This window comes from Thalassophryne amazonica, chromosome 9 (assembly GCF_902500255.1).
Source record: "Thalassophryne amazonica chromosome 9, fThaAma1.1, whole genome shotgun sequence".
In the NCBI taxonomy this organism is placed as follows: Eukaryota; Metazoa; Chordata; class Actinopteri; order Batrachoidiformes; family Batrachoididae; genus Thalassophryne; species Thalassophryne amazonica.
In genome coordinates, this window is record NC_047111.1 from 3,891,802 (window position 1) to 3,963,890 (window position 72,089).

At 44.7% G+C, this 72,089-nt stretch overlaps 1 long non-coding RNA gene across 1 annotated transcript; it reads right to left on the minus strand.

The window, feature by feature from the left end:
* Positions 1-4,256: 4,256 nt before the first annotated feature.
* Positions 4,257-12,565, minus strand: LOC117516464. Its single transcript, XR_004562417.1, has 3 exons — positions 12,555-12,565; positions 5,783-5,785; positions 4,257-4,411 (listed from the first exon to the last, which is right to left on the minus strand). It is a non-coding gene; the product is annotated as an uncharacterized LOC117516464 (long non-coding RNA).
* Positions 12,566-72,089: the final 59,524 nt, after the last annotated feature.

The following is a 72,089-nucleotide window of genomic DNA, read 5'->3' on the forward strand; positions in this document are numbered from 1 at the left end:
TTGACTTTGTATCATTCTATAATCTGCTGTGTATGGTTGTGGCATTCACAACAGTAAAGTGTTCAAATTTGACTCCTTCTATTGTCCGTTCATTTGCGCCCCCTGTTGTGGGTCCGTGTCACTACACTTTCACAACAAAAGCCTCTCTTCATTAAAACTTATATTAAAGTCTCTCCTCATTAAAACACATATTAAAGCCTCTGTTCAGTTAAACACATATTAAATGCTGTGTTCATTTAAACACATATCAGAGCATCTCTTCAATTAAACACATCTTAAAGACTCTTTTCATTAAAATACATATTAAAGCCTCTGTTCATTAAAATACATATTAAAGGCTCTGTTCATTAAAATACATATTAAAGCCTCTGTTCATTAAAATACATATTAAAGGCTCTGTTCATTAAAACTTATATTAAAGTCTCTCTGTTATGTGTCGGACGCAGCTCGGAGAACCGACCAGCGTTTGAAGGACCCAGTATGAAATAAGCAGAGCACGGTACAAAGGCTAACTGAATTTAATATATAACAGTGATGTGATACAAAACAACAAAAGAATGTGCGGTCTGGCGTGGTGGTGATACGGTGCGCTCCCAGCAGCGCTAACGGTCCGGAGCCAGAAGCCGTTCGGACCCAAGGACCCCGCCGACACCCCCCAGGTGGCCGCAACAAACCGAGTCTGTGAAAGAAGGAATCATTATGTGAGTCCACACTCTACACACAGAGAGACCACTCAAAGGTGTACATAAACAGCAAACACTTCCTGGCTTAATTACTAATCAGCTTCCCAACCTGCAGGCATGGAACATCCAGTTCACAAAACTCCACTGCAGTGGAAGCCGATACATGACTAACGTACAGCTCAATATAATAAGGTGTGAGGGACACCACATTTACTGACTGTATAAACGTTAGTCACAAAATCTAACGTACCTCAGGAAGTGTGCTGACGAGCGTGAGACCTCACCCCCTCCTCTTTCACAGACCGTGCATCAAACCCTGGACGTTCTCTGCATCCACTGATGATGAGATGGCTCCCGAGACGACGATCTCACCCGTCTGGTCACAAGGTCGAGTCTCTGGCAAATACACACTGTATACTCCAGTCTTAAATGCCACCATGTTCCAATCCATATAGATGCACCACAGCTGTGAGTCCTGACGAGCCGCAGGTGATCAGGGTGAGGTCCTGATAACCTCAGCAACACAGCCACTCAGTCCCAAATGCAAGCCACCTGGAAGGAAAACCAAAAGACAGAAACAAAAAGGCAGCCAGGCCCCCCAGCCATACAACACTCTCCTCAGTTAAACAGACAATCCTGTCTCTGAGGTCTACAGACAATTCCTTTGACTTCATGCTTGGTTTGTGCTCTGACTGTCAACTGTAGGACCTTATATGTAGACAGGCGTGTGTCTTTCCAAATCATGTCCAATCAACTGAATTTACCCCAGGTGGACTCCAATTAAACTGTAGAAACATCTCAAGGATGCTCATTGGAAACAGGAGGCACCTGAGCTCAATTATGAGCTTCAAGGCAAGGACTGTGAATACTTATGTACATGCAATTTCTTGCGTTATTTATTTGCATTATTTGCGAAAATCTAAAAAAAAAAACTAAAAAAAACTTTTTTCCACATTGTCACGTAGAATTTTGAGGTGGAAAAAAAGAATTTCATCCACTTTGGAATAAGGCTGTAACATAAATGTGGAAAAAGTGAAGCCCTGTGAAAACTTTTCAGATGCACTGTTGTTTGGACATCTCAATTCAGCATGAAATGTTACAGCGCTCAGGATTTCAGAATTTTCTGGAAGTTCAGCATCATTAGTTAACTCAGTGACTGTATGAATAATATGACCTTCACTCACCTCCTCAGCCACCTCCAGATGGTGCCAGCTCATGTCAGCCAGCCTGTGGCCACTGCATACCTGTGAGATGCAAAAAATGAAGTTTCTGAAACTGGGGCATGAAGCTGTTAAAATTTGTACATTTATTTATATGTAAATTCAAACATGTAAAACAGTCATAACAGTCCCTCGTTGCACAAGCATTTCAAATTTATATCTCTCTTACATACAGTATTTTATAATGGAACAATTACCAAGTGGTTAGTGTGCTTGGGTTCAAACCCCACCCCTGCCACATTTCTCCATGTAATGTGCAGTTGTGTCAGGAAGGGCATCAGGCATAAAACATGCCAGAATCAACATGCAGGTCCACCTTGGATCTGCTGTGGTAACCCCGAGTGAAAACAAGTGAGCAGCCAAAGGGACTTACTTTTACAAGAATATTATTAATGTTTTAAAACAAAAATATCATCAAAAATTTCAAGAAGCACATAGAACCTTTATTATTAAACATACATAACAGAGCCTGACTCTTTCCTGCCATAGTTCCATGCAAATGTTATTTTAAAGATTGGCTAGCAGATGTCACCATATCTAATTGTATCAAAAGGTTCAAAACACTGAACCATTGCGTCATATTGATTCAGTCGTTCAAAACGCTTTGGTTTCTTCGTCACTAATTTTCATGAATAAAATACATCAGTAACCACTAATTATTACCACATATGCCCAGATAGAGTTATAATTACGAATACTTTGATGTTGTGTTGCGAACCGGGACGTTAATTTAATGTGCGACGACTTTTAAACACTTACTGAAGAACGAAGCAGAGAGTAACTCACCTAGATCTTCTCCTGTGGAGTTAAAATTGTCTCAATATTTGTAAATGCACACAGGGTGATCTACAAATAATCATTGATTTGTAAATGTGTTCAGATATCCACAAATGCAAATTTCATATTTATAACTTGTAAATTGTTCTTTGCAAATAATGTTGTGTTTGCAAATATAAAACTTAATTTGTAAAAAAAAAAAAATTACATTTGTAAAACTGGAAATTGTATTTATGAATTGAGTTTCAGCATTTGTGAATCACCAATTACATGCATTCATCGCTTTCCTCTGTGACGTCATTTTGAGACATTCTTTTCACGAACACAGATCCACAAACAAATGCCGACTGATTCACAAATACACACGCACACTGGATATCCACTAGATGGCAGTGTGGTTCCATTCATTGATGTGGCAAACTGAAACTATATGCTCCCGGATGACTCTTTAATCGTGATCGTCACTGAGTATTTAAAATGCTTATCACAAAGCGTTTTTTAACGACATAATGCAAGTTTTATAAGTCTGCGGACACTGATCTGTGTGTTACAGATACAAATCGTTTCCTCGGATCCGCGGAGCCTGGCTGTTGCGACAGTTGTCGTAAAGCGGGACTGGTTGGTTGCTGCAGTGACGCTGTGTGGCTCCTGTGCGAAGCTTAGCTAAATGTAGCAACTTTCAAGTTTTTAAAAGAAGAATTTGCAGCATGTCTGTGTCACGGAGCACGCACAGACGCAATGCTGTTTAATACGCTTATATGAACCACTGCGTTAAAGAGTACAACACTAACACCCCTGCCCCCCTCCCCATGATGAAATCTGTGGACACATAATTTAAAAAAAATAATTCAGTTTGCCACATCAATGAATGGAACCACACTTCCATCTAGTGGATATCCAGTGTGCGTGTGTATTTGTGAATCAGTCGGCATTTGTTTGTGGATCTGTGTTCGCGAAAAGAATGTCTCAAAATGACGTCACAGAGGAAAGCGATGAATGCGTATAATTGATGATCCACAAATGCTGAAACTCAATTCACAAATACAATTTCCAGTTTTGCAAATGTATTTTTTTTTTTTTACAAATTAAGTTTTATATTTGCAAATACAACATTATTTGCAAAGACCAATTTACAAGTTACAAATATGAAATTTGCATTTGTGGATATCTGAACACATTTGCAAATCAATGATTATTTGTAGATCACCCTGTGTACATTTACAAATATTAATGAGACAATTTTAACTCCATATTCTCCACATAACAACTAGTCCAGTGTGCTTCTGTGTGCGCCTTTAAAACAGATTGATTCATAGCGCATTCAATACACGTTGGCATAAATTTAAAAATGCATAAATACGCAGGATGAAAAATTACCCCAAGGTTCCTCACTTTGGGATGATTTTTGATCCTTCGTTGTCTTTTGACCTCCACATTAGAGACATTACAAGGACTACTTTCTTCCATCTGCGAAACATAGTGAAGATTCATCCCATCCTGTCTATGGCTGATGTTGAGACTTTGATATATGCATTTATGTCTTCTAGATTGGACAGTTGTAATGCTCTATTTTCTAGTTTATCGCAGTCCAGCATCAGGGGTCTTCAACTGGTTCAAAATGCTGCTGCCAGACTTTTGACATGAAGTAGAAAGTTTGACCACATTATGCCCATTCTGGCACCTTTTCACTGGCTTCCCGTCTCTGTGAGATCGGATTTTAAGGTTCTGTTACTGGATAAAAAATTGTTCATGGACTGGCACCTCCCTAGCTGGCTGACCTGGTGAAACCCTATGTACCGGCTTGAGCCCTGCATTCGCAGGGTGCAAGACTTCTCTGTGTTCCTAGGGTGAATAAAAGGCATTCGGATACTGTGGAGACTTTTAAATCAAGACTAGAGACCTACTTGTTTTCCCTGTTTTATCACTAGTATATTTATATGTTTTGTTTTGTTTTTTTATTCTTTGTACTTTTATGGTTTTGCTTTTTTAACAGGTTTTTAATCTTTTAAATCAATTTGTTCTGTTTTTCATGTTGAGTTGTGTGACACGCCATGAGGTGACTTTTTTGTGAGTTGGGGCTATATAAATTCATAAATTTGATTTGATTTGATTTATGCAAAAATGTGCAAACTAATTGTCACACTCCAATAGCTGTCAATCAAAATGGGTTTCAGCCTTTCGACTGATCATCCAGTCATTGTGCAGAACTCCAGCGTCCAGGTCCACTCACAGCTCCATTCACCCCCAGAGAAGCTCAGCGTCCAGGTCCACTCACAGCTCCATTCACCCCCAGAGAAGCTCAGCGTCCAGGTCCACTCACAGCTCCATTCACCCCCAGAGAAGCTCAGCGTCCAGGTCCACTCACAGCTCCATTCACCCCCAGAGAAGCTCAGCGTCCAGGTCCACTCACAGCTCCATTCACCCCAGAGAAGCTCAGCGTCCAGGTCCACTCACAGCTCCATTCACCCCCAGAGAAGCTCAGCGTCCAGGGCGAGATGAAACTGTGGCTTTATCCAGTGACCATCGCGTTTCGTGGCAATGATAAAAAAATCTTTGCAGGCAGTTCCATTGAAGTGAACGGATGCTCGGCTTCTGCGGGAAAATGCATTGACCACATATCATATGAGAAAAACATTTATGAGAAGTTAACAAAATAGAGTCAATCGATTTGTGATAAGTAGCTGATTCTGAACAAACTCGTCTTCAAGGTGAACGTGTTCTCACAAATTTGTCGTCAATGAAATGATAACAAACTGTACATAGTTGGCCATTTAATTTTTTGACATTTTAGGAGAAGCTGAGCTTCCCTTGCGGTCTGAGAGAAACTGCCTCTGATGTGCATGTGTTGGACACACACACAAGTGCTGGCCAAGTGTGTGAGCTGCTGCCTTACAGCTGTGCCGCTCTTTCCACATCATTTATATTTGATAGATTTATTATTCAATTATACTGACTTGATATATTTTGTCATATTTACGCTGCATATTCAGTTTGGACTTTGCGTGTGTGTGTGTGTGTGTGTGTGTGTGTGTGTGTTTTCATTCAATCATGGTTGATACTCTGTGTAACCACCAGAGGGAGTGAGAGGCTGCTTCAGATCACTGACTCCAAAGCCAGCTGACCTCTGACCTTTTCCTCCAGTTAAAACTTCTTTTGAGCGTGTTTGATCCCTGAAGGTGCAATGCTGAAGTGATTTTTTTTTTTAATGAATCCTGTATTTCTGTATTTCACTCATAATTTCAGCAGTTTTGTCTGTGTTCCTGAATGAAAACAAGGTACCCAATAGGGTGATCCTTATATGGGGTCAATTTTTTTTTAACTCTCACCCTCTAAATATGCTCGGATATCAATAAAAACACACACTCTACAACATTTTGAATGATTCCTACAATATCTAGAGGTTGCTCAAGTCCTTTGAATATTTCCAGAATCGCAAATTTTTGCAGATATTGTACCATTTAAAAATGCACAACAAAATAAAATGCGGTGGTAGTGTGGGAAACCAGTGACAAGGAGATTACATCATAGAAAGAAAGAAACGAAAACCAAAAACACTTGTCATACTTGTATGACAGAATGTTCAACCCTAAACTGTAGTATAGCATCATCATATTGCACAGTTTTTATAATTCCCATGAAGCAGGTCCAGACACAAGTGGTTTCCTCCAACTGATGAAGTTAGTAAAATTCTCTATGTGAAAACGAAGGAAAAACATAGATAAAATAAAAATAGACATTAGCTCTTGAGAAAAATAAAAGACAAATCTTGTTTATAAACACGTGCACTTATTGGAAAACAGAATACAGACATAAAACATAAACATACCTCATACCAAAAGTCAGTGCTGTATAAACCAGTTTTGAGTTTAGGCACCGCAGGGGCTGCTGGGTAAGTTCAAAGGTCAAGTCATACAAACAGCGCATTCCCGGGATAACAAAAAAGAGCAAATGAACAAAAAAAAAATAAATAAATCAAACCCCAAATGCTGTCATCTTTATGAAAAGCAGTAAATTATGCTGCGTTCACACCAGGCACGACACGAGCGACTGCAGCCACAGGTTGCCATGTAATTCCTATGTAATGACGCGTTTTGGCGCCAAACCATGCAGCGCGACGCGATGGACGCGAGTGAAGCGATGCGAGTGAATTGATTTTGAGCGTTTGTAGCACGATATTGCGTTGCGTCACATCGTGTTGCCCTCCTCCCCAAGTTGAAAAATCTGAACTTTTTCGTCTCTTCACACCACGATGACCAATCAGGGACTGGATATGTAGTGACATGGAGATGTCTGGAGTTTGACTGAAGATGTGAACATGTCCTGTATCTGGTAGCAGCCTGTGAGCAGGACTTATGTCTCTTTTGTCCTTTATTTCACAATTATGAGAGAGTTTTTGGAGCGAGCAGCAGCCCCCACAGCAGGGGGAGCGGAGTTTCTTTTTATTTTTATTTTACGTGCGCGCGCGAGGGAATCGTCCATGGAGATTATTTTACTTATTAACTACACAGATGTATAATAAAGCAAATGGTGACTGGTTTCTAAAGACAATTATGACAGAGTTTTTCTGGGAAAGAGCGAGGAGCAGACTCACAGCAAGCCGCGGAGTTTCTTTCTTTCTTTCTTTTTACTTTTCTTACATGCGCGCGCGAGCGAATCGTCTGTGTGGAGAATATTTTATTAATTAACTACACAGATGTATAAGAAAACAAATGGTGACTGGTTTCTAAACACAATTATGACAGGTTTTGGGGGGAAGAGCGAACTGCAGCAAGCAGCAGAGTTTCTTTTTTTTTTTTAATTGTTTACATGTGAGCGCGTGAACGGGACAGTTGGTCCTCAAACTGGGTCCCGCAGAGGCGGAAGGACCGCTCCTCCTATTTGATGACGCACCGTGGCGAATTTTCGCAGCGAACGTCCACCCAAGCAGAGCGACACATCAAGCAAAGGAGGTGGGTACGTCGCCACACGACCCCCACCCAAACACGGTCACCATCTTTATCAAAAGCAGTAAATCGCAGTATTAGAAGTCATAGTTTATCTCTCTCTCTCTCTTTCTCTCTCTCTCTCTCTCTCTCTCTCTCTCGCTCTCTCTCTCTCTATATATATATATATACACAAGGTCTGTGAGAAAACTATCCGACCTTTTTATTTTTTTCAAAAACTATATGGATTTGAATCACGTGTGATTGCATCAGACAAGCTTGAACCTTCGTGCGCATGCGTGAGTTTTTCCACGCCTGTCGGTTGCGTCATTCGCCTGTGGGCAGGCTTTGAGTGAGTCCAGCCCCCTCGTCGGATTTTTATTGTCAACAAAAAAACACCTCCGTGTTGGAAACCATTCGTAAGATTCAGGCGGCTTTCGGTGGCTTTTCAGTCGAGTGAGTATCTGAGAAATTGTTTAACAGCTGGGCATGTTCCAACTTGTCCTGTGAGACTTCCAACATGGAGGTGTTGTTTGTCCAGCGGCTCTGAGCGGCTGCGTCGCGACGCGCGAATCCGTCCGCACGTCTTTCATTAAAAAATCTCTTGTGGAATGTGTCGATAAAGTGCTGATCCCGACCTCTTCTGAAACTCCTCTGCTAGTCACATGACGTCCTGCATCAATAAAGCCTTAAATTTGGAAGTGATCTGCTCGTTCCAGCCTGTCAATGGCTGCTCGCGGCGCGGTGCGCCCTCCGCCGCCGTGGGCCGTTTTAATCCAGTTTTAATGGTCCTTAATCCATGTGATACCAACAGAATCTTCACCGAAATCCATCTGAATCTTTCGAATGGTTTCCAACTGGCTGTCTCTAACAGTTTCTGAAAAAAAAAATTCATGGAGCAAAGAGGCAGCCTCTCAGCCATTTCCCTGACAATAAAAATCCGACGAGGGGGGTGGACCAGTGCTCACTCAAAGCCTGCCCACAGGCGAATGACGCAACCGACAGACGTGAAAAAACTCACGCATGTGCATGAAAGTTCAAACTTGTCTGATGCAAGCGCACATGATTCAAATCCATATAGTTTTTGAAAAAAATAAAAAGGTCGGATACTTTTCTAACAGACCTCGTATATAATACAAATAATGGATGGTAAGGAGTCGGCTACGCCTCATCCAATATAACTTTTCTTCATCCAGTATTTCTCTATGTTGGATGACTTGCCATCCATCAATTGTTATGTTCTCCACCCCCCTCCCAAATTAAGCAAACAACAAAGAGTCAAGTAAATTAGATCAATTTATTTTGTTGTGAACAGCATATGAATGCTTTTAAAATGTCAGTAGCGTGCTTATCTACCTTCTTAGTGTTTTTGGCATCCTTGGAGTTCAATATTTCCACCAGTTCCTCCTCTGTGAACTCAGCAAATCTCACTGGCAGACGGTTTTCTGCTGTTGTTGACATATTTGTTGCCATTTTTTACACCAGTGTCTGTTAGCAAGTTCTTGACCTTCATATGCCATGCTCTGATTGGCTAGCTGTTGGCAGTAAGCTCTAATGCTATTGGTCAGTGGGAACCAATCCAATATAACTTTTGGTCCTAGCCTTTTTGGATCCTTTTGGACCCAACATAACTTTCTGGCGCCAAGCATGCCAAAATACAGGTAAATGATGGACAGAAAGGCTAATCTGTGATTGGCTATTGTCGGCATCTGACGGGGGGGTTTGGTTTTCTGCTTAGCTTTGTTCATGTATGCTTTTCCTTGTGGAAGGTGTCTGCTGTTTTTTTTTTTTTTTTGCACTCTGTCTCTGGCCACGCCCTGTTTCCGGCTCTTTCCATGCACACCTGTCCTAGATTTCCTGATTAGGTCTCAGGAGTATATATGCTCACGGCTTGTGTCTGTTCCTCGCCAGATTGATGCGCCCTGTGCCTTCTATCCAGCTCTTGTGCCCATGTTTCCTTGTCCTGCCTGCTTTGTGTGTTCTCGACCTCCTGCCTGCCTGTTTCGACCACGATTAAGCCTGATGATTATTGTACTGCTGCTGTGTGTTCTGGACTGCCTTCCTGTGTACCGACCTCTGCTTCTCTCATTAAAACCCGTCTGCAACAAGAGCTATCTTTGTGAGCCCTGCATTTGTGTCCAGCCATTCCAGCCTGTCAGCTATTGCAATCTGAGTGGAGAACATATACACATATACCCCTCCAAATGGAGTGAATCTGGATGCACACTCTGGTTGGAGGGGTAGGAGGAGCTTACCGCTGTCTCCAAAGAAACAAACATGGCACCGACAGAGCCGCACAAAGTTAAAGTTAGAAAGTTATAACTTGCCAAAAAACTTTACAGGCAGTTGCCAATGACAGCAACGTGTAAGCTGCTGGATGCATGTTGTGTATACGTATTGCCATTCTGAGTAATATCGTAACGTCGCTCGTGCGCTGAGTCGTTATAATGCAAATACACACGAACGCTACGGTAAGACGCTTTTATATCTCACAATGGAGAAAATCATGATAAAGGATAAGCACATTAATTTGTATGTTCATAAATCTTTGGATAATAGCGACCCCTGCTGTTGGATTTCAAGGTCTGTAATGTGTGTGTATTTAGTAAACAAACAGGGAGCCCTGAACACACTCGACTCCTAATAAGCTTTCAGGCAGAAAATGAGAAGTTTCATCAATGGGAATAAGTTGGAAAATATATACACACACATGTATATGTGTAACACATAACCTGACATCCTAATAGACTGATATTATTTGTCAAGGAAATTTCTAAAGGAAATAGGGCTGGAATGCAAAAAATGGAAGAATTTGAAAAAGAAATATAAGGTTAACAGAACTAGATGCAGCCCATAACATACATACAGGTGCTGGTCATATAATTAGAATATCATGAAAAAGTTGATTTATTTCAGTTGTTCTATTCAAAAAGTGAAACTTGTACAATGTATACATTCATTCCACACAGACCAATATATTTCAAGTGTTTATTTATTTTAATTACTAATTACTAATTAATTAATTAATTAGTAATAAATCAATTGCTGATTAAGCAATTAACAATATTAATTATTACTATTATTAATGACTAATTATTATCAGTATTATTAGCATTCATTAATTAATTATTAATACTGTTCATTATTATTATAAATTGTGAATTAATTAATTATTAATACCACAAAATTCTCCAACATAATTACGATGTGTCGAAGAAATCTGCGACTTCTATTTCTTTGCATTTATGCAGAAAGGCCAGAAAATAAAAAGAGCAAACAGGCTACTGCAACAAGTTTCGCTTCGGTTGCCATTTTGACAAACAGTGAAGACAGCAGTTTGACAGGCAGTTTTTTTTCCTCCCTAATCAATCAATCAATCAATTTTTTTATATAGCGCCAAATCACAACAAACAGTTGCCCCAAGGCGCTTTATATTGTAAGGCAAGGCCATACAATAATTATGTAAAACCCCAACGGTCAAAACGACCCCCTGTGAGCAAGCACTTGGCTACAGTGGGAAGGAAAAACTCCCTTTTAACAGGAAGAAACCTCCAGCAGAACCAGGCTCAGGGAGGGGCAGTCTTCTGCTGGGACTGGATGGGGCTGAGGGAGAGAACCAGGAAAAAGACATGCTGTGGAGGGGTGCAGAGATCGATCACTAATGATTAAATGCAGAGTGGTGCATACAGAGCAAAAAGAGAAAGAAACAGTGCATCATGGGAACCCCCCAGCAGTCTACGTCTATAGCAGCATAACTAAGGGATGGTTCAGGGTCACCTGATCCAGCCCTAACTATAAGCTTTAAGGCGGAGGGTGTCTCAATTCATAGGGCTAGAGGCATACCCCTTCACCTTACCCCTTGTTAAAGGGGTAGGCGTAGGGGTAGGGGTAGGGCCAAGGGGAAGGGGAAGGTGTACAAAAGAGAATTGAGATTGGCCCGAAGTTTCTGCGAACAATAGGTGCAAAGGATTTGACAGTTGTGACCACTGGTGACCTTGAAAAGTAGTTCAAGGTCACCAGCCTTCGAACCCATGCGAAGTACTCCTCCAATGCATGTACCCACCAAATGCGAAGTTTTTGCAAGCAATAGGTGCCGAGTTACGTTACGGCGAATGAATTGCGGCCAGACCGATGGACAGACGGACGGACAGACGAACTGACGAAAGGACGAACGGATGGACAACCCGGATGCTATATGCCCCGCCTCATAAAAACTTTGTTCATGTTGTCATTATGGGATGTTGTAAGTAGAATTTTGAGAGAAAAATGAATTCATTTAATTTCAGAATAAGGCTGTAACGTCAAATGTGGAAAAAGTGACGCGCTGTGAATACGTTCCAGATGCACTGAACATTGAAAAGGATACAAATATTAAAAAAGGAATACCTATTAAGCAGTCAGTTCGTTTCATATCATAGAAGAGTGGACTCCTACAAGGAACGCTAGCAGTTTAGCCAAAATTTTCACATCCACATTAAGGAGGCTAATGGGTCTATAAGAAGGACAAGAATCTTTTCCTTCCTTGAGCAGTAATGACACAAAACCTCAAAATCTAATTTCATATGAAAGTTTTTGTAAAAGTCAGAGGGTAAACCATCAGGGCCAGGCCATTTGCCTGACTGTAACAATTTAATCAAGGATAAAACTCTTTCAGATTTGAGGGGAGCATCAACTTATACTGCTTTTAAACTATCAACTGCAGTGATTTGTAGGTCATCAAGAAATTGGTGCATATTTTGAGTTTGGAGGAAACTCTAATGTGTAAAAAGAGTGGCGTAAAATAATTAAAAATGGAATTAACTTCATTTGGGTCATAGTACCAACGTGACGCCTGAGTTGCTGGGCCAATAAGCGAGTAGCTTTATCAACATATTCAGACTATAGGAACAACTGCTCAGCTTCCCTCATCAAGATAAAGTCAAACTCAAGTTTCACATTAAAGTGGATATGACACCTAAAAAATGAGGTAAAACTGATATAAATATCAAAATATACGAGGTCTGTTAGAAAAGTATCCGACCTTATTATTTTTTTTCAAAAACCATGTGGATTTGAATCACGTGTGATTATATCAGACATGCTTGAACCCTCATGGGCATGCGAGAGTTTTTTCACACCTGTCGGTTACGTCATTCGCCTGTGGGCAGTCTTTGAGTGAGGAGTCACCCACCCTCTCGTCGTTTTTCATTGTTTAGGAATGGCTCAGAGACTGCTGCTTTGTTTGATAAAAATTTTTTCAAAAACTGTAAGACACAACTGAGTGGACACCATTCGATAAATTCAGCTGGTTTTTGGTAAAAATTTTAACGGCTGATGAGAGATTTTGGTCTGGTAGTGTCGCTTTAAGGACGGCCCACGGCGCCTGATGGCGATCTGCGCTTCGAGGCGGCAGCGTCTCGCCGTTTCAAGTTGAAAACTTCCACATTTCAGGCTCTGTTGACCCAGTAAGTCGTCAGAGAACAGAGAACTTTCAGAAGAAGTCGGCATGAGGAGTTTATTCGGACATTCCATTGTTAACGGACATTTTGTAATGAAAGAACGTGCGGGCAGAGTCGCATGTCGGGGGGGTCGCAACAGGAAAAACACCTCCATTGGAAACCTTAACGGGCAAGTTGGAACATGACCAAGTTGTTAAACAATTTCTCAGTTACTCACTTGTTGAAAGCCATCAAAAGCCGCCTGAATTTTACAAATGGTTTTCAACACAGAGGTGATTTTCCTGTCGTGGCGCACACAGATTTGTGCGCATGTCTTTCATTACAAAATGTCCTTAGACAGTGGAATGTCCGCATAAAGTCCTCATGCCGGCCTCTTCTGAATCTTCTCTGTTCTCTCACGATGTCCTGGGTGAATTAAGCCTTAAATTAGGATGTTTTCAGGTCGAAACAGGCCGACGACGGCGCCTGGAAGCACTGAGCGATGTCCTGTTCTGTGGGAAGTCCTTACAGTGACAGAAACACCCCATAATCTCTCATCAGCCATTAAACTTTTCACCAAAAACCAGCTAAATTTCTCGAATAGTGTCCACTCGGATATTCCTCACAGGTCCAGAAAAAATTTTGATAAAGCAACGCGCGCGGTCTCGAGCAGCGTGTGAAACAAAGGAATTCAGCCGAGAGGGCTGAACCACATCTCACTCAAGACCTGCCCACAGGGAAATGACGTCACCGACACGCGTGAAAAAACTCACGCATGCGCACGAGGGTTCAAGCATGATTGGTGTAATCGCACGTCATTCAAATCCATATAGTTAAAAAAAAAAAATAAAAGTGTCGGTTTCTTATCTAATAGACCTCGTACATACAGTATAGTAAGTTGAAAGTGGTTTTAATTATCACTGAGAAATAAAGTTTGTACAGTTTCTCAAGTGTATTTCTGGAAAGCGCAAGTGGTAGTGTTCCATCAGCGGTCACGTGATGCCGTGACGTCACAGAATGTAGAGTCCCGTCTTTGTCTGTTAGATTAACAACAGGAACAGATGGACCTCAGCATGGACAGTGACGAGATCAAGAACTTTTCTGACTCCTCTTCTAGTGTGGATTATTTCTGACTGGCGCAGCAGTGATTAGACCCTACAGATTGGAGTTGTATCTTTCAGACGAACATTCAAACAGGAGCATTCTGGCAGCGAAAATAATGCAGACGGTGTTTATGGTGGAGCCAAAGCAGAGGCAAGAGACGTGCCAATTCCGATGGATTTTGAAAGGCTGCAGAATATGGAATGGTAAGGTAGGCTTTGATTTTTGTTGCTGCTGTTTATAACACTCTAATTACTGTATAGCATTTTCAATTTGAGCGTCTGTTCACTGCCTTTGTTATTGTTCTGGAGCCGTGACAGTGTAGCTATTACTTGTGGACCACCGTCATTACCTTCGGGTTTTTGCCGTTTTCGAGTGCCTGGCATTGCATTCATCCGTGTTTAGTTACGTTATTGTCACGAAACACTAGGAAATAAACAGCAAAGGTTTCGAAAAAGATCGCCGAAAACAACACTGAACATGCCGCCGCCGTGTTTACATGCCGCCGCCGTGTTTACGTGCCGCCGCAGTGTTTATGTGCCGCCGTTGTGTTTACGTGCCGCCGTCGTGTTTACATGCCGCCACTGTGTTTACGTGCCACCGTCGTGTTTACTTGCCACCGCCGTGTTTACATGCCGCCGTCGTGTTTACATGCCGTCATCGTGTTTACATGCCGCCGCCGTGTTTACTACGTAAGTTCCTTGAACATTTCAAGATTATTGTGAACATATTATTTGGGGTTGACATTTTATGTGTTCCTGTGAGCGGTGCGAGAACATGGAGATGGTAGAGGAAAGTGTCTGCTGTCGGGAGCAAATGTGGGTGTGCGAGCGGAGAAAGCGGCAGCCGGACATTTCGTGCATCACACAACACCGATCAATCTGATTGATCAATCTGCCTGGACTTGAAAAGGCTAAAACCTTTCGCCCTTGTGTATGTGCAATATGCTGTGACACACTGGTCAGGAATATCGAGAAACAAGTCCCTAAGAGCTGTGTTTAATCAAAGTTTCTGCCGCTTAAAAAAGTGTAAACAACGGCCGCCAGGCGTGCAAGCCGATACGGTCTACATGTAGTGACGTATTTTAGGCTTGGTGCTCAGCGGGAGCTGGTCACGGGGCGTGCACATTTCAAATGTTATATATAATGGGAGAACTGCGTCCATTTTCCCAAGACGCTTAGGTTGACCAAATTATATAACCTTTGTTACATGTAATAAGACTATGTTGTCTTTAAGTGTCATATCCACTTTAAGACATTGGAGGAGTGGGGTACAATTAGTTAATCCTAACAGCTAACGTTAGCTTATCTAGCCAGCTGTAGCACCGTTTATCATAGTATATCACCATATATCATATCATCAATATGGTCGATTGTGTTCTGTTTGGAAAGCTAAGATTAATACACACTTTTGTTTACATTTGTTGTTGGATGTATATTTTTTAATAGCATTGTTTTAGGGTTAAACTACGCTATTGTACTTTATACGCTAGTTAACGGTAGCTCATCTAGCTATAGTTAGCTTATTTTTGTGATTTACATTTTTATTTTACATGGTGTGTATTTTTAATGATTCTTCAGTTTATGGGTTCTTTAATAGATATCAACAGATAGTATCTAAGTTTTGGGGTTTACATTAGATAGCATACAGAATATGTATTTTGTCTTCCTTTAGTAAGTTAGCAGGGTGAACTTTAGATAGATACCTAAAACATATTACATCATAGCTTCTGTTTCTTTAATAAAATAACCATATTTATAGCTTAGCCTACTAGCTATGATTTAATTTTACTACTAGTCTACAGACTAGGTATACGTACATTACAATCTTCTCCTGTATTAATATTTAGGTTTTTAGAAGCTTACTCCTACAATATTATGTAGTAACTATATTTCTTGTATACGAGGTCTATTAGAAAACGGATGGCTGTCTGGATCCGTGACCATCGTGTGCCATTTCTCTGGTTATCACAAGGGCTGGACATCAACCATTTTCCGGCAGATTTCACTTTTAACAAGAGATTTTGTCATGGAAAGCTGAGCGGAGGCTTCGCGCGTCACGATGGATTCACTACTGGAGCGAGACAAAACCACCTTCGTTTTGGTCTCACAGGACGACTTTGAGATGGTGTTCAGACAGCTGTCGGTGGATTTTCCATTGAGTGATTATCCGAGAAATTGTGGATGTGCCTGGACATGCCAGAACATGTCCGATGAGGCTTCATCACGGCGTTGCTGTGCGCCATGCGGCATCGCCGCGACGCGCAGAATTCCTCCACACGTCTGTCTCAATGTGCCAAAAAAGTGCTGATGTCCACGTCTTTTCACAATTCCTGTGCTAGTCAGACAACGTCCCGGATAAAACACAGCGTCCAGTTTGGAAATGAATGGCACATTCCACTGTTACAGGAGTTTTTGTCATGGAAAGAGGAGCGGAGGCTTCGCACGTTGCGGCGGTGTCGCATGGCGCACAGCAACGCCGTGATGAAGCTTCACGGGACATGTTCTGGCATGTCCAGGCACATCCACAATTTCTCGGATAATCACTCGATGGAAAAACCACCGACAGCTGTCTGAACGCCATCTCAAAGCCGTCCTGTGAGGGCGGTTTTGTCTCGCTCCAGTAGCGAATCCATCGTGACGCGCGAAGCCTCCGCTCGGCTTTCCATGACAAAATCTCTCGTTAAAAGTGAAATCTGCCGGAAAATGGATGATGTCCAGCTCTTGTGATAACCAGAGAAATGGCACACAATGGTCACGGATCCAGACAGCCATCCGTTTAGAAATGAAATGGTCGCTCAGCCTGTCAATGGCGGCTTTGGAGCGCGGCGCGCCCCACAGCCGCTGGGGGCCGTCCTTAAAGCGACAGTAACACTCCTTATTCTCTATCAAGCCCGTAACATTTTCACCGAAAGCCAGATAAATTTTTCTAATGGTTTCCAGCTGCCAGTCTCTAACAGTTTCTGAAAAAATTCTGATGGAAAAAAAGCCCAAATCATTCCGCCATTTCCTGACAATGAAAATCCTACGAGGCCTGCTCACAGGCGAATGACGCAACCGACAGGCGTGGAAAAACTCACGCATGCGCACGAGGGTTCAAGCTTGTCTGACGCAATCACACGTGATTCAAGTCCATATGGTTTTTGAAAAAAATAATAAGGTCGGATACTTTTCTAATAGACCTCTTATGTTGTTTATTACCCTTATTGTGTGAATACCACTTATATACATGATGTCCATTTTCTTGAGCCGCTTATGTGGGTAAGGAGAGTTCCCATTGGATTAAAAAAGCTTTTCAACTTATCATCCCTGGTTCTCAAGACCAGGGCCCTAAGTGGCGCTACTCTACTCTATTCTACTCTTCTTTTTTTTAGTTATTTAGATATACCTTAGTATACACTAGTAGAGCTCTACCTTAGAATTGGAATGTATTATAGAAGACATACCTTACTGAATTTTCATTGGTTATAAACATCCAGGGAGGTTTTCTGGGCAAACTGACAGTCAAGTTTTAAAATTTATGTAGTCAGGGCTATTTGTCTGGCTCTCCTGAACCTGGTTGGGTGAGATGAATAAAAAATATTTTGTCCTCTAAGATAAGCCTTTAGAGTTTCCCATAATAAAGTATTTGAGATGGCATCTGATTTATTAGTAATTAATAGATTATCGATAGAAGAACAAATACCCTCACAGATGGTAGAGTCAGTGAGAAGCAAGGGGTTTAACTTCAAAGGAGTGTTGTGTGGGCCACCAGAAGAGGAGGTACTGCTGGCCCACCACCAGAGGGCGCCCTGCCTGAAGTGCGGGCTTCAGGCACGAGAGGGCGCTGCCGCCACGGACACAGCCGGGGGTGACAGCTGTCACTCATTATCTCTTGACAGCTGTCACCCATCTACACTTCATCATCCCACTCCATAAAGACCGGATGTCATCTCCACCTCGTTGTCGAGATATCGTCTACCTTAGGAGGTAACCTTCTCAGCCTGCATATCCAGATAAGTGGTTACTCAGACACTGCACGAGTGTGTGTTAGAGGTGGAGGTGGAATTCCCACCGTTGTTGTTACTGGGTGTTCACACACCCACATCTGATTGTCTCTGCTCCTCGCCAGCAGTACCAGATCCGACACGCGGAGACAGTGGCCACCTGGGGTGTTCGGGATTTGGCGGCTCCAGTATTCTCCAGGTTCAGTGGCGGAGGAAATCCTGTGGTTCTGGTTCTTCTCAGGACAGACGTCCTCTATCCTCAAGCCTGCCCACACGTCACCTTTGCTTTTCACAACAGTAAAGTGTTCATATTTGACTCTTTCACTGTCCGTTCATTTACGCCCCCTGTTGTGGGTCCGTGTCACTACACTTTGACAACAGGATATCTCGGCCAGCGTCATGGACTCCGAGGGGCGTCACCCAGCCATTGAACGGCCAATGGGAGAGCAGGGTGCACAGGCGTCTGCAGGAGGCGTGATTGGTGAGTTGCAGCACATCCTCACCGCCTTTACGGCTCGGTTGGGATCAGATGACCGAGCAAAACATCCTCCTGAACCGCAGGGTGGAGGCTCTCTCCCGCACAGGTGGCAGCGAGCGCTCAGGGCGCTGCTGCAGCTCCTCCTCCTGCCGACCCTGTGCAGGATATGAATGTTCCAGTGGTCGTTCAACAACCCCTCCCACCATCCCCTGAAGCATACATAAGCCCCCCAGAGCCGTACGGAGGTTGTGTGGAGACGTGCGCGGACTTTCTCATGCAGTGTTCGCTCGTCTTTGCACAACGTCCCGTCATGTACGCGTCTGATGCTAGTAAAGTAGCTTATGTAATTAATCTGCTTCGAGGAGAGGCACGCGCTTGGGCTACGGCGCTTTGGGAGCAAAATTCACGGCTCCTTCATACGTACACTGGGTTTGTGAGGGAGTTTAAAACCGTGTTTGATCACCCTAACAGGGGAGAGACTGATTCAACTGTGCTGCTGTCAATGAGACAGGGACGCCGGCGCGCAGCCGCTTATGCAGTCGACTTCCGCATTGCGGCTGCGAGGTCCGGCTGGAATAACACTGCGCTCCGTGCCGCCTTCATAAACGGACTGTCGTCGGTCCTGTAGGAGCACCTGGTGGCCAAGGACGAACTGCGGGATTTGGATGGACTTATTGATCTCGTTATACGGTTAGACAATCGGTTAGAGGAACGCCGTCGGGAGTGAGATGAAGGACGTGGCCGGCACGCGCCGTCCCTCTCCCTTCCGGGTCTGAAAAGTTTCCGCCCTCCCCACGCTCCACAGCCGCAGCGCTCCGTGGGGCAACAGCACCCCCTGCTGGTGTTGCTAGGGAAACGCGCAGGGCCAATATAAGATCAAATGACAGAATGAGGAGGCTGGTCCACGGGGAGTGTTTTTTCTGCAGCTCAAAGGAGCATATACAGAGAAACTGCCCCAAACGGCCAAAACGACAACACTCACCTTTAGAGACTGGGCTAAAGGGGGGTCATAACATGCACGTGGGACACACACGTATTGCCACATGACTCCCAGTTACAATCCTGAGTGGGGATTTAACCCTTCAAGCCCCAGCACTGGTGGACACTGGGTCAGAAGGGAATCTGCTGGATAGCAGATGGGCTAGGGAAGCAGGGCTCCCTCTGGTGGCGCTTCCTTCACCATTGCAGGTGCGGGCACTAGATGGCACCCTTCTCCCTTTAATCATGCACAAGACACAACCAGTAACTCTGGTAGTGTCTGGGAATCATCGGGAGGAGATCGAGTTTTTTGTGACTCCTTCTACCTCCCGCGTGATTTTGGGCTTCCCTTGGATGTTGAAACACAATCCCCGGATTGATTGGCCGTCTGGGGTGGTGGTTCAGTGGAGCGAAACCTGCCATCGGGTGTGTTTAGGATCCTCGGTTCCTCCCGGTTTACAGGCTAAGGAGGAGGTCAACGTCCCTCCCAATCTGACAGCGGTGCCGGTTGAGTACCACAATCTTGCTAACGTCTTCAGCAAGGATCTGGCACTCACCCTTCCTCCGCACCGTCCGTACGATTGTGCCATTGATTTGATACCAGGCGCGGAGTTCCCGTCCAGCAGGCTGTACAACCTCTCACGACCTGAACGCGAATCAATGGAGACCTACATCCGGGACTCATTAGCTGCCGGGTTGATCCAAAATTCCACCTCCCCGATGGGTGCAGGTTTCTTTTTTGTGGGCAAGAAAGATGGCGGACTCCGTCCATGCATCGATTACAGAGGGCTGAATGAGATTACGGTTCGCAATCGATACCCGTTGCCCTTGTTGGATTCCGTGTTCACCCCCCTGCATGGAGCCAAAATCTTTACAAAATTGGATCTTCGGAATGCGTATCACCTGGTTCGGGTCCGGAAGGGAGACGAATGGAAGACGGCATTTAACACCCCGTTAGGTCACTTTGAGTACCTGGTCATGCTGTTCAGCCTCACTAATGCCCCCGCAACGTTCCAAGCTTTGGTAAACGATGTCTTGCGGGACTTCCTGCACCGATTCGTCTTCGTATATCTGGACGATATTCTCATCTTTTCCCCGGACCCTGAGACTCATGTCCAGCATGTACGTCAGGTCCTGCAGCGGTTGTTGGAGAACCGGCTGTTTGTGAAGGGCGAGAAGTGTGAGTTTCACCGCACTTCTTTGTCCTTCCTGGGGTTTATCATCTCCTCTAACTCCGTCGCCCCTGATCCGGCCAAGGTTGTGGCGGTGAGAGATTGGCCCCAACCTACAAGCCGGAGGAAGCTGCAACAGTTCCTCGGCTTTGCAAATTTCTACAGGAGGTTCATAAAGGGCTATAGCCAGGTAGTTAGCCCCCTGACAGCCCTGACCTCTCCTAAAGTCCCCTTCACCTGGTCGGATCGGTGCGAAGCCGCATTCAAGGAGTTGAAACGACGGTTCTCGACTGCACCAGTGCTGGTGCAGCCCGACCTTAGCCGCCAGTTTGTGGTCAAAGTGGACGCCTCTGACTCAGGGATAGGAGCCGTGCTATCCCAGAGCGGAGAGACCGATAAGGTCCTTCACCCGTGTGCCTATTTTTCCCGCAGGTTGACCCCAGCTGAACGGAACTATGACGTCGGCAATCGAGAACTCCTTGCGGTGAAAGAGGCTCTTGAGGAGTGGAGACACCTGTTGGAGGGAGCGTCTGTGCCGTTCACGGTTTTCACTGACCATCGGAACCTGGAGTATATCAGGACCGCCAGGGGGCTGAACCCCAGGCAAGCCCGCTGGTCACTGTTCTTCGGGCGTTTTGACTTCCGGATCACCTACCGCCCCGGGACCAAGAACCAGAGATCGGATGCCTTGTCCCGGGTGCATGAAGATGAAGTCAAGACTGAGCTGTCGGATCCACCAGAGCCCATCATTCCGGAGTCCACTATCGTGGCCACCCTCACCTGGGACGTGGAGAAGACCGTCCGGGAGGCCCTGGCACGGAGCCCGGACCCCGGAACAGGGCCGAAGAACAGACTCTACGTCCCACCAGAGGCAAGAGCTGCTGTCTTGGATTTCTGTCATGGTTCTAAGCTCTCCTGTCACCCGGGGGTGCGAAGGACCGTGGCAGTGGTCCGGCAGTGCTTCTGGTGGGCGTCCCTGGAGGCCGACGTCCGGGAATATATCCAGGCCTGCACCACCTGTGCCAGGGGCAAGGCAGACCACCAGAAGGCACATGGACTTCTTCAGCCACTTCCTGTGCCTCATCGCCCCTGGTCCCACATCAGTCTAGATTTTGTCACGGGCCTCCCGCCATCCCAGGGCATGACAACCATCTTCACGATAGTGGACCAATTATCCAAGGCGGCCCACTTCGTGGCCCTTCCGAAGCTCCCCACGGCCCAGGAGACTGCAAACCTCCTGGTCCACCACGTCATCCGTCTGCATGGGATACCTACCGACATCGTCTCTGATCGTGGTCCCCAGTTTTCCTCACACATTTGGAGGAGCTTCTGCCGGGAACTGGGGGCCACTGTGAGCCTCTCGTCCGGGTATCACCCGCAGACCAATGGACAGGCAGAACGGGCCAATCAGGAATTGGAGCAAGCCCTGCGCTGTGTGACGTCCGCCCACCCGATGGCCTGGAGTGAACATCTGGCATGGATCGAGTACGCACATAACAGCCAGGTGTCCTCTGCCACCGGCCTCTCCCCATTTGAGGTGTGTTTGGGGTATCAGCCCCCGTTGTTTCCCGTGGTGGAGGGAGAGGTCGGTGTGCCCTCGGTCCAGGCCCACCTGCGGAAGTGCCGTCGGGTGTGGCGCTCTGCCCGTTCTGCCTTGTTAAAGGCCCGGACGAGGGCGAAGACCCATGCAGACCGCCGGCGATCCCCGGCCCCTGCTTACCAGCCCGGGCAGGAGGTGTGGCTATCCACAAAGGACATCCCCCTCCAGGTGGACTCTCCAAAGCTCAAGGACAGGTACATTGGACCGTATGAAATCCTCAAAATCCTCAGTCCTGCCGCAGTGAAGCTCCGACTCCCAGCTTCACTGCGGATCCACCCGGTTTTTCACGTGTCAAGAATCAAACCCCACCACACCTCACCCCTCTGTGCTCCCGGACCGGCGCCGCCTCCTGCCCGGATCATCGACGGGGAGCTAGCTTGGACCGTGCGCCGGCTCCTGGACGTCCGTCGGATGGGCCGGGGGTTCCAGTATTTGGTGGACTGGGAGGGGTATGGACCCGAAGAACGCTCCTGGGTGAAGAGGAGCTTCATCCTGGACCCGGCCCTCCTGGCCGATTTCTATCGCCGTCACCCGGACAAGCCTGGTCGGGCGCCAGGAGGCGCCCGTTGAGGGGGGGGTCCTGTTGTGCGGGCCGCCAGAAGAGGAGGTACTGCTGGCCCACCACCAGAGGGCGCCCTGCCTGAAGTGCGGGCTTCAGGCACGAGAGGGCGCTGCTGCCACGGACACAGCCGGGGGTGACAGCTGTCACCCATCTACACTTCACCATCCCACTCCATAAAGACCGGTCGTCATCTCCACCTCGTTGCCGAGATATCGTCTACCTTAGGAGGTAACCTTCTCAGCCTGCATATCCAGATAAGTGGTTACTCAGACACTGCACGAGTGTGTGTTAGAGGTGGAGGTGGAATTCCCACCGTTGTTGTTACTGGGTGTTCAGACACCCACATCTGATTGTCTCTGCTCCTCGTCAGCAGTACCAGATCCGACACGCGGAGACAGTGGCCACCTGGGGTGTTCGGGATTTGGCGGCTCCAGTATTCTCCAGGTTCGGTGGCGGAGGAAATCGTGTGGTTCCGGTTCTTCTCAGGACAGACGTCCTCTATCCTCAAGCCTGCCCACACGTCACCTTTGCTAACTGACTATTGTACATATTCTGTAATCTGCTGTGTTTGGTTGTGCTTTTCACAACAGTAAAGTGTTCATATTTGACTCTTTCATTGTCCGTTCATTTACGCCTCCTGTTGTGGGTCCGTGTCACTACACTTTCACAACAAGGAGGTCAAGATGTATGGTGAGGGGACAAGGCAATATCAAGAGCCACAGCAGCATGATCTGAGATGACATCTGGAACATATTTGGAATTATCAATATTTGAAATTAAAGAGCCATTAAAAAAATAATAATAATAATCTATATGAGAATATTTGTAATGAACATGCGAGAAAAAGGATTAATTCTTGATTTGTGGATCATGAACTCTCCAAGGATAAATGTGAAATGGATTTTTAACACCTAATCGTGCTCTGGTATTTTACTTCTTTAATGTCTTTTCTAGTTTATTTTATGTTATTACTTCTTGATTTTATTGTAAAGCACTCCGGTCACCTTGTGGCCATTGAAAGGGTGTTTTACATGTTTTACTGGATAATTTTCCTGATGAAGTCACACAGTCAGTAATCACCTTCATTGTGGATCAGTATTTTCTTTGTCCACCAGGTGGCGCCAATAAAACTAACTAAGTAACTAGGGTGCCTTAATTGAGAGAGTGGCATCATGTCAGAACATGGCACCATTTTGGGTGCAACTGCGCTGAACTACTGAATGAGCCTTTTATGTTTTCAAAATTTTTAAATCATTTAACCACATACAGCAACACATCCAGTTACAGGTACTATCAAAATAAAAAGCAAGTCCCTTCAGCTGCTCCCTTGTTTGCACTCGGGGTCGCCACAGCAAATCCAAGGTGGATCTGCATGTTGAATTGGCACAAGTTTTACACCGGATGCCCTTCCTGACGCAACTTCACATTACATGGAGAAATGTGGCAGGGGTGGGACTTGAACCGGGAACCTTCTGCACTGAAACCAAGTGCATTAACCACTTGGCCACCACCCCTGCATTACAGGTACTATCAAAATAAATATAAAAATAGTTAAGCTATCAAATTTACAATTTATGATGATTTATTTAATTAATTTAAAGCCTGATTTTGCTTCTGCAGTTCTGTAACTCCTTGTCATGCAATGACGTGAGTGACAGTTTTAAACTTGTCTGTCGCTGGATTTTGCTTTATTATGGATTAATTTGACCCTCAACAAGCTTTTCTTTCTACAATCATCACCTTCAATTAAAAGGTAAGCTGTACAGTTTCCTCTTTTTCAGACTCCGTGTTGTAACATTGCAGACTTTTCTGCCAAACATATGTGATCCCAAAATGTAATCAACGTGTGCACTGCAAAAACTATTAAAATATGAGAGGAAAGAGTGAAAGCAGAAATGTGTCAAATCACAGCCTTTTGTGGTGTCTGATTTAACAGGTGCACGTCAGGCTGCAGGTCCGAGTGTGAGCACGGTGTGAAATGACTCCAGTCTCACTTTCCACAAATCGGCGAGTGCACACAGGCCTCGTGTCTTGGTGTGACAAATTTGTTGAACTTAAGCTCAGGTTACACATAGACGGTTATGTCGGCAGGTAGTACGTAGACCGAAGTTCGCGGTAGTTCCGGCTGTTTTCGCGGTGGAAAGGGGCAGAGCATTTCACCGGCGTTTTGAGCGCCGTACTAGCCGCAAATACACGGATAAAATGCCGCTAAATCCGCCGAATAAAGTGGCGTTTTGACGCCGTAGCATCCGGCACACGTCAGGCAACGGGGGTTAATACCCAGTTCTATCCTTTACAATCGCAGGTTAATTCACGCGTGAGAACAGTGGTGTTCTGCCGCCGCCGATAACGCCCTGTGTACTGCTGGATTTATCCAGGCAAATTCTGCGTTACTCCAGGAACTTTTGCATATAGGCACCGCCCCCAGAGTATAATAGGCTGAAGCAGCTGTCACTGCAGGGGGAGGGAGCTCATCCTCAGCCTTTTCTTTTCCTCTCCTTTTCCCCTCCTCAATGTGTTGCTCGTCTCCACCACAGTCCTCTCCTCTGCTTCTGAACCAGACCTCTTGGTAAGTCCTTGCCGCTGCCAGTTTTATTTTAGGAGGCATACTGGAGCTTCTCTGCAAAAATATCTGGAGCTGACCGCAAGTGACAGGCCTGCATGCAGCGAGCTAGCGTTTTTATACTGACCGCTGCCTATCGGCCGTTTGGAACGCCGTTAACCGGGAGGTGGCGTTTAGAACGGCGTACTGTCCGCTAGCGCCGCTGTTTTGTCTTCCTCTGTCGCTGGTTAAAACGCCTTTGAGGACGCCGATGTGGGCTCTATCGCCGTTTTACACGCCGTTGGTTAGGGATACAACGCCAGCCGCCAATTATGGCTGTGTAAACCACGGCACTACAGGAAGGGGCGGGATGACACGGCGATTAAAAAGTATCAAACGCCGTTGTTTGCGTTGTCTCTGTCGTCACGCGAATTCTACGGGAGCGCTCCCGGAATTATTCGACATGTTGAATAATTTTTTCGAAGATTCCTGGTAAAGCCGGAACTAAGCCACGCCCCCTAGTGCCGGCGTTAACAATGGCGTGTGATCCTTAAAACAGCCAAAAACTCTTCCGGGACGCTTCCGGGAGCTCTTACCGTCTATGTGTAAACGGGGCTTTAGAAATCAAGTACGGAGCCAGAAAGCTTCTGCTAAAGGCGATTACTTTGCAAATGAAGTGGAGGAAAATAAAAACAATCCCCAAAAGCTGTAGCAAACCCTAAAGGACTTTGGCACATCGAAATCCAGAACAGTTCTGCTAATATGGGACTTAAAATAAATGATGAAATATGTTTTGAGAAAGCAACTGCCGTCTCATCTCAACAGTCAGACTCCCTCAGTAGTGACAAATTCAGTATGAGCCATGTGTACAAGTACTATGAATCTCCAAGGAAAACTGAAGTTTTGACCTGTATCTGACAAATTTCTTAGTAACACTATCCATAATCTACATCTGAGCAAATCTGCCAGGTTTGATCAGATACCTGCCCATTTCTTAAAGATGGCGCTGAGTTCATGACCCCTCCACCCTCACATGTTCTCAATGTGTCCATTTCCTCTGGTAAAATTCCAAATGATCTTAATTCTGCTGAAATTACACCAATATACAAAAACAACATCAAACTGAAGCAGGCAAGTACCGAGCAGTCTCAGTACTGAGCATGGTGAGCAAACTAAGCCACTAAATAAATGTCTCACAGACCACATGCTGCTGCAGGAGCATCAGTCAGGTTTCTGTCTCTCCACACACCTGTCTAGCCCATCTGACTTCTTTCATCAAAACAGAGCAAGACAGCGAAAATCTCACAGGTATGGTACTTCTAGACCTACGGAAAGCTTTTGATGCTGTGGAGCAAACTGAATGCCATTAGGCTTCAGAAACCTGCAGTGGACTGGTTCAGAGCTGATTTGTCCAATAGGCAGCAGTGTGCCGAAGTCAGTGGTGTCACTTCACCCTCTGCTAATGTAGTCTGTGGGGTTCATTTCAGGGCCTCTTTTGTTCCTTATATATGTGAACGGAGTCCCTGCCACAGCAACATGTAAACTGCTTTAATATGCAGACGATTCTGCACTCCTTGTAGCTGGCAGAAATGTAGCTGATACTGAGCAACAACTTTTTGTCCTTCTTCAGTGTGTACAAGAGTGGCTTGTGAACACAAGGACACATGCCACTCATCACTCATCACCAATGAAAGACAAGGTCAGTATTGTTTGGTTCTGAATGGTACCGAGCCTCTTCAGGTCACCTGCAAAGATCATTCAAATACCAGCAAATACTGTGAGAAATATGTTGGCACTGATCTTGACCAGTTGCTTAGAGGTAACCAAATAATTGATGAAATAATTGATAAATAACAACAAATAACTAGCTATCAGGTGTGGCACAAACTGGATGGACACAAATGCAAACTCACATGACTGATAGAGTTCAAAAACAGGTTTAATAAGTACAGCGAGCAGGGGGTCGGTACATAGGTGGTCCAGCAGTGAGGCAAAAATAGCAGACAGATGTGAGGCTGAGGCGTGGTTCAATAGGGCACAGTGAGACAAAAGCAAAGCAGACGGGGGCAAGATAAATAAGTGACAAAAAAACCAATGGTGCAAAATGTGACGTGCTCAAAACAACAGTAATTAACGTGAACAAAACAAAAGGGGGAAAAACTAGGAAATAATGTGACTAAGAAGATCAATGATCATAATCAAAACTAGAACAGAACTGATAGTGATTAAAGTTTAAGTAAATGCAATAACCAATAATGAGATGGCAAAACAGACTACAAGCTGAACAGAAAATAATTTACATAAAACAAAACCAGTGACTAAACAATACAGATGAAGCAACGAAGGACAACACAAAATAAATGATAAACAGAGAACACACAGAAGGCAAATGAAACAAAACCAGAAACTGCAAACATATTAACAGAAGACCACAAATAAATGAATGATGAACAGAAAACAAAGCCTGTGAAAAGGAACATGATAAGAATATAATTACAGAAGAATAACCCGAGTAAGTCGACCAGAGTCTAAAACAATGACTAAAACAATGGGGATCCACGGGCTCAAGATTGGGTACTGTTTATAAAAAAGGTAGCTGACATTTTTCAAGGGTGGTAATAAATAAAGCAAAGTTTCTGTGGTCCAGTGAGACATCGGTATCAATTTGACCAGCTAACGCTTAGCCTAGGCTTGTGTGTGAGACATCACACTGACAAAGTGAAGAACCTTGGGGTAATTTTTGATCCTATGTTCTTTGACTTCCACATTAGAGATACTACGAGGACTGCTTTCTTCCACCTGCAAAATATAGTGAAGATTCGTCTCATCCTGTCTATGGCTGATGCACAATAAAATCACCAGTGTAAAACTAACACTGACAGTGTTAAATTTAAAACCCCAGAACCCCAAACTCCCATGGTGCATTGCAGCATAACGTCCATTGTTCACTGTTGTTAACTAATATCGCCAATTTCTCCCAAAATATTAGTCCTATCAGCCTTCCATTTTCACAGCATTTATCCTTGACCAAAAATACATATGCATACCAAAGGTAAATGTCAGTTCTCCCCAGTTTCTCCATGACTGACATCATACACATGCCACATAGATGTGACTTGGCTATTATAATATAAATTTTAAAAAATCTAATGGCAAACTGAAGTTTCTTCACAGATGGGCCAGGAACTTTAATATGGACACAAGAAAGTCCTTACATCAGCCCTTATCCAGTGTCATTTTGATTATTCCAGCATCTCTTGGCCTTACCAAGAGACTTGAGAATCATCTACAAAACTCAAAATAAGGTCATTCACTTTCTTTGTGTGCCCCCCCCAGATCCCATATAGGGTTCAATGATATAAATATGTTGCCTGTGGCAGCCCACGTTAAACAACTCAAACTTAAAAAACTACATACATGACATGCTCTACAGAGAAGTCCGTAGACACCCAACTACATCCATTAGTATACAAAATTCCCACCATAACACCTGCTCTGGCCTAATGTCCGTAGTATCCCGTCTGTGTCAAAATCTTTTGGACACTCCTCATTCTGCTTGGAACAAATTACCAAGCAATACCAAATTAACTAATGTTAAGTCTGTGTTTAAAGCCAAAGCCAACAGCATTATCAAATTACATACGGGACATATTTCAAATTCTGTTTGTAGCCATTACAAGTTAAAAACACCCCATTTTCATGCTTTTAAAAAGCCTGACAATAAAACAAGTAGAATATTCACTTAAGATTTCTTGAAATAGGGTTTTGAAAAATGTGCTTTTTTGTGTGCTACAGTTTGCATGTGTAAATAATGAGATTTTAAACATAACCCATTAACTGCTCCCAGTTTTTGTGAATAAGCTATTCTGTCTTCATATGTTTGTAAAACTGATGGTGATGATGTCAGTGCCTCACCAGCCATCAACCTCACCGGACATCACTGGTTCACTCATTGAGCTACAAAAACTACAATAACAGAAACCACAATAACAACATTTAAAACTTCAAAACCCCAAAGTCCCATGGTGCATTGCAGCACAGCATCCATTGTTTATTGGTTAGCTAAAATTTCTCATTTCTCAAAAAATATTAGTCCTATCAACTTTCCGTTTTCACAGCATTCATCCTTGACCCAAAATACTAAACGACAAATGTAAGCTTTCCCCAGTTTTTGCATGATCAAAGCCACACACACACACACACACACACACACACACACACACACACACACACACACACACACACAGACCACTTGGCTATTATAATAGAGATTGTAAATGTCATTACAGTGGTCCCTTGCCATAACACGGTTCACCTTTCACGGCCTCGCAGTTTCGCTGATTTTTTTAGTCCAATTTTGCATGCTTTTTTTTTTTTTTTACAGCGCATTATGTTCTGCGTCCTCATCAAGCAGGCTGGTCGCGGCACCGTTCTTGCATGTCTGTTTACAAGAATCTTCTTGGCCAGAAGAAAAAAGAGCGCCAACAACTACCCATAACTGTGTTCTTCACTCGGAAAAAGACACCTGCACCGAGGTGTTACTCAGTGGAAAAGACACGACAGCGGAGTGGGGCCAGGACACAGAGGTGCGATTAGAGGAACTGTAAAATACTGGTCAGTCACTATTAATAATTTCTTATGTCTCCAACCTCGTAGGTTGATTGTAAAAATTAAATTTGTTAGTTCTAAAAGCCATCATAATTATTTATAGGAAAACGTTCTATTTTTGGGTGATTCTTTAACTATGGGCACTATTGGCCTTGTAAATGTAATTTCCACCACACCATTGCCTTACAATATAAAGCGCCTTGGGGCAACTGTTTGTTGTGATTTGGTGCTATATACATGTGCTCTGATGTTACTGTTTATCTCCATAGAAACTACCCACACAATCTTTCATACAAACTTTTTAAAGGGACATTATTGTTGTGGTGGAAATTACGGCAATAGTGTGGGACAACTACATTTCGTTTAAAAAAAATCACAACAGTTGTATGACATTGAATACCCCAATTATGTTTTGATTATTTTACTGATATTTTATTCAGAGATATTTTAAAACATTAGAAAAAACATTTGTTTACTATTCATTTTTATCATTGAAGATCATAAGTCTGGGTGTGGGACAAGCACAAAACAGCAATATTTGCATATAATGATGCTGAAAAAAGGTGAAAAAGTCATCATAGACTACTAGGACAAATTTCTTAAAACACTTTCATTGTAAAGATAACTATAAAAGTGTGAAATTTCCCCTTTTTTCTTTTTTTCATAAAATATGATCAAGGGACATAAAAGTGCCCGTAGTCTAAGAATCACCCTTTTATTCCTCAACAAATGTCTGGCCCTGAAAACAGGTTGGTCTTATTTTTCTACTAAGGTTTGAACTTTGAGAGTGTTTATACAGGAGATAAAAGTGAGAAAATGTTAATGCCTCTTTGAGAAAAGTGTATAAAGTGTGTAGTGAGGGGTTTTACAGCCTTAAAATGTCTATAATAATTGTAAAAAATAACGCTGACTACTTCGCGGATTTCGCCTATTGCGGGTTATTTTTAGAACGTAACTCCCGCGATAAACGAGGGACCACTGTATTTACAAATCCTCACGTGGGCGTGCCCTCTCAAGGGGCAGCTGAGCGTTAGACAGCCATCTGACCCGAACTTCTTCGAAGTGGTCAAGTCCACAACCACTTGGAAGATGGTCAAGATTGTGTGACTAAAGATAGGAGTAACATTTTCATGGCTGCACTCTAACTCAGCAACATTTGGTTTTGTTATGTTCTTTTATCACAGTGAGATCTCCAAAAAGAATTGGACAGGAAACAGTCCTCAAAGTTTAGATGTTGTACTGTTAAGAGAGTTGTCACAGTGCTGGGATCTTGAACTGGTCACATGCAAACACCTGGAACAAAAAACCTCAACTTCCTTTGTTCTCTAACTTTTATTACTTAGCCTAAGCCACCCCCATATGGGCGGTCCTCAACCTGGCTTTCAACGGTGTCTATGCGAGATGGCTGCAAATTGTAGTGAAAATAGCCACTGTCTGTTCGCTGTGCATTCATGGTTGTTATGTAAAAATCTTGTAGTGTGTGTTTATGTATGTAGTGTACTGTCACACAATAAAAACTGTGTTCCATTATGCTGATTCTTTTTCCAAACAGACATGAATACTTTGGTTTTATCAATTAAACATATATGTGCGTCAGCCATTTTGTGTAACACTCTTACAGTTTGAACCAAATCTTGCTTCTTAGTCTTATGGAGACTGGAAGAGAGGTAATGAATTTAACAGCAGAGCCACGGTGATGTGTGAGATGTTTACCGTGCTCGGAGCAATGATCGAATCTCACAGGCTTCCCATGGCCTCAGCTCCAGAATAAACCCTCGGGAACAGACCCTGAACTGTATCGCAGATAATCTTATAAGATCTCCATTATATCCCACAGAATTTCAGTGAGCTATCACTCTGCTTTCACTATTTCTAAACATCAACATGTTAGTGTGAGCTGAGCTCATTCTGACAGACTGAGAAAATAGTGATCTGGAATTGTATAAGGTCACAGGACTGTTGGAGTGAAGTGTATACAGGTGAACCTCGTTAACTCAAACAAGTTGAGGTCCACAAAATAAAACCATGAGTTATCTGAAACTGTGAGTTAAGGCCCAGTCACATGGCACTTAACGAAGGGCAACAAAGCCCAAGCAAAACAAGAAATCTGGACTTTCACTGACTTTCGTTGGTATCATTTAACCTTCACGCAGCTTTGTTCCTGCTGGCGCTTTGTCAGGATTTTTAAACTGTAGAGAAATTTGAACGAATGCTGCCAAAAACCTCATTTTGTTTTGCTGTAGTTCTTGACGGTTTATCGTTTGCATAGTTTTTATAACGTTAGTGTTTAGTTTGATGTCGTTCGACCAGCTGAATGTTTTCATACAGTGTAGAAGCCAGTTTGTGAGCACTGCTGTGGGGGAGAGATGCAGCTCCTCTGCAGGCGGTGCTGGCGTGTGGTGTGGGGCTTCTGCCGCTGAGTGTGATGGGGTGAGTGCAGCTGCTGTCATGCCATGGTGCTGGCTAGCCAGGGAGAATTTGTCAGCCTCCTCCACCAGCACATGGCAGTCCGAGATCGTGGTGTGGTTCCAGCGCTGCGCGCACCTGAGGGGGGAGTTGCTACACAAAACATCCGGCCGGTGTCCTCTCAGGAGCTGCAGCATTCTGTCAAAGAACTTTGAAGGGCTTGCTGTCCTCCAGCCCGTGCAGAGAGAAAAGCCTGCTGGCCCTTTCAGTCTAACAGTTGAAGGAATATATCCTAAATGTGCTTAAATATGCATTAACCTGTTGTGCTTTTTTCCCCATTCAGTATCATCATAATATTATTTTATCTTTTACTGAGCTAAAAATATATTGTTACATGAGTGTGTTTTAATGTTTAGAGTAATCATTTATATATTAATAGAGCTTGTTGCTGTTGAAGAATATATTACTCATATGCTCATAGTGATCAATATTTATCAATGCTTATTAAACATGTAATCAATAGCTAAGGTTAATTACATGATATCTATATATTCAAATACCTTTGAGTTATATGTTCGAATGCTGTTGAATTGTGTATTGTATGTTATGTTTATGATTACATTTGCTTTTGTTCTAAGATTTGCTTTTTCTCAAATATTAGTTTAGTTTCTTAGCAAGCTGTCATGAAGATATGTTACTTACAGACCCGGATCCAGACCGGTTTGGACCGATACAGTTGCATCGGTCAAATTTTTTTACGCATCGTTAGTCATCTGTAAAAAAAAAAAAAATCTTGAATAATCCCGAATAGTGCCGAACATGTCCCCGCGGTGAACACAGCTTTGGTTTTCATGTCAACCTATAGTCCGTTAATTATACAGATTCTTTCGAGTTTCAGAGTCATACGGACATACAAATAAAGTCAGGGTTTAGTCTGTAATCAACCGTTTTTGCAGCGTGACTCCACTTTGAAGCCGTGAACCATTGAAGCAATGCTTCGATTCAATGGCTCGTGGCTCTTTGATTCGCTGCTCTTCAGAAGCGGTAAGTCCGCTTCTTAACCCCTCTCAAAGCCATTAAAATATCATGAGTCACTTTTGTGTGTATTAAAGTCACTAACTGGGAGTCTTGTCTTGTTGCAGTCAAGAAATGAGAATCGTCCTCTGTTCCGTTGTCACACCTCAAAACACTGCGCGGCTCTCTGCTGAGACAGAGTCCGGTCAGAATTAATAACTTCAAAATGAATTGCCACTTTAAATAAAATGACACTGTTGTGTGCTGGGGTGTTTGGCTGGCTTTGTTTTTGTTTTCTGTTTCTCCCACCAGGTGGTATGCATTCAGGACTGAGTGGCTGAGCAACAGGACCTCACCCTGAACACCTGAGGCTTGTTTTCACGTGCAGGTCATCAGGACTCACAGCTGTGGTGTATTCTGTCTTGATCAGAGATTGCTGCATTTAAACCTTGAATGCACAGTGTGTGATGGCCAGAGACTCGACCTTGTGAGCAGACGTGTGAGATCAACGCCAGGAAAACAATCTCACCATTACGGATGCAGAGGCCGCTCCAGGTTTGACGCCACAGTCTGTGAAGGAGGATTGGGTGAGGTCTCACGCTCTTCAGCACACTTCCTGAGGTAATTTGGTTTTGGTGACTTTTATGAAGTAATGACAGTGGATTTGGTGTCCCTCACACCCTGTGTTATTGAGCTGTCACATTATGCTAATTGTCTAATCAGCTTCTGCTGCAGTGGAGATTTGAACTGAGTTGTTCCGTGCCTGCAGGGTAAGAAGCTGATATATATTGAAGCCAGGAAGTGTTTGCTGATTGTGTGCACCTTTTGAGCTGTGTCTCTCTGGGTGGAGAGTGTTGGACTCAGCTCATGTTTTCTTTCTTCACAGACTCGGTTTGTCGCGGCCACCTGGGGGGGTGTTGGCGGGGTCCCTGGGTCCGAACTGCTGTGGCTCCGGACCGTTTGCGCTGCTGAGGGCGCGCCGTGTTTTCACCTCACCAGACCGCAGACATTTTTGGTTGTTTATCACTGCACTCATTATGATTATTAAATTCTGTTATCTTTTGAACCGTGCTCTGCTTATTTCATGCTGGGTCCTGTCAAACGCTGGGTCGGTGCTCCGACCGTGTCCGACACATAACAGACACATTTTTCCAAACGTAATACAGACAAGAAACTACATTCCTCCCAAAATGAAACGTGGTGTATTTCTTTACAAATTACATCCTGAAGTGAAGCACAGCAGCTCTAAGAGCTCTGCTCAGACATATGGAAAGACATTCATGCCAATAATGTCTGAAAGGAAATGCTTTTGACAAAAACTACAGATTTTGTTTAATTCCTATTTATGTCCAGAGATCAAGGATCCACCATGTAGAGTTTATTATGTCCAAAGTTTAAGGATCCAGTGACCAATTTCACATTTATTTACTTTAAGACTCAATAAAATGTTCAATTTCAATTCAATTTAAATTTAATTGGCTATAAAGTGCCAAATCACAACACAATCTAAATATACTAAAACAAATACATCACAATTGTACACATAGCACAACTGTGATGTATTTATTTTAGTATATTTAGTCATGGACATGATAATCAATCAATCAATCAACTTTTTTCTTATATAGCGCCAAATCACAACAAACAGTTGCCCCAAGGTGCTCTATATTGTAAGGCAAGGCCATACAATAATTATGAAAAACCCCAACGGTCAAAACGACCCCCTATGAGCAAGCACTTGGCTACAGTGGGAAGGAAAAACTCCCTTTTAACAGGAAGAAACCTCCAGCAGAACCAGGCTCAGGGAGAGGCAGTCTTCTGCTGAGACTGGTTGGGGCTGAGGGAAAGAACCAGGAAAAAGACATGCTGTGGAGGGGGGCAGAGATCGATCACTAATGATTAAATGCAGAGTGATGCATACGGAGCAAAAAGAGAAAGAAACAGTGCATCATGGGAACCCCCCCCCCCACAGTCTACGTCTAAAGCAGCATAACCAAGGGATGGTCCAGGGTCACCTAATCCAGCCCTAACTATAAGCCTTAGCGAAAAGGAAAGTTTTAAGCCTAATCTTAAAAGTAGAGAGGGTATCTGTCTCCCTGATCTGAATTGGGAGCTGGTTCCACAGGAGAGGAGCCTGAAAGCTGAAGGCTCTGCCTCCCATTCTACTCGTACAAACCCTAGGAACTACAAGTAAGCCTGCAGTCTGAGAGCGAAGCGCTCTAATGGGGTAATATGGTACTACGAGGTCCCTAAGATAAGATGGGACCTGATTATTCAAAACCTTATAAGTAAGAAGAAGAATTTTAAATTCTATTCTAGAATTAACAGGAAGCCAATGAAGAGAGGCCAACACGGGTGAGATATGCTCTCTCCTGCTAGTCCTCGTCAGTACTCTAGCTGCAGCATTCTGAACCAACTGAAGGCTTTTTAGGGAACTTTTAGGACAACCTGATAATAATGAATTACAATAGTCCAGCCTAGAGGAAATAAATGCATGAATTAATTTTTCAGCATCACTCTGAGACAAGACCTTTCTGATTTTAGAGATATTGCGTAAATGCAAAAAGGCAGTCCTACATATTTGTTTAATATGCGCTTTGAATGACATATCCTGATCAAAAATGACTCCAAGATTTCTCACAGTATTACTAGAGATCAGGGAAATGCCATCCAGAGTAACGATCTGGTTAGACACCATGCTTCTAAGATTTGTGGGGCCAAGTACAATAACTTCAGTTTTATCTGAGTTTAAAAGCAGGAAATTAGAGGTCATCCATGTCTTTATGTCTGTAAGACAATCCTGCAGTTTAGCTAATTGGTGTGTATCCTCTGGCTTCATGGATAGATAAAGCTGGGTATCATCTGCGTAACAATGAAAATTTAAGCAATACCGTCTAATAATACTGCCTAAGGGAAGCATGTATAAAGTGAATAAAATTGGTCCTAGCACAGAACCTTGTGGAACTCCATAATTAACTTTAGTCTGTGAAGAAGATTCCCCATTTACATGAACAAACTGTAATCTATTAGACAAATATGATTCAAACCACCGCAGCACAGTGCCTTTAATACCTATGACATGCTCTAATCTCTGTAATAAAATTTTATGGTCAACAGTATCAAAAGCAGCACTGAGGTCCAACAAAACAAGCACAGAGATAAGTCCACTGTCCGAAGCCATAAGAAGATCATTTGTAACCTTCACTAATGCTGTTTCTGTACTATGATGAATTCTAAAACCTGACTGAAACTCTTCAAATAGACCATTCCTCTGCAGGTGATCAGTTAGCTGTTTTACAACTACCCTCTCAAGAATCTTTGAGAGAAAAGGAAGGTTGGAGATTGGCCTATAATTAGCTAAGATAGCTGGGTCAAGTGATGGCTTTTTAAGTAATGGTTTAATTACTGCCACCTTAAAGGCCTGTGGTACATAACCAACTAACAAAGATAGATTGATCATATTTAAGATTGAAGCATTGAATAATGGTAGGACTTCCTTGAGCAGCCTGGCAGGAATGGGGTCTAATAAACATGTTGATGGTTTGGATGAAGTAACTAATGAAAATAACTCAGACAGAACAATCGGAGAGAAAGAGTCTAACCAAATACTGGCATCACTGAAAGCAGCCAAAGATAACGATACATCTTTGGGATGGTTATGAGTAATTTTTTCTCTAATAGTCAAAATTTAGTTAGCAAAGAAAGTCATGAAGTCATTACTAGTTAAAGTTAATGGAATACTCAGCTCAATAGAGCTCTGACTCTTTGTCAGCCTGGCTACAGTGCTGAAAAGAAACCTGGGGTTGTGTTGGATTTATGTATATATGGATATGTCAGTTATCACACATTCTTTTATTATACATTCTTCTAGTCTATATTCCTTATATTATACATTCTTTTATTAATACTTTAGTAATGGAAATAAACTCATTGTATCTGTTAGAAGTCTGTTGCTGACTTCTTGATGACCTCTTGATAAAGTATGTTACAAATGAATGATTACATGAGTTGTTTTTATCCTTGCAGTTAGAGAGAAAAAGGAACTTATGTGATGTCGCAAAGCGAGGTCAGAAGAGTTGATGTCCAAAACAACTTATCAAACCATTAAAAATATAATAAAATATAAAATAAATAATAAGGAATGAAAATGTTTGTATATGATCATATGAATTGCTTTTGTGCAAAAGAATTGTAAAGATTGAATATGATTCCAAAAGAAAGTATGCTGTATTGCAAATTGTGTTACTAGCTGTGTTGCCAAATGATGTTTCTACTGCACGCATGTGGTTTCAACCACAGGAAAGAACAAAAGGTTAACCGACATGTGCTGACTGAAGATAACACCTGAAGAACGGAGCCCAGGAGAGAAGTCCTGACCGCACCTTCCCCAAACCAGTAGCCTGAGGTCGCAGAAACCAGAAGTCGCAAATCTTGCTCAACTGTAGTTGCAAGACCTGTTTATGATTGCTCAACTGCTTATGCCACGTATGCTGACAACCGCACCTGTATGACGTCCTAATAAAAAGAGCGAGAGTGCAGCCAGAGTTTAGTGCAGTTTGGAGATTGTTAGAATAGTTTGTCTCTGTGCTGCACTCCTCGCGAGCATTTACAATTGAATTCTACTCTCTGACTCTTATTTGACTGTTGTGTCTTTCTCTGTTACAGTTTTATGATGTTTAGGTGGTTTTAAACCTAACATTACTTTGGTCCTTCGAGCCGGAGGTCAACATACCTGAAGGGTTCCAGCGGACAAGACTGACACCAGGAAAATCCTTGGCCAAGGTACCGAGACCCTTTGACGGGACTGGCTCGGTCCGCCGGCTGGGATCCGGAAGGTTGAAGACTAATCCGTGAGGGGAAGACAGCGGTTGAGTGAGTAGAATTTTAATTGAAAAACAAACTATAAGTATGTGTGGTGACAGGTAGTCACATAAACGGACAGGACAGTGAATAGTGACAGGAAGTCATGTTAAAACCCTGAGAATTCTAGACAATGTCAGGTAATGTTAAACGCAGTTAAACCCCGTAAGGGTGAACAGAATCCTCTAGTATCGAACTAGTTAAACTCTGTATTAGGAGGCACGGGCTCCTCTGGCGTCTAAATTAATACCGGTGAAAAGTGTGACAGTGTAATAAAGGTGACTGAATGAGAGTGACGGGTCATTAGATCCTCCTCTATATAAAATTACGGGAAAGTAAACAGCGACCACTGGTCAGAGGCAGAGGCAAGGATTTCCCGCTTCCTTCGGGGAGGAGAAAGGGAACTCACTGGCTGGTGGAAAATTAAATTCGCTGTCCCGTAAAAAGCACATAACCAGTGTTTAGAACACTGTAGGTGTTGAAAACCCACTGGTCTAAATTTTATCTTTATAAAAACAAAAAAGATAAAAATAACGTAAAAATGGGGAAGTCAAACAGTAAGACACAAAGGCAGGCTCCGCGGGACCGTCTAGGTAACAAAGATTGGAAATTTATGGAACAAAAAGATCCTACACATGTCTCATATTTAGACACATGGATTACAAAACATGGATTCGACGGCCAAATAAACAGACCATCATTGTCAAAATTAAGAGAATCTATTAGAAAGAAAAACAAAAATGATGAGTGGAAAATGATGAAGGAGGGATGGAACAAAATTATTGCATGGGAGGAAGCTGCAGATCAAAGACGAGAAGGTGAGAGGAAGAGTAGGGAGAAAGACAGGGAAAAACAAAACAAGACTGAAGGAGGAAATTCAGAAATTTTCTTGCACAAAAAGGAGGACGATGAAACCACCTGTCCACCCATAAGAGTGCAAGTGTATGTTGAAGAAAGACGCGGAGAAAAGGAACAGATAAATGACACCAAATCAGAATCAAAACAAACTGAAAAAATGACTGATTCTACAAAACCAAGTCTGTATCCAGACCTGGAGCAACAAACGGATGACAAACCACCAGCATATCACTCACCGCCGCCCCAGAGACCAGTTACAAGGTCCTTGACACGATCTCGAGAAATTCTGTCCCCTCCCAGTGCACCTGAAGCATCAGGGTGGGATTGGGTTAAACTAAAGGGCTCAAAATCACCACCCGTATACTCACTTGATGGTACAGAACAGTACCCCATGATACAAGTAGCTAATCCAAATGTGGCGGTGGATCAAAGACCTACACTTTTGGTCTACCGCACTTGGACAATGGACGACATAAAGTCCGCATTAACAGGGGTGGCGGATCCTCAAGAAGATGTTGAACAGTGCTGTCGAGATTTAGAAAACCTCCGTGGTTCATATAATTTAGATGGCACGGAGGTCCAGCAGGTTTATATGGGAGCTTTAAAGAAATACTGGGGGGTTGTAAAAGGGGATTGGTCACCTGCAAGTGGCGACGGCACAGCTTTACCACATAATAGCGACATACTGACCCAGCGAGTGACAGCGTTACAAAAACGAATCAAAGAAAAATTCAAAAAACAAGCTAATTATGCTGATATTAATCGTACTAAACAAAAAGACGATGAACCTTTTGAAGATTACAAGTTAAGAATGGAAAAGGTTTTCCGTGCAAACAGTGGTCTAGTACCAGAGCAGGAAGAAGGAGTATACGAACAACAACTCAAAAACGCCCTCCATCAAAACAGCAAACAGGGAGTTAAACATTGGATTGAAAAACACATGATAAATTTTCCCACATCCACGTTAGATAACTATGTTGACCATGCTATGCATGCTGATAAGGTCCAAAGTCAGAAGAAAAATACAGGGAAAACACCTGCTGTTTTCCTGGCTGACCTGACCGATGATCCAAACGAGGACCTCTATTATCAAAGAGGATACCCGGATCGTGGTCAACAAGGCCGAGGGAATTTCAAGGGAAGATTTCAGGAAGGACGCCGACACATAGAACAGAGAGGTGGACCTCCACGTTGGAGTCAAAATAGCGACAGATTCAATGACAGGGGAAATCAGAAGAGACAGGACTTTCCACCACCAACAGGGCCGCGACAGTGTTGGATCTGTAATGAGGAAGGACACATCTCTCGGGACTGTCCTCGCAGAGGACAAAACACACATCAGAGTAAATGACTAACCGACCAATCACCAAAATTAGGTCTAGACATGCCTGTTGATCTTGATCTGCAGGAACTCATGTCAGTTGAAAGTGTCCGACCAGAAATAACGCTTTTGGTGAATGGACACTCTGTGTCCTTCTTGTGCGATTCAGGTGCCTGTAAGACAACCTGTAATGTGAAGATTCCTGGTGTCCATCGCGGAAGCGAAATATATTGGGTTCGATCAGCAAATGGGAAAATTACACCAGTCCCACTGTCTGACCCAATATGGCTGCGGGACCCTGAGGGACAATCATGTTACATGCCTATTTTACTGATGCCTGAATGTCCAGTTAATCTGTTGGGCAGAGATGGACTTTGTCAACTGAGACTAGCACTGGTGCCTCAGGGGAATAATATGATTGTGAAGCGAAAAAATGATTTACAACCTACAGATCTTAATGTCCTGACCACTGATGCAACTGATAAGTTTTATTACACATTGGATATTCCAAATGTTGAACCGCAAAACTTTGCTTCTTTACTCCTAAATTGGGGAAGGGACACCCTAACACAGGTCCAGGACGAAATGTCAGCAGAACAACTCCACATAACTATGTGGTACAAAAATACGCCAGGTCCCGACTTGCAATATGAAACCACCTTACGCACTCTTCCTACTCCACGACCGTTGGTGACCTATATCTACAGTGATGGGATCTCCAACGCGGCGTGCGGAGTGGAACAGTTATCGGACGCTGTGATGCATTTGTACAAACAAAGCGGGCCACCACACGTTTCCCTGTTCAAAGATTCTGTTGTCCCTTGGCATTGCTTATCAGCACTAGTGGACATGGGACAAAAAACCACCAATTGGGTGAGGAAAACTAGGGATATTTGGGAAAGCCCTCAGACAGGGTTGACTAGGACTCAAATTTATCTTCCAATCGACGCTCCTGTTGGAGTTCATACTGATGATAGCTCTGATGCATGAAATTTTGTACTAACTCAAGAAGAGCAGTCACTCCTTACGGAAGTACCGCCACATTTGTGGTCTTCAGGGCCAACTGATGTTGGACTAGTCAAGGGAGCACTACCTGTAGTCATCAGGCCAAAGACTGAATACAGACCTTGTATCAGACAATATCCATTAAAACCCGATGCATTGGAAGGCATCAAACCCGTCATAGCAGATCTTATTCAAGCAAAGGTCATTGTGGAGTGTCCTGATTCACCATGCAACACTCCAATTTTTCCGGTGAAAAAGGCAGCTCCTTCCACTGGTTGGAGAATGGTCCAGGACTTGCAGGCTGTTAATAATGCTGTAGTCCAGAGGGCACCTTGTGTACCTGACCCACATACATTGCTGAATTCTCTTCGACCTGATGCTACGTTCTTCACGGTTGTGGACATCAGCAATGCCTTTTTCTCCGTTCCTGTAGACAAGGATAGTCAGTTCTGGTTTGCTTTCACCTTTGCGGGAAAGCGATACACGTTTACTCGCCTACCGCAGGGCTATTGTGAAAGTCCCACAATTTATTCGCAAGTAATGTCTGCCAGCATGGCATCCTTTGTTCCACCAGGAAACAGTCAAATTCTCCTGTATGTTGATGATATTTTGCTGGTCTCACCCGATAAAACAACATGTGTAGGAGACACTCTTGCTCTATTATTCCACCTGGCGAAAGAAGGTCACAAAGTCAGTAAGAATAAATTGCAGTTGTGGAAAAATGAAGTAAAGTATTTGGGTCACAATTTGAGTTGTGAAGGACGAACAATCGTAGCAGACAGGAAAACAGCCATTCTACAGGCCCCCAAACCACTGACTAAACGACAAGTGATGTCCTTTTTGGGCCTGACAAACTATTGCAGAAGTTGGGTGCCTGACTATGCACAAATTGTGCACCCTTTAAACAGATTAATGTACACTGAAGACATTTCAATGAATACAACTGTTAAATGGACCTCTGAAGCAGAAGACGCATTTTCAAAAATAAAACAAGCATTAACCTCTGCAGCTGCTTTGGCACTTCCAAATTATAACAAAACTTTTGTACAAATGATTGACTGTAAGGGCCACTTTATGACTTCCGTACTCACACAGCAACATGGAACCAAACTCCGCCCAGTTGCGTACTACTCTGCCAAATTGGATAGTGTGGCTTGCGCCCTCCCCCATTGTGTACGTGCTGTTGTGGCAGCATCAATGGCTGTGGAATGCAGTGCTGGTGTAGTCCTCTTCCACCCACTAATCCTCAAAGTGCCACACGCAGTGTCGGCATTGCTGCTACAAACCAACATGACCTTTTTATCACCGGCACGCCATCTGTCTTGCATGGCCACGCTGCTGTCCCAACCGCATGTCACAATCGAACGATGCACCACACTGAATCCTGCAACTTTGATTCCACTTCCTGATGACGGGGAACCACATGACTGTCTAGATTCGACTCAGACTGTAGCAAAATCCAGACCGGACTTACAAGACACGCCCCTGACACTTGGCGATGTAGTTTTCGTGGATGGATCTTCTAGGAAGAATGATATGGGCATAACTTTAACAGGTTATGCTGTAGTCACAAATACTCGCGTTCTGCGAGCCGAGCGCCTGCCACCGCATTTCTCGTCTCAGGCTGCAGAGCTAATTGCTCTCTCACATGCCTGCACCTTATATAAAGACAAACCAGTCACTGTTTACACTGACAGTCAATATGCATTTGCGTCCGTTCATGTATTTGCTCAACATTGGAAAAACAGGGGGATGGTGACCTCCACTGGTAAACCTGTCACACATGGAGAACAACTAAACCGCCTCCTGGCTGCTGTTCAGTTACCCTCCAAAATTGCAGTATGCAAATGTGCAGCTCACACAGGGAAATCTGACTCTGTATCTCAAGGAAATCATTATGCAGATATTTCTGCAAAGGCTGCTGCAGCAGGAGAGCTTAGTGTACTCCATGTTGACCCAGTACAGGACGTCACACTTCCTGTTGACAAACACAGTTTATCTTCTCAAGTTCTCTCTGATATGCAACATCAGAGTTCAGATGTAGAAAAGGACTTATGGACTAAACGCGGAGCTACTATCCGTGATGGCATTTATTGCTGACCATTGGGGAAACCCATTTTACCTAAAAATTTGTATAGATGGGCCGCCATATTGAGCCATGGAATTTCTCATGTCTCCACAAGGGGGATGATGAGCCAGATTAATGCCATCTATACAACCTTTGGATTTAACACGTACTCTAAACATTTTTGCAGAGCATGTCTCACGTGTGCTAAACACAACTCCCAAGGCAATTTGAGACCTAAAAGAGGAAAATTTCCCACTCCACAATATCCTTTTCAGGTTATACATATGGACTACATTCAACTAAGTAAAAGTGAGGGCAAAGAATATTGTTTAGTAATTGTGGATGCCTTTTCCAAATGGGTAGAACTTTTTCCAACCAAACGACCTGATGCATTGACTGTAGTCAAATCGTTATGCAAAAACATCATACCCCGCTATGGCATACCTGAACGAATCTATAGTGATAATGGCGCTCATTTTGTAAATGAAGTCATTAAAAACATAGGAACTATGTTTTGCATTGAACTAAAAAACCACTGTGCGTACCACCCTCAGAGCGCAGGATTAGTAGAAAGAACAAATGGAACAGTAAAAAACCGACTCAAAAAGACAATGGAAGAAACAGGGAGACCATGGACTCAGTGTCTTGAACTAGTACAGCTGTACATGAACATCACTAATACTATAGGATTGACACCATTTGAGACCCTTTTTGGAAGACCATTTAAATTGCCTCACTTTAAAAGTCCCTGGGACATAGAAGATGAACCTAACCTAGCAGATTATATGAGAAAAATGCTCGAGAAACAGAAAACACCCACTGACGAAGAAACCCCCATCTCTCCACAGGACGACCTGTTGGTGAAACCGGGTGACTGGGTTCTAATCAGGAGCATCAAGAGGAAATGTTGGCATTCACCTAAGTGGGAAGGACCATATCAGGTCCTGTTGACAACCCCAACAGCCCTTAAAATAGCAGAGAGAGGAACTTGGGTACACCTCACACATGTTAAAAGGGTCATCTGGGCAAACCCGGTAATCAAGTAAGGGAAGTGAAGCAAAGTCTGGTAATAGTGTGGGATTCTGGTGTTAAGATCCAGGGTTGACACGAAAGCCAGTGAAGTTTTTACTGCCACTGACCTGAACTTAGGCTGACACCGGCTTTGACAAGATGGCCTTACCTAAACTGATGTGTATCACAGGAAGTATACAGGTGGTACTCCTGTTACTTATCTATTGGGGATGGTACTCATGGATTTCACAACGGTACTCGTGTAAAAGAATACCCCTAAGGGGGAAATTGGCTGAAAATTGGACAATTGACACTGTAAATAGAACTGAACAGGTGATCCATGAGTATGATCCTACGGTTAACAATTATGATTATGACCCTGCAATTGATGATTATAATCGCAACAGAGTGAGACGCTCTTTTTGTAAGGGAGGATGTACTGGGACTGCTGGGGCCAGACAGTTCACTAATCCTTGCTCCCCGACTACAACTGATACAGTCATTACCAGAGACCTTTATGTCTGTTACAATGCCACTCAGTTTGTTTCAAAAATTGTTATACCTTTTTCAATCATACGGGTGGGAGGACAGGCCACTCCAGAAATGAGTTCCGGCACTCACTGGAAATGGCATGAATGGTATCTCTCCAGTGTTGATTGGGACCAAGATTGGGGAACAATTTTTACGTATACTGGTAGTGACTGGACACCATATCCTACCACCCAGCATGCCAAAGAGTGGAAGCGTAGACTAACTCTGACTCGACATGATAACCATCTCCTGCTGTCGTTTAATACTACCGATCAGCCGCTTCTAGAAAAACCTCCCAGAATACACTCATATACAGAGGCATCTTGTTATCATTTAACATTATTTGTGTACAGGCCCGGTGTTTACACTGACCCACATACCGACTTCTCAATTTGTACTAACATAACAAAACGAACTGACTCTTCTCCGACGACACCCACAGCGGTAGGACTGTCATTGGGTCCACAAACGTCTGTGACAAAAATTCAGATCATAAATGGGAAAATTGAAACCGATGATTGGTTTTTGGTGACCACAGGAATTAGTGGACAAAGAAATAATTGGTTGCTCATGGCAGAGCAGGCAGCAAAACCTGCCAAAAAAGACTGTGTAGTGTGCTTAGGGCCTCGTCCAATACTGCGTGTAGTACCAGCCCCTTTGACCTCCGATTGTTTGCTTGAAATTATGGTGAACACGTTCATTCCTTTAAATCACAGGTGCATAAGTTGGGATACCATCTATCCTGTGGCCAACATGGCCAAAAATAAACCCCTGTTCTCTGAAGATGTGGCAGAGGGAAATTTTACCTGTGTTAAGCTTCCAGGTACTGGTCAAAAGTTAGGGGAACTAAATGAGACCGTGTGGTGTAGCCACACTCTCACACCACCAAGCCCTTTTAAACCCATTGCTAGAAGCGATGTGTGGTGGTGGTGTGGAGATAATAGGATTTTTGATAGATTACCAAACGATGCCTCGGGTCACTGTACTCTAGTATCATTCCTTTTGCCTGTACAAGTGTTGCCCATGACTGGTGAAGAACTAACTTTAAATGCCAAAGCAGTCGTCCCTGAACATTGGACCCGCACTAAGCGAAACGCATGGAAGACTGCTGGAGATCCAACTTACATTGACGCCATAGGGGTCCCTAGAGGGGTTCCAGATGAGTATAAATTAGCTGATCAGATCACAGCTGGTTTTGAATCCTCTATTTGTTGGTGGTGTACTGTTAACAAAAATGTAGATAGGATCAATTACATCCATTACAATGTTCAAAGATTAAGCAATTGGACTGAGGAAGGATTCCGAGCAGTGCGCTCCCAACTAGCCGCCACATCCTTGATGGCATTCCAGAACCGCATAGCCCTTGACATGCTGTTGGCTGAAAAGGGTGGGGTTTGCGCCATGTTTGGAGAACAGTGTTGTACGTTCATTCCAAACAATACAGCGGCTAATGGCAGCCTGACCCTGGCTATCGAGGGTCTGCGCACCCTGAATCATAAAATGAAGGAGCACAGCGGAGTTAACACTGCGTTTTGGGACTCGTGGTTGGATATGTTTGGGAGATATCGCACGTTAGTCTCATCTGCACTCATCTCTATTGCTGTCTTTGCTGCTATTTTGACCTTGTGTGGATGTTGTTGTATACCCTGTCTACGATCTCTAATCACTAGAATGATCACCACTGCTATCTCACCAGCAGGAAAAGACAATGCTCAGATGTACCCCCTCTTAGGAGACAACCCTGACACAGATGATAAAGAAGGCTGCTGTCATGATGACTTTGATGACAGCGTGCACTTGCCCGACCTGTTCCCAGACCCAGGTGACTACGGTGAACCTGATGACGACAATGACCTCCAAGCCTCCCGAGTGTAAATGCACCCTTACCACTGTTGGATGATCCCACAACTGAAAATCTGAAAAGAAGTGGTTGTTGGAATAAATTTTGTTCATGGGTGAATGTTCTATACCGTAAGAATGCATGATAAACAGGGGGGAAATGTTGGATTTATGTATATATGGATATGTCAGTTATCACACATTCTTTTATTATACATTCTTCTAGTCTATATTCCTTATATTATACATTCTTTTATTAATACTTTAGTAATGGAAATAAACTCATTGTATCTGTTAGAAGTCTGTTGCTGACTTCTTGATGACCTCTTGATAAAGTATGTTACAAATGAATGATTACATGAGTTGTTTTTATCCTTGCAGTTAGAGAGAAAAAGGAACTTATGTGATGTCGCAAAGCGAGGTCAGAAGAGTTGATGTCCAAAACAACTTATCAAACCATTAAAAATATAATAAAATATAAAATAAATAATAAGGAATGAAAATGTTTGTATATGATCATATGAATTGCTTTTGTGCAAAAGAATTGTAAAGATTGAATATGATTCCAAAAGAAAGTATGCTGTATTGCAAATTGTGTTACTAGCTGTGTTGCCAAATGATGTTTCTACTGCACGCATGTGGTTTCAACCACAGGAAAGAACAAAAGGTTAACCGACATGTGCTGACTGAAGATAACACCTGAAGAACGGAGCCCAGGAGAGAAGTCCTGACCGCACCTTCCCCAAACCAGTAGCCTGAGGTCGCAGAAACCAGAAGTCGCAAATCTTGCTCAACTGTAGTTGCAAGACCTGTTTATGATTGCTCAACTGCTTATGCCACGTATGCTGACAACCACACCTGTATGACGTCCTAATAAAAAGAGCGAGAGTGCAGCCAGAGTTTAGTGCAGTTTGGAGATTGTTAGAATAGTTTGTCTCTGTGCTGCACTCCTCGCGAGCATTTACAATTGAATTCTACTCTCTGACTCTTATTTGACTGTTGTGTCTTTCTCTGTTACAGTTTTATGATGTTTAGGTGGTTTTAAACCTAACAGGTTGTTCTTATTTTCTTCAATTAGTGATGAGTAGAAAGATGTCCTAGCTTTACGGAGGGCTTTTTTATAGAGCAACAAACTCTTTTTCCAGGCTAAGTGAAGATCTTCTAAATTAGTGAGACGCCATTTCCTCTCCAACTTACGGGTTATCTGCTTTAAGCTACGGGTTTGTGAGTTATACCACGGAGTCAGACACTTCTGATTTAAAGCTCTCTTTTTCAGAGGAGCTACAGCATCCAAGGTTGTCTTCAATGAGGATGTAAAACTATTGATGAGATACTCTAACTCCCTTACAGAGTTTAGGTAGCTACTCTGCTCTGTGTTGGTATATGACATTAGAGAACATAAAGAAGGAATCATATCCTTAAACCTAGTTACAGCGCTTTCTGAAAGACTTCTAGTGTAATGAAACTTATTCCCCACTGCAGGGTAGTCCATCAGGGTAAATGTAAATGTTATTAAAAAATGATCAGACAGAAGGGAGTTTTCAGGGAATACTGTTAAGTCTTCTATTTCCATACCATAAGTCAGAACAAGATCTAAGATATGATTAAAGTGGTGGGTGGACTCATTTACTTTTTGAGCAAAGCCAATAGAGTCTAATAATAGATTAAATGCAGTGTTGAGGCTGTCATTCTCAGCATCTGTGTGGATGTTAAAATCGCCCACTATAATTATCTTATCTGAGCTAAGCACTAAGTCAGACAAAAGGTCTGAAAATTCACAGAGAAACTCACAGTAACGACCAGGTGGACGATAGATAATAACAAATAAAACTGGTTTTTGGGACTTCCAATTTGGATGGACAAGACTAAGAGTCAAGCTTTCAAATGAATTAAAGCTCTGTCTGGGTTTTTGATTAATTAATAAGCTGAAATGGAAGATTGCTGCTAATCCTCCGCCCCGGCCCGTGCTACGAGCATTCTGACAGTTAGTGTGACTCGGGGGTGTTGACTCATTTAAACTAACATATTCATCCTGCTGTAACCAGGTTTCTGTTAGGCAGAATAAATCAATACGTTGATCAATTATTATATAATTTACCAACAGGGACTTAGAAGAGAGAGACCTAATGTTTAATAGACCACATTTAACTGTTTTAGTCTGTGGTGCAGTTGAAGGTGCTATATTATTTTTTCTTTTTGAATTTTTATGCTTAAATAGATTTTTGCTGGTTATTGGTGGTCTGGGAGCAGGCACCGTCTCTACGGGGATGGGGTAATAGGGGGATGGCAGGGGGAGAGAAGCTGCAGAGAGGTGTATAAGACCACAGCTCTGCCTCCTGGTCCCAACGCTGGACAGTCACAGTTTGGAGGATCCAAGAAAATTGGCCAGATTTCTAGAAATGAGAGCTGCTCCATCCAAAGTGGGATGGATGCCGTCTCTCCTAACAAGACCAGGTTTTCCCCAGAAGCTTTGCCAATTATCAATGAAGCCCACCTCATTTTTTGGACACCACTCAGACAGCCAGCAATTCAAGGAGAACATGCGGCTAAACATGTCACTCCCGGTCTGATTGGGGAGGGGCCCAGAGAAAACAACAGAGTCCGACATTGTTTTTGCAAAGTTACACACCGATTTAATGTTAATTTTAGTGACCTCCGATTGGCGTAACCGAGTGTCATTACTGCCGACGTGAATTACAATCTTACCAAATTTACGCTTAGCCTTAGCCAGCAATTTCAAATGTCCTTCGATGTCGCCTGCTCTGGCCCCCGGAAGACAATTGACAATGGTTGCTGGTGTCGCTAACTTCACATTTCTCAAAACAGAGTCGCCAATAACCAGAGTTTGATCCTCGGCGAGTGTATCGTCGAGTGGGGAAAAACGGTTAGAGATGTGAACGGGTTGACGGTGTACACGGGGCTTCTGTTTAGGGCTACGCTTCCTCCTCACAGTCACCCAGTCAGCCTGCTTTCCCGACTGCCCGGGATCTGCCAGGGGGGAACTAACGGCGGCTAAGCTACCTTGGTCCGCACCGACTACAGGGGCCTGGCTAGCTGTAGAATTTTCCATGGTGCGGAGCCGAGTCTCCAATTCGCCCAGCCTGGCCTCCAAAGCTACGAATAAGCTGCACTTATTACAAGTACCGTTACTGCTAAAGGAGGCCGAGGAATAACTAAACATTTCACACCCAGAGCAGAAAAGTACGGGAGAGACAGGAGAAGCCGCCATGCTAAATCGGTTAAGAGCTAGTAGCTACGCAACCTAGCAGATTCCTAAAAACACACAAAGTGAATAATGTGTAAATAATCCAGAGGTGATTCAGCAGAAGGAGTGCCTTAATTAAGGCACCAAACAGGCCATGAAGCAGCACAGGCAACGCACGACAACAGCGAACGCACGACAACGGTGCCAAAACAAAACAAAAATCGACCAAACACGCTGTGGAGCAGCACAGGTAATGCACGACAACAGTGCTAAAAAAAAATAAATAAATAAAATAAAAACGAAAGCGTTAGCAAGCTAGTTAGCTTGCCAACGCTGATGAAAGTTAGCTGATAAAAGTGCTCTGTCGCGATGTTTCGACCATTAGAGGTCTTCCTTAGGCGTTGGAGCACAGTAAAAAAGTAAAAAAAAAGTAAAAAGGTAAAAAAGTAAAAAAGTCTTGAAAAAGACTGTTAGTTCAAAGTCCAAAGCAGCAGGTAGCAGTCTCTGTGTAAACAGTCCCAACAGAGAGCCAAAATTCTGATGCAATCTCACTCCGAAGACCAATGATAAATATTGTTACCTGCTGGACTGTTTCTAATTTTGATTGGTATCAATGGAAAATGTCTTCTGTGAACTGTCTGTATCCCAATATATTATTATTAAGAATATATGCAGTCATATTTTTATTGATTTTATCAAATGAAAAAAAATCATATATAGATTCAGGTATAACTGAAAGATTTTGGCAATAAATTTGATCCTGTTTACAGTCAATTTTTGTTATAGTGTTTTTTTTTAGGATATCATATTTATACAAATAAGTGTTCACTATGGTCCATGAAGTATAATAAATATAGTAAAAGAGGTGTGACAGTGTATGTTGCACACGAATAAAAGAATGAAGATTATTGAATAACAAGACGCGTATGATTTTTATTTTATCATTGGGCAAAAATGCATCTGTCAGATTTTCACTCTGGATCCAGTCCTGACTTATATAATCATTTTCAAAAAGTCTGGTAAATGTGATGTGTCCCTGTTTCAGTGAGGCCCTGAAGATATATTAAAAAATCCAAACCATCAGAGAAGGAGACTAAACTGTTTGTTAGAAGGTTGTGTGATTTTGAAATGTGCAAACATTTCAAAATTGCATGATGTGACTTACTGACAGTTTTTCAGTTAGCAGTTGTTGCCCAAAATTTCTTATCAGGTCAAGACCAGAAGACTTTACAGCGCATGTGGGCAGGACCATGCCATGAAATAGAGGGATCAAGACCAGCCAGATGAAGGGCAACGCCCAAGATTAGCAAAAAAAAAAAAAAGCGTAGTAGCATAGGGTATAAATACAAAGCCAGCCCACTGTTCGGGGTTCCTCCTTGCTGTCAGCTTGCTGGAACACCAGATTGCTGGTTGGAAGCTTGCAGCTCCTGGGACCCTCAGAACATCTGGGTATGTTTTTGTTAATCTCACTCATTCTGTAAAACTCAAATTCTGTCAAATTCTGTGACATTTAAATTCTGTTTAATAAATCTGAGTGGTGGTCTAGCCCTCAGAGTAATTGTGTTCAAATTTAAATAACTGGTCAAAACCTTTCTTCAAATCAACAGACGCGTGAGATAAGAGAGGCGGGGGGAGGAGAGGTCACAGGAGACCCCAGAATTATCCCAAGACAGTTCAAACATTTTGAGGAGGTGATCCTTGATCGCTGCGTATTTGTTTGCAGCATGGGGGCTTTGCAGGAGCGTGATCAGCCTCGTTGCATGGAGCTGAGGGCTGAGGTAATAATATTTTGTGCTGTCTGCTGTGATCTATCAGAGCAAACTGCGCCTCGGTTTGTGCAAATCAGGCGGCAGTTTACAGCAGCGTGACTTTGAGCATCAAGTGTGAAAACGTTCCAGCAGCAGTGGACATTCGTGTGTGAACAGCTTTGATCCACGGAGGTGTGACATATGAAAACAGAAAACCCAGTGTGATCACAAATGGCTGCATACTTTTTTGAATGTTTCAGTCACTGAATCATGTATGAGACAGCACTATTGCTCTCTCTTCCTCTGTCTTGCTGTCAATGCTGAAATGAGAGGTGGGAAATTTTAAGTTTGCTTGTGACTTTGAATGGCAATATTTTGTACTTTTTGCGGGGGGGGGGCACAGAAGAACTCTGAACTTTGCAAGTGATGTTCCCAGCCCTGACAAGGAAGCAGTGTGTCCTGCTGTACATCTGGAAACCTGAGTTTGCTTTCGGAGCTATCAGGAATGTCTGGACTCAGGAAGGAGTAGTACAGGGGCTGCTGTAAAGCGATTCTTTAGGACCTGAAAGGCCTCATCACACTCAGGAGTCCAATTAAAGGCCCAAAGGGATGAGGTGATGTTGTGCAGTGGTGCGGCTATGGAACTGAAATTACGGATAAATATACGGTAAAAATTACTGAATCCAAGAAGTCTTTGTACCTCCTTTCAGTTCTTAGGGGTAGCCCAATCGTGAACTGCTGCCACCTTCCCTGGATCCATCCAAATCTCCCCCTTTGAGATCACAAACCCTAAAAACGACACTGTGGATCTATGAAATTTACACTTTCACCTTTTACAAATAACTGATTGCGTAACAGGGTCTCCAGAACTGAACGAACATGCCGCATGTGAGTTTCTTCATCTGGAGAAAAAATCTGAATATCGTCCAGATAAACAAATACAAACTTATTCAGATACTCGTGCAAGACATCATTAACCAAATTTTGAAACACTGCAGGTGCGTTAGTTAACCCGAAGGGCATGACAAGGTACTCATAGTGGCCTGTGGGGGTATTGAATGCCGTTTTCCATTCATCCCCTTGCTTAATACGCACTAAATGGTATGCGTTACGTAAGTCAGGCTTGGTAAAGATTGTGGCGCCCTCTAGTAGTTCAAACGCAGTGGTGATGAGAGGCAGGGGATAATGGTTCTTGACAGTAACATCATTAAGGCCGCGATAGTCTATGCATGGACGGAGTGACTTGTCTTTCTTTTCCATGAAGAAGAACCCCGAAGAAGATGAGGGTCAAATCAAACCTGCCTCTAATGATTTCTGGATATACTCATTCATGGTGATGCATTCAGGGGCAGACAGAGAAAACAGTTTTCCTCGTGGAGGACTGGTACCGGGAAGTAGCTCAATGGCACAATCGTAAGGACGATGCGAAGGTAGCGATTTAGCCTTGGTTTAACTAAAAACCTTTGCAAGGTCATGATAACACAAAGGAACCCCAGTGAGATCGGAAGTAGATGTTAAGACTGTTTTAGCGGAACTGATTAGGCACCGACCTGCACAGTCGGGTCCCCAGGAACTAACATGTCCCACGGACCAATTTAACTGTGGACAGTGCATTCTTAACCAGGGGTGCCCCAAAATAGCCGAATGAGTCATTTTTATCAAATATGTGAAAACTTATCATCTCAGAGTGATTTTCTGCAATAATCAGCCGGACTGACTCAGTGCGGTGAGTGATACGACCGAGCTCACGGCCGTCCACAGCATGCATCACCAGAGGATGTGGGAGACGGTTTAATTTAAGATGTAGGGACCTGGTGAAAGAATATTGCATCAAATTAGCGTCTGAGCCAGAGTCACCGGTACCATACAGGATGAATGCTCTGAGATAAACCTGGCTGTGATTACATTTTGAGGAGTTACTGAAGAAGTGGAATTCTGACTCACCCGTAGTACCGGTTGTGACCGCGCGAGGGCAGCCCTGGATTGACACTCAGTGACCACATGTCCAGCCCGCCCACAGTAAAAACAAAGGCCCAGGTCTTTATGTTGCTGCCGTTCTTTAGCAGTTAGCCGGGCGCAGTCCGACTGCATGGGCTCTTCCGTGGAAGGACGAGGAGGGCTGCAGCCAGGAGGAGGAGACCTGGTGTGGTGAGCTGGAGTCGTCTCGGTGCGTTGAGCCGGGAGGCATGCATCGCGTTGAGACTGGTCCGCCAGCCGGCAGTCGGTGCGGATGGCGAGTGCGATGAGTTCGTCCAAATTTTCCGGAAGATTAATGGCAGCAAGTTTGTTCTGGATCTGATCAGAGAGCCCCCGGAAAAACACATCCTGGAGCGCCGCCGGGTTCCATTCACTCTTTACTGCCAGGATGCGGAAGTCGATGGCGTAGTCAGCGACTCGTCTGCTTCCCAGCTGGAGCCGCATGAGGGAATGGGCCGCCTCACGTCCCGGTGATGTGTGCTGACAAACTAGGAGAAAAGCAGTCTTGAACGCCTGAAGGGAGTCGCATGCCGCTGACTGCCTGCTCCACTCTGCCGAGGCCCACGCTGCCGCCCGGCAGGTCAAGTGAGTAATGATGAATGCTATCTTCGCCCGATCGGACGGAAACATTGCTGACATTAACTCAAAGTGAAGTTCACATTGGGTGAGAAAAGGTGTAGCATCTCCAGATTCTCTGGAGAAATGCTCAGGTCGAGACAACTGATTACAAAAAATTGGAGCAGCTGTAGGTATCGGTGGAGCAGCACTCGCTCCCGGAAGTGGTTGGTTGTAATGGTGGGGAACGAGTCAGAAGAGGCCTGATGTGTCACAGCAGCTACAAGCTGATCAATCTGTGAGCTTACAGAGGTCATGAAAGCATCTTGCCATTTAGCGAGGTCGCTGATGCCAGAACTCAGGTCTCTGAGGCGATCTTCCTGTTCTGCTAGCTGGCGGCTATGATAACGAACCGCTAGCTGGAATGTATTTGAGTCTGCTGTGTCCATTGTTGGCCAGATCTTTCTATCACGAATGGTGGACAGAAATGTCTGGACACAATTGCAGGACTCAACAACGTAGCTTTGGTTCGTACAGGTGTTTACTGAAGGATTCAGTGGGGTCCGGTACACAGCAAGGCAGTCCAAAACAAGCAAACAGATCAAAAACATCAGGCTCAAGGAGTGGTCAGTACAAACAGGCAAGTGGTGGAAACATAACGTGGTAGCAGGACTTGGAGACATGGAACACAAGGCTGGAAGCGAAGGCACAAGGTGCAACAATCTGGCGAAGGAGTAGTGCCACCAGTGTGACATAAATACACCCAGGTGATGAGATGCAGATTAGAAACAGGTGTATGGAAAGATCCAGAACTGGGTGTGACCAAAACCAAGTGCAACGCACACCACCAAGCACCAAGAGACACAGACAAGAGAGATAGGGACAGAAAAGAGCAGGCAGGAAAAACCAGCTGCAAGCAATGCTGAGTACACACATTTTGAATGTACAGACACCAATTAGTTTTGGTATTTGAGAGATTTGAGATATTTTTGGCATGTTTGGTGTGTATATTATTTTGGTGGAGTATTTAGTGTGTGTGGATAATGTGGTGGTGTTTTTGTTTTGTAAAAATGAGCCGTCTTAAAAATGTTGAGCAAACGCTTCAGTCTTTTTTTTTCTTTTTTATTGGAGCAAGATGGAGTGTGCAGCACATCATCAGAGTCTGAACCAGATGGTGAGGATTCTGATGATGAAAGAGATGATCCTTCTTTTGTTCTGGACGAGCAAACAGAGCAGGTGGATCCACCGACGTGCGCACAGATCTCCACAGTGGGTCGGATCGCGCTCTTCTGTTTGCAGCTTCCCCAGGACTTAGGCGCTACAGGGCTGATGGGAAAAGTCAAAAGCTCATACATCCACCTTTTCTCTGTGATTTGTGACTTTTTTTATTTTTTCCCTTCATTCAGGAATTGCTGTGTGCCGTGTGACCAGGCCATTAATGAGGTTGACCAAAAACATACAGTAGTTTTTCTTCCACCTACAAAATATAGTGAAGACTCGTCCCATCCTGTCTATGGCTGATGCTGAGACCCTGATTCATGCATTTGTTTCCTCTAGATTGGACTACTGCAATGTTCTATTTTCTGGTTTACCGCAGTCCAGCATTAGGGGTCTCCAATTGGTTCAAAATGCTGCTGCCAGACTTTTGACAGGAAGCAGACAGTTTGACCACATTACACCCATTTTGGCGTCTCTTCACTGGCTTCTTGTTCCTGTGAGATCAGATTTTAAGGTTCTGCTATTAACTTATAAAGTTGTTCATGGACTGGCACCTCCCTACTTTGCTGACCTCATTAAACCTTACGTACCGGCCCGGGCTCTGCATTCTCAGTGTGTAGGACTACTTTGTGTCTCCAGGGTGAATAAAACGTCTGCAGGTCACAGAGCTTTTCTTTATCTTTTTGTGATTTGGCACTACGAGGTCTATTAGAAAAGTATCTGACCTTATTATTTTTTTCAAAAACCATATGGATTTGAATCACATGTGATTGCATCAGACAAGCTTGAACCTTCGTGCGCATGCGTGAGTTTTTTCACGCTTGTCAGTTGCGTCATTCCCCTGTGAGCAGGCTTTGAGTGAGGAGTGGTCCACCCCTCTCGTCGTTTTTTTCATTGTTTAGGAATGGCTCAGAGAATGCCGCTTTGCTTGATCAAAATTTTTTCAGAAACTGTGAGGGACATCAAAGTGGACACCATTTGAGAAATTCAGATGGTTTTTGGTGAAAATTTTATGGGCTTCAAAAAGATTACGGAGTGTTACTGTCGCTTTAAGGACGGCCCAGAGCGACTGGTGGTGCGCCGCGCTCCGAAGCGCCATCGACAGGCTGAGCGACCATTTCATTTCTAAACGGTTGGCTGTATGGATCCGTGACCATCGTGTGCAATTTCTCTGGTTATCACAAGAGCTGGACATCAACCATTTTCCGGCAGATTTCACTTTTAACAAGAGATTTTGTCATGGAAAGCCGAGCGGAGGCTTCACGCGTCACGATGGATTTGCTACTGGAACGAGACAAAACCACCTCCGTTTTGGTCTCACAGGACAGCTTTGAGATGGCGTTCAGACAGCTATCGGTGGTTTTTCCATCGAGTGATTATCCGAGAAATTGTGGATGTGCCTGGACATGCCAGAACATGTCCTGTGAGGCTTCATCACAGCATTGCTTTGCGCCATGCGGCACCGCCGCGGTGTGCGGAATTCCTCCGCACGTCTGTCTCAATGTGCCAAAAAAGTGCTGATGTCCACGTCTTTTCACAATTCCTGTGCTAGTCAGATGACATCCCGGATAAAACACAGCGTCCAGTTTGGAAATGAACAGCACATTCCACTGTTACAGGAGTTTTTGTCATGGAAAGAGGAGAGGAGGGTTCGTGCATCGCGGTGGTGCCGCATGGCGCAAAGCAACGCCGTGATGAAGCCTCACAGGACATGTTCTGGTGGTGGTTTTGTCTCGTTCCAGTAGCGAATCCATCGTGACGCGCGAAGCCTCCGCTCGGCTTTCCATGACAAAATCTCTGTTGTGGACTGGGGTGTTTGGCTGGCTTGGTTTTTGTTTTCTGTTTCTCCCTCCAGGTGGTATGCATTCAGGACTGAGTGGCTGAGCATTAGGACCTCACCCTGAACACCTGAGGCTTGTTTTCACATGCAGGTCATCAGGACTCACAGCTGTGGTGTATTTTGTCTTAATCAGAGATTGCTGCATTTAAACCTTGAATGCACAGTGTGTGATTGTCAGAGACTCGACCTTGTGAGCAGACGTGTGAGAACGACATCAGGAGAACAATCTCACCATCACGGACACAGAGACCGCTCCAGGTTTGACGCCACAGTCTGTGAAGGAGGATTGGGTGAGGTCTCACGCTCTTCAGCACACTTCCTGAGGTAATTCGGTTTTTGGTGACTTTTATGAAGTAATGACAGTGGATTTGGTGTCCCTCACACCTTGTGTTATTGAGCTGTCACGTTATGCTAATTGTCTAATCAGCTTCTGCTGCAATGGAGATTTGAACTGAGTTGTTCCGTGCCTGCAGGGTAAGAAGCTGATGTATAGATTTAAGCCAGGAAGTGTTTGCTGATTGCATGCACCTTTGAGTTGTGTCTCTCTGTGTGGAGTTGGACTCACCTCATGTTTTCTTTCTTCACAGACTCGGTTTGTCGCGGCCACCTCGGGGGTGTCAGCGGGGTCCCTGGGTCCGAACTGCTGTGGCTCCGGACCGTTTGCGCTGTTAAGAGCGCGCCGTGTTTCCACCTCACCAGACCGCGGACTTTTTTAGTTGTTTAGCACTGCATCTCACTGTTATGTTTATTATATTCTGTTATCCTTTGAACCGTGCTCTGCTTATTTTATGCTGGGTCCTTTCAAACGCTGGGTCAGTGCTCCGACCGCGTCCGAAACATAACAATCTCTTGTTAAAAGTGAAATCTGCCGGAAAATCATTGATGTCCAGCTCTTGTGATAACCACAGAAATTGCGCACGATGGTCACGGATCCATACAGCCATCTGTTTAGAAATGAAATGGTCGCTCAGCCTGTCGATGGCGGCTTCGGAGCGCGGCGCACCACCAGTTGCTCTGGGCCATCCCTAAAGCGATAGTAACACTCCGTAATCTCTTTGAAGCCCATAAAATTTTCACCAAAAAACATCTGAATTTCTCAAATGGTGTCCACTTTGATGTCCCTCACAGTTTCTGAAAAAATTTGATCAAGCAAAGCAGCAGTCTCTGAGCCATTCCTAAACAATGGAAAAAACGACGAGAGGGGTGGACCACTCCTCACTCAAAGCCTGCTCACAGGCGAATGACGCAACCGACAGGCATGAAAAAACTCACGCATGCGCACAAAGGTTCAAGCTTGGCTGACGCAATCACACGTGATTCAAATCCATATGGTTTTTGAAAAAAATAATAAGGTCGGATACTTTTCTAATAGACCTCGTATATAAACTAAATAAATAAAATAAAATTAAGTAGTCTTACAGTAGTGTAAATTCTTGGGGTCCACAAATCGACCGGGAGTAAAGCTGAAGCTCAAGTTACACATACGCAAGTTAACGAGGTTCACCTGTATAACCTTTAAGCAAGGTCCTTAATCTCCAAATTGGTCCCAGTGTGTGTAGTGAGCACTGTGCATGGCAGCACCCTGACATCTGTGTGTGTGTGTGTGTGTGTGGTGTGTGTGTGTGTGTGTGTGTGTGTGTGTGTGTGTGTGTGTGTGTGTGTGTGTGTGTGTGTGTGTGTGAGAGAGAGAGAGAGGCATCACTGTAACGTGTTGTATGCAGTCATTCACCAGGTTGATAATGAGGGTTTTGTTTGCTTCATCTGAGCGCTGTTCACAATTATTCCCCGCAGAATTTGGAAATTTTAACGCTTAGGTAAAATATCGACTTTTTGTGGTAAAAACTGAAATTCACCCAAAATGCTTCATCTCCTTCAGTTCTTGGTGGATTTTGATTCTGATGGTGTGTTTGTTTAGTCTAAACACTAGTCATAATTCAGCTTTGCAGAATTTTGGACATTTAGAATTTTGGAGAAAATATTGACTTTTGGTGGTGAAAATAATGAAATTCAGTCAAAACAGGGCATTTTTATGAATTGCATGGCTGCTGAGAAAAAAATTACAAAAATGACAGACCATTTACAAACATTTACACATTGTCAAAGTTTCTGGAAAAGAACCTCAACAAACTGCAAAAATATGTCCATCATTGTGTAAATGACTTTCCCCCAAGACAGTTTACACACTGCTGTACACGGTTCATGTGGTAGTCCAGGTTTCATTCTCAAGTATATTTACACAACAGTATAAATACAACTCCAATTCCAATGAAGTTGGGACGTTGTGTAAAATGTAAATAAAAACAGAATACGACGATTTGCTAATCATCTTTAACCTATATTCAGTTGAATACACCACAAAGACAAGATAGTTAATGTTCAAACTGATAAACTTTATTGTTTTTGTGCAAATATTTTCTCATTTTGAAATGGATGCCTGCAACACATTTCAAAAAAGTTGGGACGGGGCAACAAAAGACTGGGAAAGTTGATGAATGCTCAAAGAACACCTGTTTGGAAACAGGTGAGTGTCATGATTTGGTATAAAAGGAGCATCCCCAAAAGGCTCAGCCATTCACAAGCAAAGATGGGGCAAGGATCACCACTTTGTGAACAACTGCATGAAAAAAATAGTCCAACAGTTTAAGAACAATGTTTCTCAACGTTCAATTGCAAGGAATTTAGGGATTCCATCATCTACAGTCTATAATATAATCAGAAGATTCAGAGAATCTGGAGAACTTTCTACACGTAAGCGGCAAGGCCAAAAACCAACATTGAATGCCCGTGACCTTCAATCCCTCAGACGGCACTGCATTAAAAACCGACATCATTGTGTAAAGGATCTTACCGCGTGGGCTCAGGAACACTTCAGAAAACCACTGGCAGTTAACACAGTTTGTCACTACATCTACAAGTGCAAGTTAAAACTCTACCATGCAAAGCGAAAGCCATACATCAACAACATCCAGAAACGCCGCTGCCTTCTCTGGGCCCGAGCTCATTTGAAATGGACAGACACAAAGTGGAAAAGTGTGCTGTGGTCTGATGAGTCCACATTTCAAATTGATTTTGGAAATCATGGACATCGTGTCCTCCGGACAAAAGAGGAAAAAGACCATCCAGATTGTTACCAGCACAAAGTTCAAAAGCCAGCATCTGTGATGATATGGGGGTGTGTTAGTGCACATGGCATGGGCAACTTACACATCTGTGATGGCACCATCAATGCTGAAAGGTACATCCAGGTTTTGGAGCAACACATGCTGCCATCCAAGCAACGTCTTTTTCAGGGACGTCCCTGCTTATTTCAGCAAGACAATGCCAAGACACATTCTGCACGTGTTACAATAGCGTGGCTTTGTAGTAATAGAGTGCGGGTACTAGACTGGCCTGCCTGCAGTCCAGACCTGTGCCCATTGAAAATGTGTGGCACATTATGAAGCGCAAAATACGACAACGGAGACCCCGGACTGTTGAACAACTGAAGTCGTACATCAAGCAAGAATGGGAAAGAATTCCACCTACAAAGCTTCAACAATTAGTGTCCTCAGTTCCCAAACACTTATTGAATGTTAGAAGGAAAGGTGATTTAACACAGTGGTAAACATACCACTGTCCCAGCTTTTTGGAAACATGTTGCAGGCATCCATTTCAAAATGAGCAAATATTTGCACAAAAACAATAAAGTTTATCAGTTTGAACATTAAATATCTTGTCTTTGTGGTGTATTCAAATGAATATAGGTTGAAGAGGACTTGCAAATCATTGTATTCTGTTTATATTTACATTTTACACAATGTCTCGAGTTTGTTGGAATTGAGGTTGTACTAAAGAAACAAATTTACAGCTTTTTGTAAAGAATTTTATTTACAATATTTCATAATTTTCTATAAATGCACAGTGTCGGAAAACAGTTTAGAGAATATAACCAGATGATTTGTGTCATTGGCACTGCGGTTCTGCACAATATGTGTATGCAATCTGGTGGCACATGGATGCCCATTTGTGTGCCGGTTTGTTTCCTCACCAGAAAACCTCTCACTTCTGTCATGCAAATGTCAGAGCACCAGGTTTAAGTTCACACTGGTCCTTAAGGACATTCAAAACACACTTTTTTTAAATGACTAAATGCAACCCAGGTGCATTCTGCTCCTTCCTTGTGTTCAAATGATAACTAGATTTCAACATGAAGCAAATTTTGTTGAAAATCAAAAGGCCTTTAAGCCTAAAAGCCTTTTTAAAAAAGCTCATTTCCTGTGTGTTTGCACTGAAGCATGTGAATGTGAAGACAATAACAGCACACATGATGGAACTGTCTCATTCTCACCGACTCTGGTTTGTGTTTCCCTGGTGACAGTGTGGAAAGAAAAGACCCTCTGGCTGCACTGGAGTGGGAGCACAGAGGGTCCAAGAAAAACACTCTATTGAAGTGGTGCCAGAAGAAAACAGAGGGCTATCCGGTTGGGACCACAGGCCAGAACCCTTTCTTAGATACAACACACAACCCGCTGCTCCCCTCTGACGCTTTGCATGAATGAAGTCACCAAAGCAAAGCACTCGGTGTTCCACACTTGTTGGGTTTCTGCACGTTCATTTGTTTATGTGTTGTGTTGTGTCCATGGAGCCCGTTGCTGCCAATCACCCGGCTTGGCTGAGCTGCACCGCTAATATCCAGTTGAAGTACCAGCATAAATCCAGTGGGATTAGAGATTTTCTTGTGTAATCATGATGTGTTTGTGCTGAAATACTTATCACACGCTTAAGCGTCTCGGAATCTTTGCTGCATTTATACTTTTATATAAAAAGGCAAAGAAATAAGTTCAAGAAGCAGGTTCAAATTCACCTGTGTTCATCAGTGATCTGGAGACTTTAAGAACTTTGTAGTTCTTCTTTCTCAGGCTCAGCAGACTTGGAGTTGTGGTCTGAGTTTGGTTTTGTCATGATCACGTTGCTAACTGTGATGAAACGTGATCAGATAACGTTAAGGACTTTGTCAACAGTTGGCCTGATAAAGTGGTGGAATATGCAGAATGACATGATCTGTCTTTTTTTATCTTTAATTAGGAAGAAAAGTTGGACTGAGAGCATTTTTTTTAGTGTAACATTATTTTGCATTTCTACTTTTGCACACGTTGAGGCCTGAAAGGTGTTGAATGCAACAATGTTCTTTCTGCTCATCACTGAGCAGCTCTACTGGAGCCACTGGGGACTAGGAGCCTTGCTCAGAGGCACTTTTTTCAGAGGGCTTTTCACCTTCCTTAACCAGATTTAGCAGCTGACTCTCAGTCCGTAATTCACCACTGTCACAACCCTTTTTGGCAGCAGGAGATACTGAAGATACTGAACAAGTTATAGAACGTCAGTATTTAAGTATCCATAAATAGCAAACACCAGGGGCCTATGTACAAACCATCAATCAATCAATCAATTTTTTTTATATAGCGCCAAATCACAACAAACAGTTGCCCCAAGGCGCTTTATATTGTAAGGCAAGGCCATACAATAATTATGTAAAACCCCAACGGTCAAAACGACCCCCTGTGAGCAAGCACTTGGCTACAGTGGGAAGGAAAAACTCCCTTTTAACAGGAAGAAACCTCCAGCAGAACCAGGCTCAGGGAGGGGCAGTCTTCTGCTGGGACTGGTTGGGGCTGAGGGAGAGAACCAGGAAAAAGACATGCTGTGGAGGGGAGCAGAGATCAATCACTAATGATTAAATGCAGAGTGGTGCATACAGAGCAAAAAGAGAAAGAAACAATGCATCATGGGAACCCCCCAGCAGTCTACGTCTATAGCAGCATAACTAAGGGATGGTTCAGGGTCACCTGATCCAGCCCTAACTATAAGCTTTAGCAAAAAGGAAAGTTTTAAGCCTAATCTAAAAGTAGAGAGGGTGTCTGTCTCCCTGATCTGAATTGGGCGCTGGTTCCACAGGAGAGGAGCCTGAAAGCTGAAGGCTCTGCCTCCCATTCTACTCTTACAAACCCTAGGAACTACAAGTAAGCCTGCAGTCTGAGAGCGAAGCGCTCTATTGGGGTGATATGGTACTACGAGGTCCCTAAGATAAGATGGGACCTGATTATTCAAAACCTTATAAGTAAGAAGAAGAATTTTAAATTCTATTCTAGAATTAACAGGAAGCCAATGAAGAGAGGCCAATATGGGTGAGATATGCTCTCTCCTTCTAGTCCCCGTCAGTACTCTAGCTGCAGCATTTTGAATTAACTGAAGGCTTTTTAGGGAACTTTTAGGACAACCTGATAATAATGAATTACAATAGTCCAGCCTAGAGGAAATAAATGCATGAATTAGTTTTTCAGCATCACTCTGAGACAAGACCTTTCTGATTTTAGAGATATTGCGTAAATGCAAAAAGCAGTCCTACATATTTGTTTAATATGCGCTTTGAATGACATATCCTGATCAAAAATGACTCCAAGATTTCTCACAGTATTACTAGAGGTCAGGGTAATGCCATCCAGAGTAAGGATCTGGTTAGACACCATGTTTCTAAGATTTGTGGGGCCAAGTACAATAACTTCAGTTTTATCTGAGTTTAAAAGCAGGAAATTAGAGGTCATCCATGTCTTTATGTCTGTAAGACAATCCTGCAGTTTAGCTAATTGGTGTGTGTCCTCTGGCTTCATGGATAGATAAAGCTGGGTATCACTGGGTATCACGCACTGGCGCTTTGTTTGATCAAAATTTTTTCTAAACCTGTGAGGCACATCGAAGTGGACGTGCGGACGGGTCCGCGCGTCGGGACGCAGCCGGCGCGGTGTGGCGGCACAGGAAAAACACTTCCGTGTTGATAACCATTTGTAAAATCCAGGCAGTTTTTGAAGGCTTTCAGTGGAGTGAGTATATGAGAAATTGTTTAACAGCTGGACATGTTCCAACTTGTCCTTAAGGCTTCCAACGGAGGTGTTTTTCCTGTGGCGGAGTGTCGCAGCGGCTGCAAGCCGACGCTGCAATCCGCCCGCACGTCTTTCATTAAAAAAATCTCCTTTAACAGTGGAATATCCGGATAAAATGCTGAAACCGACTTCTTCTGAAACTTCTCTGTTCTTTCACGACGTCCTGGATCAATAGAGCCTGAAATGTGGAGGTTTTCAGCTTGAAACAGGCTGACGACGGTGCCTGGGACCGCTGCGCGACATCCCGCTCTGTGGGAAGTCCTTAAAGCGACAGTATCACCTGAAAATCTCTCATCAGCCGTTAAAATTTTCACAGAAAACCAGCTTCATTTTTCGAACCGTGTCCACTTCGATGTGTCTCACAGGTTTAGAAAAAGTTTTGATCAAACAAAGCGCCAGTCTCTCAGCAACTTCTCAGACAAAGGAATTCCGACGAGGGGCTGGACGACTCCTCCCACAAGGAGTGCTCACAGGCGAATGACGTCACCGTCAGGCGTGGAAAAACTCACGCATGCGCACGAGGGTTCAAGCATGTCTGACGTAAAAACATATGAATGAAATCCATATAGTTTTTGAAAAAAATAAAAAGGACCGTTACTTTATTGACAGACCTCGTACTTGTAACAATACAATAAAATAAGAAAATGAGGTAGAAATAGAATATATATTAATATATATAAACTGAGTGTGTGAATCCAGAGGAATCAGCTGAGAACATGAGAACATGATAACACAGCCCACAGCACCTGTGTGTGATCAGAACAGGGAATCGAACCTCAACTCGGAAATCCAGAAACACAACAGAAACAGCACGTCGGTCGCTCGCTCTGTGTGTGTGTGTGTGTGTGTGTGTGTGTGTCTCTGATCAAACATGTGACTTTAAAATAAAAGCACACTCCCTGCATGTCAGTGCGCTCATCAGACGCCCTGATCGATCAGGTCTGATCAAACCTGTGACTTTAAAATAAAAGCACACTCGCTGCATTTTGATGCGCTCATCAAACGCCCTGATTGTGGCAGTAATGTAACAAAAAACGTCATGATACAGTCCACTGTTTTCCATGTGCAGGCAGGAGTGAACTGGGTTTAAATAGCGGCAAGGTACACGCAACTGTGTGCACACATTAAAAAAGCGAACACACGCAGCTGCAAGTATGAAACGAACATGGAAAAAGGCTGAGTACACGCTCACTTCAGGCATATTTAAAAGAAACACAACGCTGCAATATGCAGCTCTACAAATACGCCAATGTGAAAGGGGCTTAAGAATCTCTTTTTCAAGAGTGTCCTGGCCAAGAGGCAGGGCTGAGTTACACACACACACACAGTTACATTTACATAGAAAACAGACACTTGAAGGAGATAATACAATCAGGTAAAACATCTACAGGTCAGAGACTTTGTTTCAAGAGCTGTCAAGAGTGATTTAAAAGTGTTAAGTGGCACCAGCTATTTCAGTCTAAACTCATTTTGGAGTTAATTCTAAGAGCGGAATATTGGAATGTTGTCTGTCCTGGGTGGGGTGGAAGATTTCCAGGGTGGGGGGGGGTTATACTGGTACATCGGAATGCAGCAGTACGCTGTACTGGTGTCATGGTGTCAGCACTCCCCTCGTCTGAGATTCTAGTGGCAAAAATCAGAACGTACTAATACTCTTAGATCACGAATCCAAACAATTTGAAGTCAATGCAAATACATTGACTTCACTGAACAAAGTCTGTCTTTGATGAGCTGAAAACTCTTGAATAGTATCTTGACTTATAAGAGAGAAGCTGCCAGACCGGCCAGGGGGTGTTGTGTGGGCCACTGAAGAGGAGGTACTACTGGCCCACCACCACCAGATGGCGCCCTGCTTGGAGTGCGGGCTTCAAGCACGAGAGGGCGTCCGAACTACTGGAGTGACAGCTATCACACATCATCAACACCAGCTGTCACTCAACTTCATCCTCCATAAAAGCCGGACTGCAACCCCACCTCCCCGCCGAGAAATCAGCTACCATTCAGGTAATCGTTCTCTGCTGTACTTTTCTGAGTGTTTGAACATTGTTCTGTGTGCAGCCGTTTTTCCTGTGGATACAGTCTGAAGCTGGATTGGTGGATTGTGTGAGCGTGACGTCTTCGCCTCTCACTCCTTCCAGGGAAGAGACTGACAGGAGCTGCACGGGTGATTCTGTATCTGGAGGTGGAGGTTTTCCCTCCTGGAGGAATCAAACACCGTAAGATTGCTGGGTGTGTATTCACACACCCACCACTAACTGTTTCTGTTTCTGCCAGCAGTACCGGGTCTGACTGCTGAAGACAGTGGCCACCTGGGGCGCAAGGCTTGGCGGCTCTGGTGTTCTTCACATCCATTGGTGGTGGAAGCTGTGTGGGATCCGGCTCTTCTCTCGCCAGACGTCTTCTATCTTCGAGCCTGCCCACACGTCACCTTGTGTATAATTGACAATCCACAATATTGTTATTGTCTGTATTTCGTTGTGCGATTCACAACATTAAATTGTTACTTTTTGGCTTATCCATTGTCCGTTCATTAACGCCCCCTGTTGTGGGTCCACAAATCCTGTTGGGACACCTTCCCAACAGGATTTCTCGGCCAGCGTCATGGATCCCGAGGGGCATCAACCAGAGCTTGAACAGCCAATGGAAGAGCGAGGTGCACAGGCCAGCAGGAGGCGTGTTAGGTGAGCTGCAGCAAATTCTAACCGCTTTCACTGCTCGGTTGGATTTAGTAACCGAGCAGAACGTTATTCTCAATCGGAGGATGGAGGCTCTCACCGCCAGGGTGGAGGCGCGCGATCAAAGCGCTGCTGCAGCACCTCCTCCTGCTGGTCCCTTGTCAGACACAGACGTTCCACTGGTCGTTCAACGACCCCCCCCCCCACTGTCCCCTGAAGCATACATAAGCCCTCCGGAGCCGTACGGAGGTTGTGTCGAGACGTGCGCAGACTTCCTAATGCAGTGTTCGCTCGTCTTTGCACAGCGTCCCGTCATGTACGCGTCAGACGCTAGCCGGGTGGCTTATGTCATTAATCTGCTTCGAGGAGAGGCATGCACCTGGGCTACGGCGCTCTGGGAGCAGAACTCACGGCTCCTAACATCATATGCTGGGTTTGTAAGGGAGTTCAAACAGGTTTTTGATCATCCCAACAGAGGCAAGACCGCTTCGAGCGTGCTACTGTCAATGAGACAGGGGCGCCGGAGTGTAGCCGAGTATGCAGTCGACTTCCGCATCGCGGCTGCGAGGTCCGGCTGGAATACCGTTGCACTCCGCGCTGCCTCATAAACGACTGTCTCCGGTCCTGAAGGAGCATCTGCTGGCTAAGGAGAACCGCAGGATTTTGACGGGCTTGTCGACCTGGTTATACGCTTAGACAACCCGCTTAGAGGAACACCGTCGGGAGCAGGGCGGGGGACGTGGACCAGGCACAAGCCGTCCCTCTTCCTTCTGGGTCCGAAAGGGTGCCGTCGTCCCCACGCTCCACAGCCAGAGGGCCCGTGTGGCAACAGACCCCTGCTGACGAAGCTATGGACATCGAGCAGGCCAAAGTGAAACCAAATGACAGACAAAGGAGGCGGCCCGCGGGGAGTGTTTTTCTGTGGCTCTAGCGGTCGTATACAGAGGAACTGCCCCAAACGGTCAAACTACAACGCCCGTCCTAGGAACTGGGCTAAGGGTGGGCCATAACACGCACGCGGGGAAGCCCCGTAGATCCGCACAAATCCCAGTCACGATCTTTAGTGAGGAGTTAACCCTTCATGCCCCAGCACTTGTAGACACGGGGTCGGAAGGGAATCTGCTGGACAGCAGATGGGCAAAGGAAGTAGGGCTCCCTCTGGTGGCTCTGCCTTCACCTTTGAAGGTACGGGCATTAGATGGCACTCTTCTTCCATTAATCACACACCAGACACAGCCTGTGTGTGATTGTGTCTGGGAATCACAGGGAGGAGATTGTGTTTTATGTAACACCTTCTACCTCCCGAGTGATTTTGGGTTTTCCATGGGTGTTAAAACACAATCCCCGGATTGATTGGCCGTCTGGGGTTGTGATGCAGTGAGCGAAACCTGCCACCGGGAATGTTAGGATCCTCGGCTTCCACCCGGTGTGACAGCTAAAGAGGAGGTCAAAGTCCCCCCCAATCTGACAGCGGTGCCGGAGGAGTACCACGATCTTGCTGACATCTTCAGCAAAGATCTGGCACTCGCCCTTCCCCTGCACCGACCGTACGATTGCGCCATCGATATGATCCCGGGCGCTGAGTATCCGTCCAGCAGGCTGTACAACCTCTCACGTCCGGAACGCGAATCAATGGAGACCTACATCCAGGACTCCTTAGCTGCCGGGTTGATCCGGAATTCCACCTCCCCGATAGGCGCGGGTTTCTTTTTTGTGGGTAAGAAGGACGGCGGACTCCGTCCATGCATCGATTACAGAGGGCTGAATGAGATTACGGTTCGCAATCGATACCCATTACCTCTGTTGGATTCGGTGTTCACGCCCCTGCATGGAGCCCAAATATTCACCATACTCGATCTTAGGAATGCGTACCACCTGGTTCGGATCCGGAAGGGAGACGAGTGGAAGACGGCATTTAACACCCCCTTAGGTCACTTTGAGTACCTGGTCATGCCGTTTGGCCTCACAACGCCCCCGCGGGACGTTCCAAACGTTGGTTAATGACGTCTTGCGGGACTTCCTGCATCGGTTTGTCTTCGTATATCTAGACAACATACTCATCTTTTCTCTGGACCCTGAGACTCATGTCCAGCATGTACGTCAGGTCCTGCAGCGGTTGTTGGAGAACCGGCTGTTTGTGAAGGGCGAGAAATGCGAGTTCCACCGCACTCTTTGTCCTTCCTGGGTTCATCATCTCCTCCAACTCCGTCGCCCCTGATCCGGCAAAGGTTGCGGCAGTGAGAGATTGGCCCCAACCAACAAGCCGTAGGAAGCTGCAACAGTCCTTGGCTTTGCAAATTTCTACAGGAGGTTCATTAAGGGCTACAGTCAGGTTGTTAGCCCCCTGACAGCCCTGACCTCCACTAAGGTCCCCTTCACCTGGTCGGATCGGTGAGAAGCCGCGTTTAGGGAGTTGAAACGCCGGTTCTCGTCTGCACCAGTTCTGGTGCAGCCTGATCCTAATCGCCAGTTCACAGTGGAAGTGGATGCCTCTGACTCAGGGATAGGAAGCCGTGCTGTCCAGAGCAGGGAGGTCCAATAAGGTTCTCCACCCTTGTGCCTATTTTTCCCGCAGGTTGACCCCGGCTGAGAGGAATTATGACGTTGGCAATCGGGAACTCCTGGCGGTGAAGGAGGCTCTTGAAGAGTGGAGACACCTGTGGAGGGAGCGACAGTGCCTTCACGGTTTTCACGGACCATTGGAACCTGGAGTACATTCCGGACCGCCAAGCGGCTGAACCCCAGGCAAGCCCGCTGGTTACTGTTCTTCAGGCGCTTTGACTTCCAGATTACATACCGCCCCGGGACCAAGATCCAACGATCGGATGCCCTGTCCCGGGTGCACGAAGAGGAAGCCAAGGCCGAGTTGTCGGACCCAACAGAGACCATCATCCCCGAGTCCACTGTCGTGGCCACCCTCACCTGGGACATGGAGAAGACCATCCGGGAGGCCCTGACACGGAACTCGGACCCGGGGACCGGCCCGAGGAACAAACTGTACGTCCCACCAGAGGCCAGAGCTGTGGTTTTTGACTTCTGTAATGGTTCCAAGCTCTCCTGTCATCCTGGGGTGCACAGAACCATGGCAGTGGTCCAGCTAGCGCTTCTGGTGGGGTCATATGGAGGCCGTACGTCGGGATACGTCCAGGCCTGTACCACCTGTGCCAGGGGCAGGCCGACCACAGAGGACTTCGGGAATCCTCCAGCCCTACCGGTGCCTCACACCCCTGGTCCCACATCGGCCTGGACTTTGTCACGGGCCTCCCGCACGTCCCAGGCCCAACACCACCATCCTCACGATAGTGGACCAGTTCTCCAAGGCGGCCCACTTCGTGGCCCTCCGAAGCTCCTACAGGCTAGGAGACAGCAGACCTCCTGGTTCACCACATCTTGCGTCTGCATGGGATACCAGTGGACATCGTCTCGGATCGTGGTCCTCAGTTCTCCTCCCAGGTTTGGAGGAGCTTCTGCAGGGAACTCGGGGCCACCGTGAGTCTTCGTCGGGTATCACCCTCAGACAAACGGACAGGCAGGAGCGGGCCTAACTCAGGAGCTGGAGCAGGCCCTCCGCTGCGTAACCTCCGCGCAGCCAACGGCCTGGAGCGCCCATCTGGCCTGGATCGAGTACGCCCACAACAGCCAAGTGTCATCTGCCACCGGCCTCTCCCCGTTTGAGGTGTGTTTGGGGTACCAGCCCCCATTGTTTCCGCTTGTGGAGGGAGAGGTCGGTGTGCCCTCGGTCCAGGCCCACCTCAGGAGGTGCCGCCGGGTGTGGCAGATTGCCCGTTCTGCCCTGTTGAAGGCCCGGACGAGGGCCAAGGCCCATGCAGACCACCAGCGTTCCCCGGCCCCTGCATACCAGCCCGGGCAGGAGGTGTGGTTATCGACCAAGGACATCCCGCTGTAAGTGGAGTCACAAAAACTCAAGGACCAGTTTATCGGACCATTTCCCATCCTCAAGGTCCTCAGTCCGGCCGCAGTGAAGCTAAAGCTGCCAGCTTCACTGCGGATCCACCCGGTTTTCCATGTGTCATGTCTCAAACCCCATCACACCTCACCACTCTGCACCCCTGGACCTGCACCGCCTCCTTCCCGGATCATCGACGGGGAGCCGGCATGGACCGTGCGTCGGCTCCTGGACGTCCATCGTAAGGGTCGGGGGTTCCAGTATCTGGTGGACTGGGAGGGGTATGGACCCGAAGAACGCTCCTGGGTGAAGAGGAGCTTCATCCTGGACCCGGCCATCCTGGCCGATTTCTACAATCGTCACCCGGACAAGCCAGGTCGGGCGCCAGGAGGTGCCCGTTGAGGGGGGGGTCCTATTGTGTGGGCCGCTGAAGAGGAGGTACTACTGGCCCACCACCACCAGATGGCGCCCTGCTTGGAGTGCGGGCTTCAAGCACGAGAGGGCGTCCGAACTACTGGAGTGACAGCTGTCACACATCATCAACACCAGCTGTCACTCATCAACTTCATCCTCCATAAAAGCCGGACTGCAACCCCACCTCCCCGCCAAGAAATCAGCTACCATTCAGGTAATCGTTCTCTGCTGTACTTTTCTGAGTGTTTGAACATTGTTCTGTGTGCAGCCGTTTTTCCTGTGGATACAGTCTGAAGCTGGATTGGTGGATTGTGTGAGCGCGACGTCTTTGCCTCTCACTCCTTCCAGGGAAGAGACTGACAGGAGCTGCATGGATGATTCTGTATCTGGAGGTGGAGGTTTTCCCTCCTGGAGGAATCAAACACTGTAAGATTGCTAGGTGTGTATTCACACACCCACCACTAACTGTTTCTGTTTCTGCCAGCAGTACCGGATCTGACTGCTGAAGACAGTGGCCACCTGGGGCGCAGGGCTTGGCGGCTCCGGTGTTCTTCAGATCCGTTGGTGGTGGAAGCTGTGTGGGATCCGGCTCTTCTCTCGCCAGACGTCTTCTATCTTCGAGCCTGCCCACACGTCACCTTGTGTATAATTGACAATCCACAATATTGTTATTGT